This window comes from Pinus tabuliformis, chromosome 9 (assembly GCF_031772625.1).
Source record: "Pinus tabuliformis cultivar Carrire ecotype Pingquan chromosome 9, CPIR1, whole genome shotgun sequence".
Classification (NCBI taxonomy): Eukaryota; Viridiplantae; Streptophyta; class Pinopsida; order Pinales; family Pinaceae; genus Pinus; species Pinus tabuliformis.
In genome coordinates, this window is record NC_142307.1 from 682,318,635 (window position 1) to 682,390,723 (window position 72,089).

The following is a 72,089-nucleotide window of genomic DNA, read 5'->3' on the forward strand; positions in this document are numbered from 1 at the left end:
CTCCGCGAAATCTGCTTCTCGTGCACGAACCTAGTTTCGCAAAAGTCACAACTCTCTGCCTCTCCCCTCCACAAAAACGAAAATTAAATTCGCCAAATATTTTTAACAATCCATTGCTTGCACCAACAATAAGTGAGATAAGAGGAGGACAGCGAAAAAGATTGGCACAGAATACCCAATAAGGGAATCAAAGTACAAAAATAAGAATCACCAGGACGCGCCAACAGCGAAATGGATAGTAGAGGAAATGGAACGGAATAGACAATAACTGAACGCAGAGCATAGAGAATATAATAACAACCAGAGTATGAATATGATATGAGTAGAAGGGTATTGATATACAGAGCAAAGTACGGAAGGAAGGAAAGAGAACATTTTTACATGATTCCTCAATAAATTCGATTGTAAAACAATTTACTCATAGTAAGTCATCTTTATTTCGATTGTTGGGAATTTCCAGGAATCAAGTCAAAATATCTTTGTTTTGATTATTAGAAGCCAGAACAGTTTAGGAGTCCAAGAAATATGTTTAATCTTCATCTTATTTTGGAATAGAAATGGAAAATCAGTCTGGTCATATTCTGGCGAAGTGACATACAACGTTTTCGTGATTCTTAAAATTTTTAAAAATAGTAAAATAATAAATAAATAAATAAATATTAAAGCATAATTTTAATTCAGGATATACTGATTTTTTCTTCATAAAAATATAAAAAAATAAATATTAAAACATAATTTTATTATAATTTTAAATATTAAATGTCCACATAGGGTAGCTCAAGCGGCAAGGACCGTGGAAATGAAGTCTCACCGAACCAGAAGTCTTGGGTTCAAATCTTGGGCTACCCTTCCCCCGTAGAGGGGTACATAATGGACATGTAAATCGGAGAGGCCCACCCCAACTTACAAAAAAAAAATTTAAATATTAAATAAATAAATTATTAATTAATTGTTTTTTCAATTTTCTATTTCTTAAATAAAATTATTAATGTGTTGTTTTTAGATTTTTTATTTTTAAAATAAAATTATTAGTTTGTTTTTATTTCTATTTCTATTTCTATTTATTATATTAAAATAATATTAACAAACAGTGAACCAATCATTCTTGGAAATAGTCTTCATTTATTATAATATTTGCCTAGTCATAATTATGAACTTGATTCCATTATGGTAAGGTATCACCGTATTAATAACTTACTTATTTCCAATCATAGGTTAGAAAAGTTTTTATTACACTTTTATGCAACCAACTGCAGTGTCCCGTGTGGAGAATGATTTATGTTGACACAATGCCATATCTCGATGTGGTCGCAAGCGCAATATAAAGAGGACCACAATTTAATATATTCATCACTGTCACTCTATTGTCTGACATTTCAATGTCTCGATGTCTCGCATCTAAAATATTATTTTTTATTAAAGATTTTTTTAAAGGTAATAATTAAGTGGAAATAACTTTTACATGTAAAATAGGTTGTACATTTAGTATAGCCATTTGAAATTGTGTTGTAGTGGATGTAAAGCCATAAAAATTATTTAATTTAAGTAACTAATTTGCATATTTATTAATAAATTAACATAAAGTTTATTTCACCGGATTTTTTTTGTAAAATTATAACAAGAAGGACGAAAGCACTAGTAGGTTGAAATATATATATATGAATGTAATATTGTTGCCAAACATTCCTATATCATGTGTATAATGATGCAATATTGTTGTCCAAAATAGCCTCTAAGACCCCATATTCATTCATATATCATGTGTATGATGATGTGAATCCTATAAAAATTGTTGGCATTTAATAGAAGGATGAGGGATAAAGGCACTTAGGTTTTAATGTTAAGATCTCAGGTATTCACAAGGTGATGGCCAAAGAGGAATTATTTCCGTGTAGAGATGTGCTGCAGAATGCTAATACTTCCACTCACACATTAAATTCACAAAGTCGTGATAAGATTGGGTGATTCAACATTGATTATATCAAAGAATGGACAAGTTCCTAACCCCCACAACATTTATTGGAGAGTGGTTGCAAGATTTGGGAAATTGAATGATGTCCAAAACATTGTGAAAGAGTGGCACTGACTACTACCTAATCTTTTCAAAGTAGCCACATGCAAGGTATAGTTAGTTAGAAATGTACAAGGGGAAATATGAAACCTAGTGGTGTTCATGAACCACTTGTATGAAAAACTAGATACCCAATGCACATGATTGAGTTGAATCCTAATCATGTATGAGGTCCTCAAGCATGAAATTTTTTTAACTAGCCAAATATCATATCCAACAACCTTGCTTGGTGCAGTCTAGAAACCAAAACACCATAAAACAATATCACACCCAAATTTTATACAACACCCCACCTTATGGATTGTATGTGCATGAGCACAAATTTCTTCGCTTTTAGGACCACTTGGAAGAATAAATTTGTACCATTGCACTTATGGAAAACTACAAATAAAGAAAAAGATTCTAACATATGTGACTTTGTCTTGACTCCCTTGTACCATAGGATCTATGGTCATAAGTGCTCAAACACATTCTTCATTATAGACCATTGATGTTTTGAGGAAAATGCACAATTGATATTTGTTGGAGTGAAGTTGCAACATAAAGGTATATGGGGTATTAACTATTCCCCACACTTTACCTAAGAATTTGTTAGTCAATTGCTAATGCAAGATATAACCTCTTAGACATGGGGTTATAATGATTTTCAAAATAAGAAAGAAAGAATCGTGGCCTAATATGTGCATAAAAATTGAAGGTTATCAAATCTTCAACTTATCTAGCATGAGGAATTAACTTTGGACTATGAAACTTATAATTCTCATGCATAGCTAGTCCAGGCCGATGACCTATATAGGATATGTCATTAAAAGAATAAACATGAAAAATTGTATAGAAGCGCTACATATTATGTAGAGCTGGAAATGAGAAGGAGCAAGCACATATAAGTGTTGGCAGCTCTATGTCTAAGGTCATCAACCGAGCCCCTTATGACATTTGACATCATATTACAACTACTAACTAGTTGGAGAAAAGATCCAAATTTGAGAAGGAAGTATCTATAATTGATATAACAATAAATTTGTGAGAAACTAGTAACATGAGGGAAATTGAACTAATTGACATTCATATTCCCAAATAATTTCGATACTTAATGGCCAAGAAATATTCAATTTTTTTTATTTTTTTTTTATCACAAACCATAGTTATCATCTTCAATTATGTGATGAGAAACACACAAATAAGTGAAACGCCGATAACAAATAAAATTAAGGAAACATAATAGAAGTAATAAGGAATACGCTGGGATTGACACAATAGTTCATAAAGTAGCTAATAAATCTTAACCCAAATAAAAAAGATAAATATTAATTTAACACTTTTGATTTTTTTATATAAAAAAAATAGAATAAAAATTAAACTAAAAAGTATACTGGATATATAAACAATCCACATCCTTTAACTATAAAAATATCACTCCTAAAACCAATAACAACCTTTTACCTAACATAAACATGATCTATATAATTTATGATTTCTATAATTATCAATGCAAATATAATAGCCTCCATTTTACAAATATTATTAAATGCTAACTTAATAAATTTTAAACTTGTACTAGTTATATAAGTTTAGTTTAACCCCGTTCGAGAAAAAAATGATGAAGATAAAGGAGATGCGAAATTTGTCAATGATGTGTACCCTGGGTGGTTGAGAGGGTTTAATGATAACCTCCCTACTTAAATTTTAGTCCAGTCACATGGCACAAACATATTAATAACCCTGAAAAAAATTCTATATACGGCTATGCCGAGCAAAAAGATGCGAATTGACATAGACGTGAAACGTAGTTTTGGTTCTCGTTCCTCTAACAAATGTAGCAAAAGTTGTTACCTCCGAAGTCTCCCAGTTTAATAGTAGGTCAACGTATTTTTGTTTCTCCTTCCTCTCACAAATGCCGCAAAAGTTGCTGCCTCCGAAGGGCGATTCCTATTTCCGCCACAGTTTTTTAATTAATGTCCCCTGACATGCGGGGGCATTAGGGAAATATAACGAGGAAAAAAACTAGAAGAGAAAAAAAAAAACATCCTCGCGTTATATTTCCCTAATACCCCGCATGTCAGGGGGCATTAATTAAAAAACTGTGACGGAAATAGAAATAGGAATCGCCGCCTTCGAAGTCTCTCAGTTGACTAGTAGCTCTCGCTGCCTCTGCAATGGCAGTTCCTATTTCCACCTCCATAGCAAAGTTAATGCTATGGAGGTACACCCTCTGACAGCGACAGACATCCTCCTCGACGTCATGGCTCCGGCGACTCTGCCGTCTGCCGTGCTCCTGCCCATCGACGACCCTGCCCGACTCCCCTTTGCCCTCCACTCTGGCGTGCAAGCACTTAATATGCTGACTGATTATGATGCGATTCAGACAAATCTGCCGACCCGTTTACACGTATAACCTGACTGATGCTTATCTCAAACATTTGAACAGGGTTTCCATATTTAAACACAGTTGTAGTAAGCTATGTTCCAATTTGATTAAAAAACAATTCTTTAAATTATACAAATAAAAAATGCGAAATTTGTGTACGTTTGTACAGCTCCGTATCATGTTGTATGCTAATTTTTGGAATGTCACAAAAGTCAAAAAAATTGAAATATGTGAATTTTTGGAATTTTACACCATTAAAAAATTGAAATACGATATTTGAATGGAGGTTCATCGCATAAAAATAATTTCATATTTCACTTTTTTTCCTTGTGTTTTTTAATAGATTATCAATTTTTTTTTCAAAAAATTAGTTTTTTATTTAATATTATTTGGTTTATGATTTTAGGAAACAGTTGTTAGTTAAAAATGTTATAGTCTAACTGCTATATGTTTAGAGATTTTGTGGACAGTTTTTTATTAAATTGGTTATAAATTTAATAGAAATTTGTGAAATTTTCAAAGTGTTAAATTTATAAATATAAATAAAATTACATTTTAAATAATAAAAAAACAAAATTTTATTAAAAATTGTTTTGTTTAAACATTTCAATCCATAATAATTAGACAACTTAAAAATAATCTTGCATCACATCAATTTTTAATATTTGTGATTTTCTTTTTGTAATCATGAAATTTCTAGCAAGGGAACTCTAACTAATATTTTATTACTAATTATTTTATATTTTGTAAATTAATAATTAATATGATTATGTTTTTATTTTTTGTAAGACTATATCTTTATTATGTCTAATTTTTTATTACTATACTAATTATTTTATATTTTGTAAATTAATAAATAATATGATTATTTCTTTTTGTAAGTTTGGTAAGACTATATCTTTATCATGTCCAACTTCTCACTGGAGTAGCACAATATTTAAACCCAAGACTTTCGGTTGGTGAGACTTGCAGTGACCTCTGAGGCTTCTCTCCCAGCTTTTTGAATATAGGAATAAATCTTAAATCAAACTAAATAATTCGTTTCTTTAAGTCTGATAGATCAAAATTTGACCTCAATAAATGTTAACCAATACCATCATCATTATGAATATTTATTAAAACAATAATATTTTTTATTTTTCTAAATTTTAATTATATAATTTTAAATTATAATTGATAAATTAAAAATATAAATATTCAAAAACATTCCTACTTTTATAAAGTTGTATTTAGAATATTGTATATTTATGTGTTTTTCCATCCCGGCAATAATTAATAAATTGTAAGTTAAAATAAATTTATATTAAGTTTATTAATAACATGCATATATTCTAACTTAATTTGGATTGATGTCAATTTAATATTGGACATTTTAAAATTTCGTTCACCCAATTTATTTTTATTTTTTAAAACTATTAAAAAAAAAAGAAAAACCATAATTTTATTACGTACAATAACAATACATGCATATCTGCGTAGGCAAGTCCTATTTCCACCTCTATAGCAAAGTTAATGCTATAGAGGTACCCCTCTGACAGCCTCATAGAGCATCATCGACCATACATCATCGGACCATGTATCGTAAACTTTATCTCTATCCGGCATCCGGCTCCGGCTGCCCATCGAAACCCCCGGCGACCCTGCCCGCAGCCACCTGTAGCCTCCCGTCAGATCGTATTTGTTGCGACAACAGTCCCTCTATTTCAAATTTCAGATTTGAGTTTTGAGCGGGATGCACCTTTGTACACGATACATATACGATTGAATTTTGAAAACCCTCCAAACTTTGAAATTTGAATTTCAATGCGCGCTCAAATTTTTGGAATGAACTGATGACAGAACCATTGTTGGGTTTCCACCATGGTTTTCATGTTACATTCGCCCAACGCTGACGTTTCATGAAGTTTGTGGTGAAAGTACCAAAACGTTTCTGAACGAATGCCTCCGCCTCCTCCTCCTGGTTTGAGGTCCCAATCCCCGCCGTGGATGAACGGGGTCGAGGACTGCGTATATCAGCGTAATGACCTGCTTATCCTGTTGTGATAATTAGCGTATCCTAATTACAAATAGCATATACCTTGCATATCCTTTGAGAACTCGCGTATCTGGTGGTAACTCGCCGATATCAACCGATAACCCATATTCTCGTATTTGGCAATAAGTCGCGTGTATCAAGGAATCCCATATTCGCTAATGATAATAAATCGCATACGCAGCAGTGTAATGAGAATATTTGGCTTATCAAAACTCGCATATCCGACAGTGGTAATCTGCAAAGACAGCGAGGGCAGAATAATGGCGGCGCGGCAATGATCTGCGGAAGAGGCCGCCCCAGCACACGGTATGGTGGCCGGTTGGAACGACAATGGCCGGCGATTCAAAGGCGAGAGTAGTATCTTCTGATAATAATGTGTAATGAGCATATTTGGCTTATCAAAGCTCGCATATCTGACACTGGTAATCTGCAAAGACGACGAGGGAAGAATGGTGGCGCCGCGGCAATGATCTGCGGAAGAGGCCGCCCATGCACCCCCTATGGTGGCCGGTTGGAACGAGAATGGGCGGCGATTCAGAGGCTAGAGTAGTATCTTCTGATAATAATGTTTGGGCCTCGTGGCCATCGACTTCCCGTTTGTGAATAATGTTTGTGTTTATTATGACTTCCCGTTTGTGAATATCTGACAAATTTTAAATGTTTGTGTTTATTATGACTTAGTCTAATTTATGTGGGGGAGGAGAACGCGGACTAAGCAATTTTGGCTATCACCTGGCTACTAGACAGCCCTGGGCCTGGCTATTAGATTAACAGTGAATACTATCCTATTAAATATTACATTCTTATTTGGTTGTACATTTGACTTTGAGTTTACGCCTAATGGCGTTTCTTTGTCAAATCCGGTGCTTGAGTCTTCATAACAGCATCGAGGAAATGTTCTGGTTGGTGTATCGTTAGTTTAAAAAATCATCCTTCCACCTTTAATTTTTAACTCTTTAGCGCATTTCCTCTTTAATCCTCGGGAAATAGAGGGCGGATAAGAGCATTTTTCGGTCTATGATAAAAACCCTCTGCACTAAACGGACCGACAAAATTAAACCTGATATAAAACGCTCAAAATCACACCTAGAAGTTTTAAAATGATGTCTTCTTCTTGCTGTGCACTTGTAAGTTGCAGAGTTTTAAAATTATATATATTTATTTATTTCGTGCACATGTAAGTTTCAGACAAGATGCATAGAGCACCAATGAGAGAGATTATTAATAGGGTTTCAGTTTGAAAAGCCCTTCGCACATGTACAACGTTCAAAATCAAACCTAAAAGTTCTAAAATTATATCTCCTTATTGCTGTGCACATGTAAGTTGCAGAGTTTTAAAGCTATATATATTTATTTATTGATGTAAGTTGCAGACAAGATGCATAGAGAACCAATGTGAGTGATTATTAATAGGGTTTCAGTTTAATATTTTATTAGATAATTATTCACGGTTTCATTTATGTTGATAGCCGTCTATCTCAACTTTGGTATGAGGTTTAAGGTTTTAATGATTTATTTGGAAATAAATTATCAGTTAAATTTTTAATTATAAGAATTGTTGTCTGTGTAAATATGGTAGCAAAATTATTCATCTAGTGTGTTTTTTTTCAAAAATATATATTTGAAATGTTAATTATTTTATGTGGTATATGATTAAGTATATTTATTTATACCTATAATATTTATATATTAAATTTTAAAAATGTTTTTTTAATGTAAAATTAAGTTAAATTTTTTCTATGTTTTGCAATGTAATGTAAGAATTAATTGTATTTTCAAAGATTTTATCAAAACTGATTGGTATATTAGGATTGGTATACGGGAGTTCATATGATTTGTTTTTTTGGATTTGGATTTTATTTAGCTTGTGCCAAAAATGAGAAGAAATTTATTTAAAAAGTTTCAAACTGAATTATGTTTTAATAATTTTATTTAAAATTAAAAAAAATTAAAAAATTTAAGAATCATTATATTTTATTTTTACCAAACATTCATTATAATGAATAATTAGTACCATATAGCATAGTTAGGCTAAGCTTTCAAATATGCATATATTTTAATTATTTTATTTGAGAATAAGAGATTTTAATATTTTTTACTTTAATTTTTATGAAAGCATTCCATTAACCATTTTGTTGGGGATTGGGAATTCCAACTAATAATTATTATGTCGTTTAGACTCTTCTTGAAGGCCTAATGATAGCTAGTGAAAAGCCTATCCCTAGCTTATTTTTCATAGAAGACCTTAAATCTTGGTCAAGAAAACATCCCCAAAGATATGATTTTAAAGTGTATCTCATAGAAAACTATGAGAACATTGAATAAATTCAAATCTTATAAGATCAAAGAGTCTAGGACAACATGGTAAAATTAGCTATTTTTTTGTCTAACTCAAGTGAATAATTAGCATAAGGATTATTTAGGATTAATTATAATGAGCAATTGAGACCCATTCCATATTCCAATGAACAATAAACTCTTCATTAAATAAGAATTAGCGAATTGGTGCCAAATGCCACATTGGAGGAGCTTTAGTCATGCAACCATAGTATTTAGAGTTTTGGGAGTTTGAAGGCCTCTAGTTATTAGTATATATGGCAATATCTCTTTCACACAATCTCACCGCAAAGAGCATGTCAAGTTTTGTCTCTCATAGTAACAATGAGGTCATACTTGGGTGGATATCAATCATATGTAATCAATTCAAAGAAAGTTGGGCTCCTTGTACGATTGCATGCCAATTATGAATGAGGGACATTGCTTGCAGGGTTGGACCATCAAATGTAGGATAAAATGCTTAATATTCCCATTGAATTCGACACTCTATACATGGAATGCAACCAAACATTTTTCCTCTCTTCCAATTATTTATTAAAAGTGAGTATGAAATTTATGAAAAGGAGAAGTTTCAGTTTGTCACAATTTTTTATTTAATTATGAAATTTATGTAATTATAAATTTTAAATTTTTATTGGGGGAGAAGAGATGGAGGGGTAATTCATTGCCTCCAAGAACAAGAGGATCACAAATTTCAGTGGGGTCTAGGATCTGCGAAAGAAAAGGAGTTTAAAAACTTAGGATCCTAGGGGATTCAATGTTGGTAACAAGACAAATCTCTAAACCAATGCTAGGAAATTCACGATGTCTCCCCTAAATTGTTTAGGGAATGGAATTGCTATCTTTGAAATTTGAAAAAATTTCTCTACATCACATCCTTAGATCTCTAAACATGAGGTAGATTTCCTAGCCAAGTGGGGTGTCCAATTAGAAAAAGCAATAATTTTGGTTGATGATGTGTGATCTATCGTGCCAATATAGTAATTAACATCAATAAATAAATAAAAATTTGATATTGAATTAATCGACCCCAATGTCAGTTGAATTAAGGAGAATTAACAACAAGATAAAGTTTGAAAAACACAATCCCACATTGGATGATGGGAATGGTTGAATTAAGGAGAATTAACAACAAGGGATAGTTGGAAGCACACAATCCCACAGTGAATGATGCAGAAGGATAGATGGAAGACTGGAAAATCTTACCCATGTTACAATCCATGCACAACAATCATCACATCTAGAGATAATAAGAAGGAGGTGGGTTAGACTTACATTCACATAGATATTCCGTTCTATAGAAAATGTGGGGTTCAGATCTAGTTGAGGAGAGTCAATTTAATGCCACAATGTATTCCCTATGGGTGAGGATCGCTTCTCTAATGTTTGAGGTGTTGGAGAATTTAATGTTATAAATGAAAGGAAATGGATCTTGAGAAGAGAAGAACCCATAAATTTGGAAAGCCAAAGACATTAATCGGCACATTAGCTTACACTTGGTTGGAACCCTTCTCTAGAGAATTGGATTCTACCAATGATGGGGAGAAACTATGCTAGTAGGAATTTCAAGAGCTCGAAGACTGTTGTGAGAAAAAACTTCAAAAACTTGATGGGAATATCTGAATTGCTAAGAAGGAGAATGGAAGTTTTAGAAAGAGGGATGACCTAGCCTAACCGGTTGATTACAAATGGGTATGGATGCATGCAAAGTTGGAACTTTATCTCATTCACATGGAGATAGAGTTGCTACTAAGGATGAAGGAGACTGCCTGGAGCTAAGAGGAAGAAAGAAATTAGGACTCCCTGGGACCCACCGTGTCTTTGAAAGATATGATCAATGCAGGTGTGGCACACAATGAAGGAGGAGCACACAACAAGCAGGAAGAAACTATGGACAAGTGAGACCCTAGCCCTTCAAGGGAGAATTAATAAATAATGTAGTATGCTATGTAAATTTGAAAACTTTTTGGGGAAATTCTGTAAAATTTATGGGCATTTTCATTGTAATATTGTAGAGCAGAAGACCTACGACACTAAGAAAGTTAAGTTGTGGCTCTACTAGAGTTTTGGACCCACTGATGTTACTATTGAATAGTTATAAAATTTTAGATAATTTTTAAAATTATATGATTTAAAAGATTGACTTTTTCATTCATTAAGTCCTTTCATATTTTAAGTCATTTTCAAATTAGAAAACGTTTTATGACATTTTGTCATTAAAGTTATGAGGAAATTTTAATCCTTTAAATATTTTAATTTAAGTGAAATATATATATATATATATATATATATATATATATCTTTTTTTAAGCTTGGTAGGTCCTCTTTTTTCCATTCATTTATAAGCAAATTTACACCACATAGATTGGCTAGGTGGCCTCAAATTTCCCATTGGGAAACCAAGTCTGTTGGCCACCTATCCGTGTTGTATGCCATTTAAAAACAAAAAAGTTTTAGACTTTCTATCCAAGCTATATAAGCCTCTGTTTCATGACCATATTCTAGATTGTAGCTTCCACTTCCCCACCTGAAGTGCCATCCTCTTTCCTCCAATTTCCTGTTAGAGGAGTCTCCATGGGTTTGCTACTCTCCATGTGGAACTTCTTCAATATCTCATTGGATTACTTTCTTTGAGAGACAAATAATTCCCCATCTCCTTACCATACTTCCAAATGAAGAAAGTAGTGCATGAGTCCCCTTTCCTTCATTTCAAATTCTATTACAAGGTCCTCCTTGCAAGATCCGATCAACTTCTCATCACCGGTTAGAATTAAATCATCAACATATAAGACAATAATCAATAATTTACCTTCTACCATAATATGATAAATGTTTGCATCTACTTCACTTTTGGTAAAGCCCAACCTAGTGAGATAGTTGTCGATCCTGCTGTACCAAGCACAGGGTGCTTTCTTGATTCCATACAATGCTTGCTTGATCCGGCACACATGCGAATCTCAGTCAAAGGTCTTAAAACCTCCAGGCTTCTCAATGTACACCTCCTCCTCAATAACTCCATTGAGGAATGTTGTCTTCACATCCATCTGGTGGATCTTCCACCCCATTTGCGCATCCAATGCAGGAGTAGATCTAATGGATGAGTACCTTGCTACAAGAGCAAAGGTCTCCTCATATTAAATTCCCTCAACTTAAAAGAATACTTTAGACACTAATCTGGCCTTATTCTTCTCTATGCTTCCATTTGCTACATGCTTAACCTTGAAGATCCATCTTGAATGCACCACTGATTTATCTGTTTGTCTTAGGGCCACTTCCCAAGTTTTCTTGACTATGGAATCATATTCCTCCACCATAGCATCAATCCATACAAGTTTCTCTACTACTTCCTCGAAAGAGGATGTCTCGGTCGCTATAAGCTCAGTCATCAGATCCATGTAGCTAGTGTATCGATCAGGTGACCTCTGCTTCCTATACTGTGAAGTGGGTGCTCCCACATTCTCTCTAGCATCATGCAATGACGTCTCATATTCCTTGGTTCATTTCCATATTTCTCTGGATGTTTATGCTTGAGTGGATGTCTCCACTCTGTGATTGTCAACTTGTGGCTGCTCCACAACTTCTTGAGGTTCTTCCTTTTGAGAAAAAATATCCTAATAATGTTGAAACTAAAGCTCCCTCTCAAGAGAAAACCTCATTTCCATCTCCTCATCAAACTTCACATCCATTCACATAACTATCATTCTGAGGGATGAAAACTACACACAGTAGTTGTGAGGAGTTTTTGTGTACCCCACAAATATCCCCAATTCTGATGTCAGCTCTAGATCCTTCCTTGACTCTTTATAGACATGGTAGTATACTGGAGATCCAAAAATCTTGATGTATGACACATTTGGCTTCCTTCCTGAGAAATATTCCTCTGGTGTACTCATGCCAAGAATTCGATGACGACTCTTGTTCTACAAATATACTATTGTGTTGCACGCTTCAACTCACAAGTGTAGTGGTAGGCCTTGGTCACACAACATCACCCTTGATACTCCCACAATACTATGGTTCTTCCTCTCAACCACCCCATTATTTTTTGGGTTGTGAGGTGCTACCAATTCCCGTCGAATTCCTTCCTTTGAACATAAATTTTTAAACTCATTGTACATGTACTCACCTCCATTATTGCTCCTGAGAGCCTTCAGCTTCTTGCCAATTTCTTTCTCAAAAAGCACCTTGAACTCAACAAACTTGGAGAATATATGATCTTTCTTCTGCATGAAGAAGATCCAACACTTTCGTGAGAAATCATCCACAAAGATAACATAATACTTGTGATTGGTAGTGGAGGTTGTCGAGAAATATCCACATACATCAGAGTGTATCCTTTTAAGGATTGCATGCGCCTTCCTGTCCTGCTCATGGAAGGTGTCTTTTGTGTACTTCCCCAAGGTAAACCCTTTTCATGTATCATGTTGCTCTAGTACTCCTTTGGGGAGACCTGTGGTAATATATTATTTAATCTTCAAAGTGCCATGGTGAAAATGGCCATGTCTCCTATGCCATAGTTAACTGAAATCTTGACTCTGCACCTTATCTACCTTTGTGCTCAATGCAACACAGTCTTCCACATCTAGCTTATGCACGTTATTCACACAAACCCTAACCAGCTTCACTTTTCCCGTGGCTATGTGTTACACTAAAAAAATGTCACCTTGACTACTTACAGTTAGTATGGCTCAAATCAACAGTCATGCTACCCTCTTAGGCAAGTCTCATGCCTCTGTTATCCATCTCAAACTCAAAGAAGAGAGAAAGTCTTGTAAAAATCATGTTTATCTCTGGGGTCGCAGGTTCTCTCTAGTCTTACCCGCGGGGACGCGGACCTTGTTCACAAAAACTGCGTCCATGGACGCTCTGTATGTAAAGGGACAGGTGCGTCCCTCTGTAAAAGACAAAATGCGCGAGTTTTATCTTGAAAAAGTTACTTGTGGTTACTTCTAGAACATTCTAGAGGTCGGTTTGATGAAATGGATGCGCCTCCAGTTGGTTCATGTATCTCTATTAAGGGGAACTTATCCCATCAATAAGGGAGCTATCCCACCCAAAGAGGGGGATGATCCCATTGATGGTGGACCTGAATAACCTCTTTACAGCACTATAAATAAAGGCATTGAGCCAGAAGGAGGGGAGGTTGGAGCTATACATTTTCTTTGGGTAAATGCTGCAGGATTTAGGTCTTCCATTAGAGCCTTTGTGAGGAGAGATTGTCTTCACTTGATTCTACTTGGGAGAGGGTGAGCTTTGTCAAAGTAGAGGAAAACCCTTGATGGACCCTGGGAGGAACTTGCACAACACCAAGGCCAGGTTGTAAGAGTTTCTTTGTTTCGTTATTAATACAAACTGGTTTATTTTTCTCAATAGCTTGTGTTAATGAGTTATTTCATGTGTTCCTTGGTCTGCATGTTGATATATGTTTTATTATATGAAATGCAAGTGCTTGGTAATTGTTTGATTGTTTGTGGTTGCAGGAATTGACTTGAAGGAGGAGCTCATCCGGATCGTCAAGAACGGACTTCAACAACAGCGTTTTGGAATAAGGTAAGCCTAAACACTTGTAGTTTTCATGTTGTAAAAGGTGTATTTAGAGAAAGATCACTCCATTTTGTCTTGTTTGTCATTAGAATGTCTTAGACTTCTAGGAAGGTCAGTCGTGTCCGCACCCTTGACAGATTCCGTGTGACAAATTGGCGACTCCACTGGGGAATCCATTAATGAGAGAGTCTTTTCCTTTATATGAACTTTGCTTTGAGAAAATCATTTTTATTTTCTGGTTTTTGACTGTGAGAATTAGTATTTGGGTGGCTTAGCTTTAGATTTAGTTAGATTTGGTTTTTCTTCATTTTTCCAGAAGGACGCACCCTCTTAGTACTGCACAGTGCGTCTTTGGACGCGCTGTTGCCGTCTGCACAGAGCGGGGCCGCACCTGTGACAACGGGTTGCCTGCGTCTTCCTGTAAAACTTAAGAAAATTCCATTTTTGCTTCAAATTGCTTTTAGATTTTGTTTTTCCTTAGTGTTTTCTGCCCAGATCCTTTAGTACCCTGTCAAGAATTTTCACCTGAACTAGTTTTGTGAGCTTTGAGTGTTTTAGTGGTTTTCAACGAAGTTTTGACCTAGGGTTTGATTTTTGGAAAGGCTTTGTAGTGACTTTGCTAGTAGAAAGTTGTCCAGCCTTAGATCTCTCTGGTTAGTCAACCTTCTTAGAAGTCTGGCCTGTCGTAAAGTCTCCTTTTGTGAGCAACTTGCCATTTGAGTTGTTTTGGGTCAAATTTCGAATTACTTGTTTATAAAGTATTGATTTCCATTTTAAAAAAAAGAACAAAAAGATTAGAATTTTGTTTTGGCTAGTTTTTGATTCTGCAATAAGCTAGCCCTTGATTTGATTGTAATCAAGTAAAACACCTTAGAAATAATCATTGTTAGTTTTGGCCTCGTTAAGATTGCTTAGAGTAAATTTACCTTTAGTTTGCTTATGAGTGCATTTTCATAGTTTTTAAGAGTTGTTAAGATTGGTTTTTGTCTAAATTAGATTTACTTGCTTTATTAAAAGAAAAATACAAAAACATCTTCTTAAAAAGTCTTGTTTCAAGTAGCTTTTTGTTTTCAAAAGAAGAAAAGAGTTTTTTCGTGCATGTAAAGAGAAGTTATGTTTTTATGCTTGGAAAAGACAAACGAATTGTTTCTTTGATTGTTTTCAATTAAAAGGTTGCTTTTATAAAGATTGCATTCTCTCAACTTTTTAGTTAAAGCAATTCATCGAAAAAGTAAAGTAGTGGATAAATCATTCTAGGTGCATTTTGTAGTGGTTTCGAGTCGAGTCAACACACCACTAGTTTCACTTCCATCACCTTTTGACTTAAGAAACAACCTTAAAAGTAACGCTTAAATTAAAATCAATCTAGTAATCTTTATTTTTCTAGGGCTCTGAAGCACCAACATAGCTTAGGCTAGGGTCTTGGAGTAGGTGAGTACTTAACTCTCCAAGACTACAAAACCAAACAGATAGTCTATCTTGAGTAGAACAAATCCAATTGTTTCAGTTACATTCTGGGAAAGCTCCTCTTAAAGGAGAAGCACGAGCTCGTGTCCGAACCAGTGAGGGGATCATTCCTCCCTCGTTGGGAACGACGCCAGGCAGTACGTATTACAAACGGTAAACCTCGGATTAACCATTGTCGAGGAGCCAGGGGTCACTTATCGGTAAACCTTGGATTGTTGTCAAGGAGCCGGTAAGGGGATTGGAGCTTGCTACTCTGCCCTTGCGTGCTGTCGGAGTTTAGACTGTTCCCCCAGGTGTAATTGTTGTGATTGGTAACCTTAGTGGCCATAATATCTAGGATTCTACCCAAGGTGACGGTGGAGGGAAGGTCCCACTGTACCTGGAGCAGACGTCGGTTATACTCACTTGGATTTTCTGGGGGGTTCGCTTCACTTCGAGACGGTTAAAGTGGAGGAACTTGGTCCAGTCTATTCATTAAGCAGGTTGCCGGGGTAACTGTTCCACCCACTATTTCTGTACTGAATCCTGCGAGGTTGGGCCTAATCACCAACTAGCGTTTTTGGTCCGGAAGACTACTGTTTGTGTGTGGTTTGACGCTCTAGATTATTTAGGCGTGTGCTTCAAATTTGATTGGTTCTTTAGAAGACTTTAGGTGGTTTGATTTGAAATTTTTTACTTTGTTTTCGTGTGTTGTAGTTAAAATCTTTAATTGTGGCGGAATTACCGAGAAGGTCCCGTCGAATTGCGGGCCAGTCTCCTGAAGTTGTGTCTGTGGCCGAATTGTTGAGAAGATCCCGTAGACTTAGGGGATCCCCTCCTCGAGACGACCCAGGTAATTTAGAAGGGTTAAAGGTCCTTGTAACTCCTCCTAGTGGCAGTAGAGTAGGATCACCTGAAGAAGGAGAATCTTCCTTGGTAGTCCATCCAGATTACCAAAGTTTAGAAACAGGTTACAATCCCGAAGCTGTTACAGTTTCCGAGCTTGCTGGTAGTTTTTCATCTGCCAGTGAAACAGGCGAAGAACCTGAAATTTCAGAACCTGTTACTCCAACTCCTAGTGTTCCTGATTCACCAAGAATAGAAAGAATTATCACCGAAAATCTTCCTGTTGGATTAATTGCTATAGAAGAACTTGTTCCAGAGGAAGAAATAGGCGTTTCTGATTCTGAAGATCTAATTACCCTTGATCTAAGGGAGCGTGAATCCATCTTTTACAGTCCTCCTAGAAGTGAATCTTGGTACCTTGCATTAACCAATTTTTTAGACAACTCAGTAGGTTTTTCTACACCTCGTACTCCGGTTCCACCTAGAGGAATTCATTCTCCTGTAAATATGTCTGGTCAGTCATCTGTGTTTTCACAAAGTCCTGAATCATTTTTACATGGCGGTCCTTCTGTTCCTACTGGGTATCAATCACTTTCTGGTACCTTTGCGGGAGCATCTCCTCAACCTGTTGATCATGGGTTATTAGTTGGAAACAGTGGTAATGTACCATTGAGTATAGGTGACGTTTATATGATGTCAGGTTCAACTCCCATTAACCAACCTCAAGGTGGCCAATTACCGCCTGGGGGGCAACCTTCGTTAATGCCTGGGGGGCAACCTCAAGGTACTTCATTCGTGACTGGGGGGCAACCTCAAGGGTATCAACCCCAAGGGTATCAACCCCAGCCTCAATATGTACCCCAAAGTCAACCTCAGTATCAGTATCAACCTCAAGGATGGCAACCTCAAGGATGGCAACCCCAAGGGTATCAACCCCAAGGGTATCAACCTCAAGGATACCAACCTCAAGGTCAAGGTCAACCCCAGTATTCGTATTTACCTCAAGGTTATCAACCTACGGGTCAATACCCTGGTCAAGGTTATCAACCACCTCAAGGGCAATCATATGGGACTGCACCTTACAGTTATCAACCCTATCCTCAATACGGCTATGGATCTCAGTATCCTCAACCTGTTACGAGTCAATACCCTGGAATGTTAACATGGGATCCGTCACAGGGTCAACAGATGTCGCAACCAAGTATACAGTCGGTACCTCAAGCAGGACAACCTGCAGTTCCTGGTCCACCCCAGCAACCGCAACCTGTCCAGTCAAGTGTTCAGACCCCTGTAACTTCTGTAGTTACTCAGCCGCCAATTGCACCAGGTACTCCACCTCACACGGCTGCAGCAACTACCGCTTCATCTACCATGCTTACTTCTGGAGTATCGGCAGCTCCGGTTTCTACTGTCCCTGTAACCACTCCTCAGACATCTGTACCGTTGTCTGGACCCACGGTTCAAACCACAGTCCAGATGCCTGTAGGCCAACCTGGTACAAGTACGGTTGTTACTACTCAACCTCAATTTGTTCAACCTCCGTACCAGGGACAGTATCAACCTGGGCAAGCTGCCCAACAACCGGTTTACCAGTATCAACCGTATCCTGGGTACACTTATCAACCACCTCAACAACCCCAGTACGGTCCGGTTAATCCTGGTTTTCCAGGAGGATATAATATCCCCAATGCGAATCCTGTTCCTAGTTATCCTGGATATCCTCCTCCTGGGGCTGGTATTGTGACTCAGAGTTTCAGAGATCCTAACCGGCAGTTACCATTTATTGCAACTTTAGATTTACCCGACTTGACGCGCCTAACGAACGATCCAATTCAATATCTTCCGTTCTGGCCGCCAATGCCAAATAAGTTGCCCAGCGATATACCCAAGTTCGAAGGTAAGTCTGGAGAGGATCCGTCTAATCACGTGATGACTTACCACCTCTGGTGTGCATCAAATTCCATCTCAGATGATTCCATCCGCTTACGTCTTTTCCAGCGTACACTCATTGGTCTCGCAGCCAAGTGGTACATTGAGTTACCACGGGCCTCTTTTTACAACTTTAGCCAGTTAGCTACCTCGTTCTTAACTCATTTTCAGTTACCAGTCAGATACGATAATGGTACAGAGTTATTAACTTCGCTAAAACAATCGACATCCACGTACATTTCTGATCACATCCATGAGTGGAGACGTCGAAGAAGATTAGTGAAAGTTTTTATCCCGGACCAAATCTTAGCTGAATGGTTTGTCAAATCATTATTACCAAGAATTACTGAAGATGTAGCTAAGGCCGGAGTAGTTACTGAGGAGCAAGTCATTGCTCAGGCACAATACCTTGACTTAGTTTACACTCAGTCGGGTACGTTACATGAGAAAATTCCGGATCTTCCAAAGTCAAACCAAATCGCTGCTGCTCCTTCGGGATCTCATGCCGCTGATGGTATGATCGGTATCGTGACTACGAAGAGTAAGAAGAAGTCTTCCAAGGCCTCCAATACTCCAATTATCACTTTGCCTGATTCTCCGACAGGAGAGTCTTCTCCTCCTGAACTTACCGCCGACATTCACGCTGTAGAGTCATCTACGGCCAAATCCAAAAACGGTGGAAAGAAGAAAGGAAAGAAGAAGGCTAAAGCAGACAAGGCTCCAAAGGAGAAAACGGAAAAGTCGGAAACCAATGACGAAAAACGTAAACCTCGCTATCCTTGTCTTATTTGTGAAGAAGATCATTTTACGAGAGACTGCCCTCATCGGGCCGAGGTAGTGAAAATAGTCAAAGGTTCTCCGACTCCTGCTGTGTTAAAGAATCCATTTCCAGAGCAGGAAAATAAGATGATAGGTTCTTCTTCGAATGCCAGTGAAGAACCCATTTTGATGATGTCTCATGTCAGGATTGCGACTCGATCGCAAGATTATGGTAGTAAGGCTCCTGTTGATGGTAAGGAAGCAGAATCTTCTCACTCTAACCCATCAACCTCAGCTCCTGGTTCCGATCCACTACAGATCGAAAAACCTAACCCAGACTTAGTGATTAAGCCGCCCGCCAAGGGTGTACTTCGAAGGTCTGCTTTCAATCCACATGCGAGAGCAGCCCAGAATTACAACATTGTTGAAGACTTAGCTGTTTCACCTTCAGCAATGTCGGCACTCGAAGTGCTGCAATCATGTCCAGCGCAACGAAAATTGCTTTTGTCGGCTATTGGAGCTGTCGATGTTCAGGACCCGAACCTAATGATCTTTGATCTAGAAAGTAGTACACCACGTCTCCCCCATCAAATGGCTTTCCAAATTCCAGTGATAGTCAAAAACAGGCCTATTCATCGGACTGTGATTGATGAGGGAGCTTCTACGTGTATTATGTCGATTCAATGTTGGAGATCGCTTGGTTCTCCTTCGTTGAACCAATCCCCCACCATCCTTAAGGCCTTTGATGGCCGTGGGTTCCGTCCGTTTGGTATTCTACAAGAATTGCCTATAGGGGTCGAAGGTAAAACCGTTAGTCTGGATGTGGAAGTGGTTGATGCCCCTCTAGACTACAACCTTCTTTTGGGTCGAAGTTGGTCATATGCTATGACAGCGGTCGTTTCATCGGTCTTCAGAGTCATTAAGTTTCCACATAACGGTAAGATCGTGACTATTGATCAGCTGACATACTTTTCATCCGACCCAACCTCTTTAGAAACTATCCAGCATGTTGGTAAAACGACAATCCCTTATAGGGACATTGGTGTAGGTTTAGTTAAGGATTCCGGTTTACTGGGAACTTTTCCTCTCCCTCCACTCAATGCAGACCCTTCGTTCGCAACAATTCATATGATCACGTCAGAAAACATTATTTATGATGATCCTTGGTATGTTCCCTCTGACTCTGAGCTAGACTCACTCGGTGATGTTATGCCGTTGAGTCCGTATGAGATTGCTTATGAAGCTCTTATGTCTTTTACCGACTTTCATTCAACCGACCAAATGAATGTGGTCAGTGAAGAGTCACTTTTCACCTCACCCTTAGAACGGATAACGTTTCCCGAAGAAGTGTCATCTGACGAACAACTTCGCGAAATCCTAAGTGTAGATGATCTACCATGGGAAGATCTCCATCACAGATCTTCGTTTTTACCTAAGGATGATGCATTTGAAAATGATTTTTCATCTATCTTTACCGCTGAATATGTCAAAGACGCTCAGGATCCAACGAAACATTCTGATTCAGAGCTGAATTTAGGGAATATTTCTCGTACTATTCCCATTGATATTTCAGTGAAGCCCGGAATCGAGGAGAACATTCATATAGGTGCCGCATGTACTGAAAAGAAATCCAAACTTACAAGGCCCTATTCCAAGAATTCCGCGACGTGTTTGCCTGGTCTTACGAGGAAATGCCGGAATTGATCCTGCCATTGTTGTTCATGAAATCAAAACCTACCCGGATGCTAAACCCATTCGGCAACGGTTGCGTCAGATTCACCCTCGAAAAGCGGCTGCAATCAAAGCAGAAGTCGAAAAGCTGTTGAAAGCAGGTTTCATTTATCCGATCCCGTTAACGGATTGGGTATCGAATATTGTTCCCGTCAATAAAAAACAAGGAACAATAAGAATCTGTATCGATTATAGGGATATCAATCGAGCTTGTCCAAAAGACAACTATCCTACGCCTTATATCGATCAAATCATTGATGATTGTGCCGGAAGTGAGATGTTTTCCTTCATGGATGGTTTCTCAGGCTATAATCAAATCAATATTCTACCTGCCGATCAACCAAAAACGGCATTCATTTGTCCATGGGGGACATTTGCTTATTGCAAATTACCTTTTGGACTTAAGAATGCCGGGGCCACTTTTCAACGGGCATGTCTTATGCATTTCATGACATCAAGCACATTGTGCAACCCTATCTCGATGATTTGCCTGCTCATTCTTTACAACGAGCTGATCACCTTGTCCACCTACGAGCAATCTTTATGAGGTGTAGGCATTATCGAATTCGGTTGAATCCCCACAAGTGTGTTTTCTGTATAGAAACAGGTCGATTGCTGGGATTTGTTGTTTCAAAAACCGGCATTCGCGTCGATCCCTCGAAAGTCGAGGCTATCATCAAATTGCCTCCTCCTTCGAGTTTGCGCCAACTCCAAAGTTTGCAAGGGAAAGCGAACTTTTTACGCCGATTCATCCCAAACTACGCCGAGGTCACTAAAGGTTTTACACGGTTGTTGAAACAGAACGCACAATTCTTTTGGGACGAGATTGCCCAACAATCTTTTGATGCACTGAAACACGCGTTGACCCATGCACCGTTATTGCATCCTCCCAACTACAACCAGGACTACTTCTTATACCTCGCAGCTTCGCATTCCACCATTGGAATGGTGTTAGTTCAAGAAGATGAATTCAAAGCAGAGCATGTGATATATTATCTTAGTAGAACCTTAAATCCCACTGAGTTAAAATATTCGCATGTGGAGAAATTGGCCCTGGCAGCCGTTCAAGCTGTCCAGCGTTTTCGTCACTACATTCTTCTCCGCAAGACTACAGTTATTTCGGATTGCAACCCTATGATTTATATTTTGACAAAACAACTGCTAGGGGGCAAGTACTCTAAATGGATTGTTATCCTGCAAGAGTTCGACTTGGAGTTCGAGAAGTCCAAGTCTAAGAAATCTTTAGTTTTTGCGGAATTGATGTGTGATTTCCCGAGTGCTGACACAGAGACTGTGGCAGAGGAGTCCATTGCGGACGAATCTTTGTTTCTTATTAGCACTTTAGATCCGTGGTATGGGGATATAATCATCTATCTCCAAACCCAAACCTTTCGGCCTGAAGCTTCCAAGGAAGACCGTCGAAAAATTCGGTTTCGATCCCAGCAATACAGAATTATTGGAGATACACTTTATCGCCGGGGGGCAGACTTAGTTTTTCGACGTTGTTTAACTCACGAAGAGGCTGAGAGAGTTTTGAATGATTGTCACTCTGGAGCATGTGGCGGTCATATGTCTGGGTATGCCACAGCTCAGAAGGTGTTGCGCGCTGGCTATTTCTGGCCGTCTATGTTTAAAGATTGTATCCTTGCTGTCAGAACATGCCACAACTGTCAAGTGTTTGATCGAAAGATGCGCGCTCCACCTGCTCCTCTCCACCCTATAATTGCCGCTGGTCCATTCGCCAAATGGGGCATTGACTTTATTACTTGTAACCCTCACTCGGCCGGGGGGCATGCGTATATCATCCTCGCGGTTGATTATTTTACAAAATGGGCCGAGGCGATGCCTACATTCGACGCAAGCGGCAAGACAGCTGCAGTTTTCGTATTCAATCATATCATAACTAGGTTTGGTGTCCCACAAGCAATCATTACTGACCATGGGAGCCATTTTCGAAATGTCATGATGACTGAGCTTACAAGCCAGCTTGGTTTGCGCCACGATAGCTCTACTCCTTATTATCCGCAAGCCAACGGTTTGGTTGAGTCAATCAACAAAGTTCTAGTCATCATGATTCGACGGATCATTGGTATCCATCGAACGAATTGGCATAACATGTTATTTTCGGCGCTATGGGCATATCGAACTTCAGTGAAAAATTCAACAGGTTTCACCCCTTTTCAGCTAGTTTATGGCTTAGAAGCTGTGTTACCTATTGAATGCGAAATCCCATCACTTCAAATGGCTGTCGAATTACTTCCAGCTACTTCCGAAGAGGAGAAACGGTTATTATACTTGGCTAAATTAGATGAGACTCGACGTGACGCTACTTTAGCTATCGAGACTCACGCGAAACGAATGAAAGCTCAGTACGATAAAAATGTAACCCCTCGAAGTTTTTCGGAAGGAGACCTAGTACTATTATATGATCAAGCTAACGATAAGCTAGGTGCCGGAAAATTCGTTCCCATGTGGCATGGGCCCTACATTGTAAAGCGAAAGCTAGCAAAAGGGGCTTATGAGTTAGTTGATTTTGATGGGGACTCTTTGGGTAAACCCAGAAATGGACTTTACCTAAAGAGGTATTATGCTTAAAATGATGGGTATGGAGAAATTTTTAGATAGGTTAGATTTTCTTTCTAGCTAGCAAGTGTGTTAGTTTAGTCAGTGTGCTTAGCTTAGCAAGTGTGGTTTTTCGTCATTATTTTGGCTCATCTTGGTTTTACTCTTGATATTGTAGATGTCGACGCCTCTCCAAACATACATTGGATTTGCTGATGGTGCTTGTCGTAGTACACGGAATATCTCTTCCGCAGCTTGGGTTATCTATTCGCCCTCTGACGAGTTAGTTTCTATGCATGGGGTAAGCCTCGGTCAAACAACGAATAACATTGCAGAATACAGTGCAGTGGTTGAATTATTATCCGAATCTATTTCATTTGGAATTCGACGTTTGATAGTGAGGTTAGATTCTGAACTTGTTGTATTACAGCTTAATAGAGTTTATGCCATTAGAAATCCTGTGTTATTAAGGTTGTTTTTGAGAGTGCGTCTCTTGGAACGTGAATTTGATTACATTGAATATCAACATATTCCAAGGTCTTTGAATACATTAGCAGATGCAATTGCTTCTCGAATGTTGGACAGACATTTACGATAATCATGCAAGTAAATTTAAAAACATTTCATCACATATGTTAAACAAGATAAGCCGGTAATAGTGATATATATAGATAGAAGTGTGTCAAAAAATATATACATCGTCTTCGATCATAGGTTTAAAACACCTTATGATCGGCAAAATGATAGTACAAAAAATCAAAATGTCACATGTGACTACAAAAGTGACTAGTCAATCACTGGTGGTGCTCTCTGTACGACACCACTGCGCGGGCTACCTTACGCAAAAATCTCCTAAACGGTCCAGGGACCGCGACTACGAAGCGCTGAAGCCTCATAGGAATATCATCCATAGTAGTCTCAGGTATATCTGCCGTGAGACGCTCTAGATCATGCTCCAAATCAGCTAGTACTTCTGCTGTCGCATCCTGTGGGGCCGGTACCGGTGCAGCTGGATGTAGTCTATCATAAGGCCGGAGGTTGGCTGGACGCTGTGGACCAACATCTGCATTTTGAAAGATTTACTATTAGTTTTGAGACGATATATATAAAAAATACAAAAAAATACATAACTAGAAAACTTGTGAAAATAAAAAGTACCTCTGTCGTCCCATTGTTCTCCCTGTGGAAGAACCATGTCCGGATCACCTCTGAAATCCATTCCGGCATACGGAAAGTCCTGTATCACAAAAAGCTGGCCCTCTAACCAGTCAAAATAACTATCTGAGAATCGAACTACTGTCGCGCCCTCGTCAGGATGCCGGGCCATCACCGCAACCCATCGTATCAGCTTTGGCTGCTGAGGACCCAAGATATCAACAGTGAGTTGCTGAGGGATCAGCATTGGAATTCTCTCCAAGGCAAAGCTCACGACTATAGGCCCATATCCAAAAGTCTTTAGTCGTCCGTTCTTTGCCTTGGTCAGTTGGCTCTTCATATGAGCCGACACAGCTTCACACCAGTTGAAAATGGTGCCTTGGTAACAGTCAATTGCCATCCGCATTTGGGATCCGGAAGCAATGTGTAAAGCGGCCGCGCCGCAAATTCTGGTAACCGTGAACGCTATGACTTTGAGTTCCGGCAGAGTGATGTGTTTTATCTCTATGCCTTTTGAATGGTGAGCCCCAGGTGTGCACCAATCTCGCGGAGACTATCAAGGGATTGGCCACCCGGCCTAGTCCCCGCAAGGTTGAGTTGCTCACCTCTGTTTGGCAAGCCAGTGAGAAAGTATACATCCGAGGGCTCTATCTCGAGCTGGTGCCCTCCTATGTAAAAGCATTGTTCTTGTACGTTCCATCGCTCAACCAGCCATTCCAAGAATCTTACCTGGCCCCTCATGCCCGGTATGGTCCAATATTTGTATAATCCACATGCTCTTAGGGCATCCAGAGAAGGTTGATGATTTATTGCAGCTTCATCTTCCTCTACGTGCTCTCTTTCTCTCCAGTCTAACATGATTAATGCCTGCATATCAAAAATAGCATTAGAAATTAATTTGGGAATTTTTGGTGGTTTTTTGAGAGAGTTGGGGTTTTGAAATGCGCGTTTCTCGGAGGACGCACCCCGGCTTTGTAGCACAGGGCGCCCGGACGCAGCTGGCCTGAAGGCGGGCTGCGTCTTCCGACCGTTTTCCCGTATGAGAAAAAGTCGGGGGACGCAGGTCACCCGAAGGGCACCTGCGTCCGCCGAGAGGCGCATTCCAAAACCAAAACCCCCCCAAAAAATGAAACTAAAACCTAAAAATTGATTCTAAACGGATAGAAATGCAGAGTAGGATGTGTAAAATACCTGGATGAGACGGCGTTCGATTCCAACGGTCAGATTTTCCGCAGCAACCACGGGAAGTTTCTTGTCAAAAGCTCCTTTTTCAACCTCAACAGTGAAACGGTAAAAATGACATGGTAAAAGGTCTTTTTATAGGTTTTTTGGATGAATTAGTTCATTTTTTACCATGAAAAGATGTTTTTGAATGTATTTTTGCCTATTTTAAACAGGTATGAGTAATGTGTCGCTTTTGTGCAGGACAAAGGGATTTCGAGGGAAATTGTAATTTTTCACAAACAAAATTTCAGAGTCATCTTTTAAGCCCTTTTCTGACTCCTAAAACATGAAAAGATCGCCGAGTGTTTCTTTTTCACTCGTTAAAACGGAATTAAAAGACGGTCCCCTTTTAGCTCTTTTCTGACCGCAAAATCAGGAAAAGATTGCCGGGTTTTTGTCGTTTCGAACTCGATAAGGAAATAAAACGACGTGTCCTTGATCGCTTTTTACTTTTCAGGTTAACGACACTATTATGAAAGTACTCCTTGGTCGCAAGATCAAGCGGTTCCCCCAGGTATTATTTTATACTTTTTCGGGCTTGAGGGACACAAATATACGAAAAAGTTCAACGTGGAGTCTCCTTTAGTTTTTTCAGACTCTCTAAAAATGAAAAACGCCGAGTTTCTCCTATACTGGGCTCGTTAAATTTTTACAGTAGAGGACCTGTTCAATTACAAACAGGAACGAACCACTCCTTCCTAGGGTTCGAATTTAAACTAGGTTGGACTCGTCCGAAGGATGAGCTTATAATCAAGCATATGTTATCCTCCTCAAGCTTGTTAAAAATAAAGAGGTACTTGCCAGAAATGGTGGGGGAAAAAAGAGAAGAATGAACCTATTTGTCACCTTTTGTCTCAGAAGAAACTTTATTACCGCTCTTGAACACGACACTTTTCATTCACCTGGGTTGGGAAATCTTTTACCTCACAGTTGACCAAATCACTTTGAAAGTCTTTAACCGGGTTTCGGGGATTAACTTTGAGTTATTCGTCACCAAGCCATCTGTTGTGTCGTTATGTGTTCAAGAGGTCTGCAAGCAAAAACTTTCATCTGCAAAATACTTGTCATCCATTTGACCATCCCTGAGTCAGTCCTTACAGCAACATTTCTTCAACTTGAACAATGATTTCGTGTTGCGGGCTTGCCTGCAACGGGTCGCTTTCTATCGACATCGACACATTATCTAGAAAGATGACTTAGGAATCGACAGTACCTTGAAGTCTGCATGCATCAATGGCAGGTTTCTCGCCTTTGACGTCAGTTTACATCATTGACTTTCGATCAGAGGATTCCGTGAAGTGTTCGACATCAAAACATCTATTCACATTTCACGGGTTGTGCTTGGTACTTTGAGGACCATTGACATTACTGGTGGTTTCTCTCACGCTTGTTAACAGTTTACATCATTGACTGGTAATCAAGTGGTTTCTACCATGTTCGACATCGAATCATTTAATCACATGGCTAGAATCGTACCAATTCGGGAAGTAGAAGTGAAGACCCTGGATCTAGTTTCTACCATCCAGGCTGCGAGGAGTTTTGTATTCATTATCTATGTAGACTAATCATAAACAGATGGCTGCGTCCATACTGTGTCTACAAAAGTCTATAAAAATGATGTACTGCAAGATCATTCCTGTATCAGAATAGTTAGTCCATTAGTTAAAGTTTTGAATCTGAGTATGGGAATGCCTACCTCAGTGATGATATAATCTTATCCATGTATTTTGTGTTGAAAATTGCAGGTTCCAACCAGGCCATCCACAAGGCAATCCTTGAAATGATAAAGCGCTTCACCCTTCCTAGAATTACAAAACCCTATTCTATTCCAGGCTTCGCACTTTAGGGGGCAATCTGTTACACTAAAAAATGTCACCTTGACTACTTACAGTTAGTATGGCTCAAATCAACAGTCATGCTACCCTCTTAGGCAAGTCTCATGCCTCTGTTATCCATCTCAAACTCAAAGAAGAGAGAAAGTCTTGTAAAAATCATGTTTATCTCTGGGGTCGCAGGTTCTCTCTAGCCTTACCTGCGGGGACGCTGACCTTGTTCACAAAAACTGCGTCCATGGACGCTCTGTATGTTAAGGGACAGGTGCGTCCCTCTGTAAAAGGCAAAATGCGCGAGTTTTATCTTGAAAAAGTTACTTGTGGTTACTTCTAGAACATTCTAGAGGTCGGTTTGATGAAATGGATGCGCCTCCAGTTGGTTCATGTATCTCTATTAAGGGGAACTTATCCCATCAATAAGGGAGCTATCCCACCCAAAGAGGGGGATGATCCCATTGATGGTGGACCTGAATAACCTCTTTACAGCACTATAAATAAAGGCATTGAGCCAGAAGGAGGGGAGGTTGGAGCTATACATTTTCTTTGGGTAAATGCTGCAGGATTTAGGTCTTCCATTAGAGCCTTTGTGAGGAGAGATTGTCTTCACTTGATTCTACTTGGGAGAGGGTGAGCTTTGTCAAAGTAGAGGAAAACCCTTGATGGACCCTGGGAGGAACTTGCACAACACCAAGGCCAGGTTGTAAGAGTTTCTTTGTTTCGTTATTAATACAAACTGGTTTATTTTTCTCAATAGCTTATGTTAATGAGTTATTTCATGTGTTCCTTGGTCTGCATGTTGGATATATGTTTTATTATATGAAATGCAAGTGCTTGGTAATTGTTTGATTGTTTGTGGTTGCAGGAATTGACTTGAAGGAGGAGCTCATCCGGATCGTCAAGAACGGACTTCAACAACAGCGTTTTGGAATAAGGTAAGCCTAAACACTTGTAGTTTTCATGTTATAAAAGGTGTATTTAGAGAAAGATCACTCCTTTTTGTCTTGTTTGTCATTAGAATGTCTTAGACTTCTAGGAAGGTCAGTCGTGTCCGCACCCTTGACAGATTCCGTGTGACACTATGTGTCTCAGAAATTCTTTCCCTTTGTTAAATATCACATCCTAACCACGGTCTTCCAATACTGCAATGAAGATTATATTCTTCTTTAGACCCGGGACAAACATCACACCCTTGATCTTGCGAGGGGAGCCTGACTCCCTCTGAAAGGTTACTGTACCAATCCCAGTCATGTGCCTTCCATCATCTCCCATCTCGATGTGTATCTCGAGATATTTCTCCTCCGAGTGAGTGAGGAATTCTTTGTTCCTCATCATGTGGACCAATACCCCACTATCTAGGTACCACACACTCCCCATCACTATGTGATGAGAGTGAATTCAAGCTCAAACTGTGAATCCAAAGCTTCACCTACAGCTCCTGCTAAGGTATTCTTTCTTGCCTCCTTATGTGGACACTTTGTGGCATAGTTCCCAAGTTCATGAAAATGAAGGCACTTGATTTTGGACAAGTCTTTCTTCTTTCCCCCTTGAATCGAATCTCCTTTGGATTGGGATTTCATCCCTTTCCCCTTCTTTTCCTTTCCATCCAAGGCACAATTTTCTCTGTCCTCACACTTGGACGAAGTTCCGTCTCTAGCTTTCTACCTTATTTACTCCTGTACCAAATCATACCATAAGCATTACCAATTTGGTAGTTTCTGCCTCCCATTCATCGAATCTTGGTAGTTGTGCCAACTATTGGGAAGGCCTAGGAGGTCTAGGCTTACGAGATCATCTTATACAACAGCAAACCCAACACTACCAAGTTCATCACGACATTGTTTGAACCTGCTCAGGTACCGCTGGATGGTTTTGTTCTTTTGCTTCTTGATAATTCAAAGCTTGTCCTTGAGTGCCAGCTTCCTATGGTCACTACTATTTTGGAAAAAATATGTCAATGTTTTCCACATTGCATATAGAGTCTCTTTCCCATGGTGATTTGAGAGAATATGGTTTGTTCTCCCTCCAATATGATTGTCCTCACCTTGGCTACACACTTCTTCCATTCTACTAGATTATGAGTATCAACTGCTATGAGTTTCTGGATATTAGTATCAACAAATTCCTTCAACCCATTATCTTCCAACATTGTCTCCGTGCGGTCCTTCCAAGCAACATAATTCGAGCTTCCCTCAAGGGAATACTTGAGTCTTAGTCCATAGAAATCCATCCTGCTAGCTTTGAAAAATTTATCCTGCAAATTTGATCCTCCTGCAATAACAACTTTGAAATCTCTTCTCTACTATGAATCCTGCCTTATAACATGTAGAAATTTTGTGTAGATCTGAAACTGCACATGTAATTTACTAAAACACAAGACTCAAATCTACTATACTCATATGCAGAAGTTAATTCACGATCGAGAACAAAAATCATAAACATGCACGAAGATGTATCACACATACACAAAGATTTGTCTATGGGAAAGCAATTGCTTAAAAACCCTTCCTATTTGTATTGCATTAATCAAAGAATAGAGATTAAATACATATGTTGCTCAAGCTTGAGCACAACCTGGAAGTGTATATTCTATCCCCTTGCCTGACTCGTTCCCCCTACCCGACTCATTGAATTTGGCCAACACTTAGTAAATTTTCAAGCCCTCTAAGTACTTGTTTCATTGCATTGTTACTTGAGGAATTAGGTCCCTATTAATTAGGAAATTCCTCAATTGGAATTAAGCAATCCTTCTAGGCTCATCCTCTGACTGCATGCACCACCTATACAACTTGGAACAGTCTACAACTGATGGTACACTTCCCTTGAACATCTATCTCAATTGGGTATGTCAAGTTCTCTGCGTGCATCGATTATTTTAGGTTGACTAATTAGTTAACTGAATTATCACTTAGTGTGACTGAAGTCACATTGCAGAACTTAACCTTCCACTAATTCCTCTAATTGTTAGAACTAGCTTAACTGACAATAACTCAATTTAATTGAAATAGAAATTCGAATTCTCTCTAGTTTGACCATGACAATGTCAAACTGAGATTTTCTTGTTGCATTTTCAACACAATATTATGGTAATATAAAAGAATAATTTAGAAAATATTACTCCTCATATAGGTATGATGTGACTATTTCGACTTTCTAAACCTTGTCAATAAAATCACTTGGTGTTATTTCTTGGAGCTGTTGAAATCCATTATTTTAATTTTTTTGAAATTTACCTTAAGTCCATAACATTACAAAAATATATAGTTTCCTTTGAATACCCATAATTAAAACATCAATATAATGTAATTCACAAATAAAAGAATGAAAATATAAACCCCAAAGTTAAAGTATTCATTAGTAGCACCCAAAGTACCTAACATGATCTTTTCTATCTTGTTAGTATAAAGTCCAAAATGTGTAGAAGTGAGTGAGAAACCTTGCTTAACTACTATGATACTCTAAATTCCCTTACACACCCCAACACTCATACACACCCTACCTATAATAAGCTCGCAAAGCATCATTACATGTAATTCGATAAAGATTAAAAAACCCAAGGTCTTAATCTTGTGAATTATAAAATATCAAGGAACTATTTTACATGCCCTAGTAAAGCCCACAAGACAACAATATACTTTTTTCTTGTTTTCCTTATCCTCTTCTATAATACAAGTCAAAATGAAGATATGATCACTAGTTTGGGGATTTCTCCTAAAACCTAAATATCCTTTCGCCCTCAATCTATTACTCTTCACCCATTTGCAAATGTATATGTCTAAAGTTTCGACAATGATCTTACTCATGATGTGACCAAACATGATGGTATGATAATTTCAAATTAAAGATTCACATGGAACATAATATTAAGGTGGGAATTTTCGAAAGAACCAAATTCATATTTTTAGTCCTCAACATTTTAAACTAATTGCTCACTTTGTTCTCAAATATTATAAACTAGAGAATGATATGAGATTTTCTAAGATAGTGACAACCCATAAGACAAAATGTAAATAAATAAATTGACAAAATAAATTCTAAGTCTTTGAAACCACATTTAAAAACATCAACATTAAACTTCTCTGAATTATGACTCCCTTTAGATTGAAACTAAAAAATAAGACAAAGAGACAAATAACTAGAAAAGAATAATATTGATTGTAAGAAAAAATTAAATTCAAATACAGTAAATAAACTAAAATCATAAACCAACCAAATAAAAAAAAAAAAATCACATAATTATTTAAGAAAAAACTAAACATCAAGAAGATACTGCCTCTTTGCCTTCTTATGCATGCATGTTTTCCTATATTTTTAAAAGTTTTTTAATTTAAAAGAGCTATTTATTTTATTATGTTATAAATGTTTTATTATTCGTATAAATATATATTTTATGAATACTTTCAAATTTTATTTTATATCAAACATCGTAGCACAATGTACAGCCATGAGAGTGTCTCAGAGGTATGAATGCAGTGCGGAAAAGAATACCATGCCAAAAATCAAATGGCGAAATGGCGTCAGTGAAGTAAATGGTATACTTCATTAGGTTACGGATATCAGAATTCAAAGTTTGGGCACCGCTCATCGAACCGAGATGAAACGGTTTATTTACTTTTATTTTTAAATCGCTTGGTAAAAAATTTATTGAAAAATATCTATTTACTCTTTATTTTCAAAATTATCAATAAAGAAATATCAAAATTTAAAATCACATATATCATATATATAATTTACACATTTAAAAGAAAAACATTTTATGGAAAAGATATTTGAAAAACGTTTGTTAAAATAATCTCAGGGTGCGAATACAATCTTGCAGTTTGGAAGCTTTATGCGAAGGTTATCAGTGACCAAGCTTGGATCACAACACCATAGGTCGAGATGCTTCAGATTTTTAAGTTCTCCCAGTTGAGAAGGCAGCGATTTTAACTTTTCACAGTGGGAAAGATGCATAACCTGAAGATGTGAAAGATTCCCAATATCTTCGCATATCTCCTCAGTCTCCCTCACATCCAACCTGAGCCACTCAAGTTGTGTCAATTGCCACAGTGATGTTGGCCATGATTTCACTAATATGCCATAAAGGTCCAACACCCTCAAAGAGGGGAAGTTGAGGAAAAATGCTTTCGGAATTTTTTTCAATTCGTGGTTTTGGTCCAAGAATAAAGAAACCAATTTCGGGTATTTTAACTCCTTTGCCGACAAAGACGTCAAATTATTTCCGGAAACTGATATTCTTTTGCAATTATGAGGGTCCTTGATGTCGGGGAAATGTTGAAGACTTTGACCTGCCCTCAATACACAATTCTCCTCACTCTCTCCAGTATAGATTGCCATGTCGCGGACAACGTCATGGAGAGTCATGCAATCATCTCCCACCTGCAATAAGCAACGATTTTCAAGTAACCTTAGATAGCTGTGCCCCGTCTTCAATACATAGGCATACTCCGCATCTTCATTGGTCTTCACCACACCTTCTGCGATCCACATCCTCACCAAGAAGTCCACCGGAATGCGATGATCTTCCTGGAACATTGCACAGTAAATAAAGCAGCTTTTCAAATGAGGATGGGGCAAACTATCGTAACTCCATCTCATCCGCTGATATAAATCTCGATCAATTCTAGGGTGAGTAAGTGGAAAATTCAAATCCACTTTCTGCATCTGCTTCAAAGCAAGCTCCCACTCCTCTACAGCTGTGTTGCCAATCATTGCTGCGGCAATTACCTTTATCGCCAACGGTAACCCTTTGCACTCCTCGGCCACTTGTCGCGCCGTATGCTCTAAATGCTCAGGAATAGAGCCATCTTCGAAAGCTACTTTCCAAAACAACTCCCAAGCCTCCTCTCTTCGCAGGGGTTGTATTTGCATGGACTCTTTTGCCTTCATTTCTCGAATCAGATCTCTATTTCGAGTTGTGAATACAACTTTGCTGCCTTTGTTTTCGCCAAATTCCACGCCCAATTCTTTCAGATCGACTGCGCTCCACATGTCGTCTAAAACCAAAAGGAATTTCCTGGTCTTCAGATACGCGGACAACTTCATCTTCCGCATATCAGCCGAACAGTTTGCTACATCTAAATGTATAGTAGAGGCAATATCATTTTGCATCTGCAGAATCGAAAACTGAGCAACTGTAACCCATATTACATGATGAAAATCGTTACTAACCTTGAAGATGTTGTACACTTTTTGTAGCAGTGTTGTTTTCCCAACACCACCCATACCGTAAATTCCGATTATGTGAACATGGGGAGCTTCTAAAACCCATGTCTGTATCTTTTTCTCGGCAGTTTCTATGTCCTCCCCGACGAATCCGGTGTCGGGTTCATCCTGAAGTAGTGCGCCTGCCTGTTGTGGTGCCCTGGACGCAATCTGTTGAGCATTGACAAAAATGGAGAAGTCGTTTCTAAGCCGATCACAGAGCACAGGAATAGCTTTGTTCCACTCTTGGATTTGCTTAAAGACATTTGGCTTGCAAAGGAGGTAGTCAATACACAGCAGTAGCCTCGGGCGTTGTGAGCGATGGATCAGCTCTCTGGCCTCTGCGACTTTGCGTTGCATCGTTAGCAAGCAATTCTTTATAGGAACCGGTGCCTCCCTCTGCTGATCTTGAAACTGAGAATTGATGTAAACCAAGAGGTCCTTCATATGATTCAACTGCTCTTCAAGAAGCTCTCGGTTGTCTTCCAAGTTAATTACATCGTCTATCTGTTGGATGAGTCGCTGGATGAGTGGAACAAGAATAGCGCTGCTAATGGTGCTTGCGGTTCCGGTTGCAACATCCACGAGTGCTTGCGCCATCAGTGAGATCCTCAATGAAATTAGAGCAGAATAGAAGAGAGTATGAATATAAAAAAACCAGAAGGTTAGAGTATTTATGTAACAGTAGGCAGCAAACAATAACGGGGAGAGATGACTATGCAGTATGCTGACTGAAACTGAAAGACAAGGGTAATTGAAGGAGAGGGGCTGTGAAATAGATATAGGCTCAGCTAAGTTTCAATTATTGTAGCGAAAAGTTTATTCCATCACGAACAGCTTTTTGTCTAGCCACGCGTCCGTAGATCAATGGTCAGCTTCATTAGCTTTGTTTTTCCATCATTCCGCGCCAGAGTTTATTCCAAATAGATTGTACCACCAAGTTTCAGCGATTCCGCTCGCCGAGAGTAAAGTGACCACCAACCAGTTAACCGATTCTTCTATGAAACCAGCTTTCCAGCTTTATTATGAGACCAGGAAAATTGTTTAGTCTCTAAAGGTCAAAATAGTAAAAGACGACCATTTCCACACTGTTGGCATCTTTACTTTCATTGGACACAGATTGAATGAGGCCGAATTCTATATTCACCATCCAATCTAATCACCCAACTTTAATAAAGTTAATTGTACCATTAAAGTTTAAAATGATTCCGCTGGCCGAGAGTAAAGTGACCACCCTAATATAATATTATACCACCAAGCTTCATGCCGAGAGTAAAGTGACCACCATGATATAATATTGTACCAACCAATTAACCGATTCTTCTATGAAACCAGCTTTCCAGCTTTATTAGGACGCATTATGATACCAGGAAAATGGTTTAGTCACTAAAAGGTCAAAATAGTAAAAGACGACCATTTCGACACGGTTGGCATCTTTACTTTCATTGGACACAGCTTGCATAAGACCGAATTCTATATTCACCCTCCAATCTGATCACCAAACTTTAATAAAGTTGAGTAAAGTAAAGCACTTAACCTCCTTAACCAAATGCTTGTGTTTTAACAAACACTCAAGTCATAAGGACTTTACTAGCATGTTTCAGTTTAAGAGGTATTAAGAGTGTATTTCTCTAGAACTATTAAATACAATAAATTTCCAAAATAAGTTATAAAACTCAGATTCAATTATCTAAAATAAACCGCATATAAATACCTAATTACATTATAAAGTTAGAAATATTGGGTATCTAAAGAAAAAAAATCAGACAAATGGTTCACTCCCAAAAGACAATAACAAATTTTCACCTCATTGATCCTTTATATTACATGATCTTCATTGGGGTTGAGGTCAGTGCATTCAACTCCATTTCATTAATTTAATATTTTGCATACTTTATGGCAACTTTGATTATAATCTCAACATAAAATGTGTAATTAGTTTGATAAAATATTTAGTTAGTAGTTTATACCAAGAAAGACTTTAGCAATTGATTTTCTTGTTGACCACTATTAGTTTAACATTGATTTTCTAAGAAATCATCGTCTTAATTCTTGGTCATTTCCTCCTCCAATGGTGGTAAGAAATTATTTTAATGTGGGATGGGTATTGCTGCATTTTGTTCATGGGATTGGGAGGTAGGTTATTGATCCTAGATCCTTTTCCAATATCCCCTATGTTGGACACCTAATCCCCTAAGGGTTTTGGGTGTGAGTTGTGAATAGTCATTGGAGTCCAAGAGACTATTCAGTGTATGAAAACCAAGGATCACAAATTGTATAAATATATACTATTATGAATAACAAATGCATTAAATGTTTATCTTTCTTATCTATTGTCTATTATTTTTTGTTATTTAACATGGTATCAATGCTCAGAAACATCTCGGTCCCATCTATTTCATAGAATAGAAACATCCTAGCTTGTATTTCATTTATTCCTGCCATCTTACGACCAACTCTGTCATCCTCGACCTACCCTTGCTCTATCCCACAACTAGAGAGCACAAATGGATGCTCAGCCTACAGTGCCTTAATAGACTCATTGTAATGCTCGACGTGTTCAACATGCATTGAAGAATCTTCCACTTTGTTGGGGGGAAAAGTATCTAATGCAGAATGCCTCTATCCCACTCTGAAGGTGATAGTACTTCAGCAACAACTGAATGCAAAGCTATTCAAAGTTTCTTCTTTATGAGATGAGAGAGGGAAGAAAAGGATGATCTACTAACCGTTATCTTGCGCTAATAGTTGATCCAGTCTTCACTCCTTGCTGCTTGCTCCTAGCTCCTTGCTCTTTCACCGGCCCAGCTACACACAGATCCTGTAAAAGCACAAGAAAAGGAAACTACAAGAAGCATACATCCATAATCGATTATAGGATTAGCATAAATCAAATATACAAGCATCTATTCATCATAAAGACACATGCATATAGAAGAACCTCAAATACTTTATTGATAATAGAAGTAAAGTTCTGAGAGAGTTACAACCATAGTAGGTCCAATCCAGCAACACCTCCCAGCTGAAAGAAATCTCCTCTTCACCTCCTTCAAGCAAAACACCCAATAGCTCTATTCTCAAACCAACAACACTTCCTAACTTACACAAAATTCCAGCCTCCCTAGACCTCATGAGAGAGATCTATATATAGGGTTTTGGAGAAAGGATGAGTCATCTTGAGACTGGCATAAAGCTGACTAGTGTCCTCTCCCACTTTAGTTAATCTTCAGTTCTTGAGTCCACTTGGAGAATCTTGCTTCCACTTGGAGATCAAGACCCTCTTACACATCACTAGGCGAATTCCTTGACCCAAGTGTCAGTTTGGAAGCTTCCTGGGCAGTTGACAACTTGCAGAATGACTGTGCCACTTGGCCAATCTCGCCCAGTGCAGGTATCCTTCATTAGTTTTGACCTTCAGCGAAGGTACAAGGAGGAGCAGTTGACATTCAGCGCAGATGCTCAGTGGAGCAGCTGACATGATCCAGAAATAGCCTGTTTTTGAGTGTTTTTAGGTGGAGAACTATTTCTCAGTGCTGTGGTTTGCAGACCTTGTTCCTCTAAGGGTAAGAACAACATGTTTAGGGACTTTGGATCCCTTAGATTATTGACATTTCATGCTCCATGCTGTTAGGCACAAAAATGTCTATAACAGTTGCCCCCTAAAGTATGAGGTCGTTTATCGGGTGAAATGCTTTATTAGGAGGATCCGAAGTTCATTCAATCGCTGAGAGGTGCCCTGCAATAAAATACAATACAATACATTATTTTTCATTCTGCTTTCATGATCTAGCTGAGGCGGGCATTCCCATGCTCAGCTTTATAAATTCATTTTGGTACACATAACAGACGACCGTCTGATGATAGACTGATAATTCTCTGCTGAAATTATCATCCTTTGAGTAGGATGATCATCTGCTGCAATAATGTACATATCAAATGTCTTTATATTTCTTGAATATATATCGCAGCCCGGATGGATGAAACTAGATCCGGGGTCTTCAATCTCGTTCGATCTTCACTCTAAGTACAAGTCGATCCATGTGAGAATTGCGCTGAAGTCGAACATGGAAAGACATCGCTTGATTACCGGTCAATAATGTAAACCGTTAACAAGCGCGAGAGGAATCACCAATAATGAAAATGACCCTCAAGGTACTACAGTACAATTCACGTGGTGTGAATAAAGGACTTGGCGTCGAACACCACGCAAAATCTTCTGGTCGAAGGTCATTGATGTATACCTGTCGCCGGAAGTGAGAAACTTGCCATTGAGGCATGCAAGCTTCAAAGTACTGGGGGGGTGTTCCTAGATCAACTTCTTGGATAATGAGCTGAAGTCGACAAGAAGCAATCCGTCAAAGGAGGGCCTTAATGAATCCCACATCAGTGACACGGAACGGAGCTAATGACTTTAGTGGAGGTGAAAACAATCTGTGAGATATGATTCAGGCTGGCGATCATGGGTGGATGAAGGATAATGTATGGCAGTGGATGGGACACGGTTGACTCTTTCTGAACACATCTCTTGAACATATAACGAAACTAATGTGATGGATCGGTAGCATTACCCCAAATACGGATGGTTTGGCGAGGACCATGGTGGTGAGACCAGTGAATGAAACAACCCAACCCGATGTGGTACGGAGGACAAAGTGTCATGTTCAAGAGCGACTTGCTACCATCAAAGCTTTGAGGTTCTCCCAATTTTTCCCCAGTCATTTCTGACCAGTACCTCTTTATTTTTGTCAAGCTTGAGGAGGATAACATATGCTTGTTCTATAACCTGCCCTTCGGGCAAGCCCATCGCTATGTTTTAACGAGCCTAGCGATAGGGAAACTCATTCTCGTCTAAAGACAAGTTTGTCGCTATTTAATCATTTTAACGAGTCTAGCGACAAAGACAACTCGGTCCTTTTCATTTTTAGGGAGTCTGAAAAGGTACAGAAAGTTAACTCCAAAATTCCTTTTTCGTCATCTAATCCTTTAAGTTCGAAAAAGTATAAAACAATACAAAAGGGATGAATTTTCGATAACTTTAACGAGCCGAATAAAACAAGTGCTCGACCTTTTTGTGCAATAATCCCTCAGGTCCAAAAAGATTAAAATCTAGAGGAGGGATAGCTCTTCCGGTCCTTTTAACGAGCTGGAAGGCCAAAACTCGGCAAACTTTTCATGTTTTACGAGTCAATTGAAAAGAGCTCAAAGAAGACTCGTCTTTTGAGGAACAAGTGATAAACAGGGATAGCAGCAGATTCCAGGTACAGGTTGGAATTTTCCAATCACGGCAGTGTCACAAGGATGGCTAAGTGAAATCACTCTTCGCAGCTGTTCCTCAAAATGGGTAAACAATCATATGGGGGTGAACGATCGGCCAAATGGAATGGAGGTGGCAGGTGTAAACACGACCAAGGCTTTTATGGCTAATAAATTTACGATCACAATGGTTATTTACCGGAATAGGTTCTTTTTTTTAGATAAAAATGAGCTTAAACTCTAGAGGAAACATTGCTCACTGCTTTTATTTATTTTTTAACGAGCATGAAGACCGCGTTAAAACTGTTCGGATCTTGCGTTTATTTTTTAACGAGCATGAACTTTATGCTAAAACTGCTCGATTATACCAATCATAAGATAAGAATGTCTCCTGAAAGATTCCATTTTTTATAGAGCTTGTGCCTTACCAAAGCTATGCTCCCTCTCATCCTTTCTTTATGCAAGTTCGGAAACGGCTAATCCTACGAGTTTAAAGGGTTAGACCTACAGGTTTAAAGGGAGGACCTAAAAATTTAAAAAATAAATAGTCATCCCTTGCTTGCATTCCAAAAGGTTGCATGCCCCCAGGTATAAAGTAAAATTTCAAGGCTGCCCCTACTTATCCGATAAAACATTTGTTTTAAGGGTGAGGCTTGCCTCTTTCTGGTTACCCAAAGATTGTTTTGTTAACACCATCAAACGAAAACATTCCTTGGCACTGTCTCCCACAGTAGACAATGGTTAATGACCTTTGTCAAACAAGTAACCTTAACAAAAGAATCATATTCTAGAACAACCCCTCTTCCATCCACGGACGGGGTACGGACTAGTCATATTCTCTCGCGGAAATTCTACCTTATACCCAGGGTTTCCTCTGCCCGAAGCAGACCAGGATGCATGCCCCCTGGGTTCCAGTCCTATCTTTCCGAATCACTCGCATTCATCGGGAAGGAGGACTGGGGGTAGAGACATTTCTTGAGTAAAAATACCATTGAGGATTGGTATTTGACTATTTGCGATGCGTGATCCCGGAAATGAAAGTTGGTCTACGAGCTTAACCACCCTTCCTTCGTGTGGAAAACACATTACTCTAAAGAGTGAGGAGACTATAGCTTCCATGCAATATATATAGTCACGTCCAAGGAGTAGGTTATAATCCAAGGGTCCTTGAACGACCATCACGTTCATATTAACGGTCTTCCCTTTCAATGTAACAGGCACATTGGGGAGGATCCCTAATGGTCGACTGGTTCCTTTATCAAAGCCCGAGAGATTTCTTATCTTAGGCAAAAGCGCCGGGTAACCCAGTGCTTTCCAAGCAACAGAGGAAAGGACACTCACAGATGCCCCTTCATCAATGATAGTTCCAGCCATCACCATTCTATAAATTTGGACTATGATTCTGAATGGTATATTGGCTGGTAACCGGGGTCTGCCTAGTTGGTTCCAATCAAAGGACACAACCAGGTTGCTTGGTGGTGGGACTGAATACACGGACGGATACGATCCTGACGATGTTCCTTCCTGCGATAAAGGAATGGGCGCATTGCCCTGATGCTCATCAGAATCTGTGTTGATGAAAAGAATCTGGATGGTTTCATCCTTATTCTCTTCCGTGAGGGTGTCATTTGAAGATGAATCTTCAGTGACGGTGTCATTTGAGGATGAAACCTCTGAAGGAAGAACCGGGTCAACTGCCGTATCGACCTTTAGACTTTCGTCTGGTCTGGATTCAGTAGGTTCACTTTCAATGACTGATGCCTCAGCTGACCACTTGAGCGGGCCAGCTGTATTTTCAACCAACGAAGGACTTGGCACGAGTTTTTTGTATCCAGGAGGAAGTACTACCGGGGAAACCGGACGATCTTCCAAAAATCTCTTCGCTTCGTCTAAGAAGGGACAACGGTGGATGGCGTGAGCGCCTTCACACAGTCTGCAGGGGGATCTTGCTCCCCCTCTTTGTCTTGAACCTTCACTTTCGCTGGTTGACGGTAAGCAATCAACATGGCTATCAGAGGTTGATGCCCCTGAATTGTGCAGACGAGGGGACCAGTTCCTTAGTATCCGGGGAATACAGGGACAATCTCTATGGAAGTGGTCTCCTCTACATATGACACATGGTGATTTAGGCCCGGTCTGTGCTGTGTGTGGGTTTTTGTCAGATGTCTTTTGCTTGCCCCCAGTCGCCTTAGGCTCCTTCTTCTTCCTTTCTTTCTTCTTCTTTTCCTTCTTCTTCGTGGGAGCTTGGCTTTTGCCGGCTCCACCTTTTGAAGATGAAGGATTGGAGGAAGGGTTAGAGGAAGTAGAAGGCTGGTGGGAGGCTCTAGACTCGTCTAACTATTGACTCGACTACTCAGGAACCATGGTGTTCTGAACTACACTAGTTGAGAATAGCCAAACAGGCAGGCAAATCGTCAGTCCTGGAAACGACAATGTGGCCATGTGGGGCGCACCAACTTCTCCCCAAGAGGAGAAAGGACCAGGATTTCCATCATGTGGAGTTCCTTGGTTGGGGCGTTCCATGTTCTCAACTTAAAGATCAACGCGGGAATAGGAGGTGATTATGTTTCGTTTAAAATAAATTTTATAACGACGCTTAGACACAACTTGCTTTTTCACTTTTTAAGAGTCGAGAAAAAGCTAAAGATGACTCTAGTCTCCTTCGATGTTTTAACGAGCCCGAAGTGACAAATGCTTGGATGGACTTTTTCAGTTATAGAGTTTGAAAAAGGCCAAAAGAAACTGCTCTGGAGTTCTAGGCAGAGGGTGTGCCAAACCTTTCGCAAAACCACAGAATACGTTTTACGGTACGAGTGGTCGATCTTCGTGAATGCTGTGTTCACTGCATTGCGATCAGTAGGGCGGACGACACGGTTTCCTATGGATAAAGGCTTTGATCCTATAGGGGTCTCCCAATATATACGCGACGGTACGTGGGAGCACAAGTCCGTATTGATACTTATCGCTTCACCGTGGAGGAATCACCCAACCATTCAACGCTAAGATATCACGTTTAACGACGCCGGAACACGTCTCTAGCTTAGACCTCTAGATGTTTGCGTTATGTTTCAATGCGTTGTTATGTAAATTCAATTTATTTTAAGGTTGATCTTGTTTAGCAGTTTGCCTTTATGGATCACCACGAGATGTATAGAAACACTCCTGAATGCAATCTAAGATGATAAGCAAGCTTTTCAATCTTTCAACTTTGAAAACCTTAACTACTGAGGGAGAAGGAAGATAACACCTTTTCACACAGATCATAGAGCACACACTAATGCACTTTCCTCAATCAACATGCAAACTGTCATAATGCACATGCACAATGCAAGTATTTCTTTTCTCTTTCTTAATGTTGATGAAATACAAAAAGAAAGCTGTTGTATAACTTTGAATTCAATTTCAAGCGAAAGCAAACAAGTTTGTCCAAAATCGAAAGACACCTTACGATTCACTTGTTTCGACACTTAGAAATATATAAATTCAAACCATATAACGAAAGCGACAAACTCAATCAGCTATGAACAACAAATAAACTAACTCTTAAGATCAGAACGACACTTAATCACAGGTCTAGATCTAAGAGGTCAATGCAAGGCTGGTTCACTTTCGTTATGGAAACTGTAAATGACACAAGAAATACAAAAGAACAAATACAGTTTCTTTATACAACTGAGGTGGAATAATGACAAAGGAAGATGGTTTCAGATAGGCCCACTGACTGGCAACAAACAGCAAAAACAAGAGTGAAAACAAGGCAAGACACAGCAGGAAACCCCAGTAGCTCAAGCCAAGACTGGTCCAGCGCAGGTGTAACACTGCTTGTTTGACCTTCAGCGCAGGTAGCCCCTTCGGGAACTGCGCTGAAATGCAGACAACCTTTGTACAGCCTGCAATGAAGAACGAGACTTTCGTCTGTCTTGGTTTTCGGGTCAGAGATTGCTAAAAAATTCACAGTTTTTGCTCAAATCAGAAGCTATCAGTCAAGGACACACTAAGGGATGTAAAGGAGGATGAAAAGCTATCACTAAGAGCTTATTAGAGTCCTTGTGGATCAGCTCTTCAAATCATAAACTTGCCCAGAAACTGAGCTAGAGTAGCTGCCCTCTACTTTGTGTTTGATGGATTCAAACACAGTTCGATTCGGTACTCCCTTTGTTTGTGAAATGAATAGCAAAAAACCACAAACAACCAACAAGATACGCTCCCCAGTGGAGTCGCCAATTTGTTGGGGGGAAAAGTATCTAATGCAGAATGCCTCTATCCCACTCTGAAGGTGATAGTACTTCAGCAACAACTGAATGCAAAGCTATTCAAAGTTTCTTCTTCATGAGATGAGAGAGGGAAGAAAAGGATGATCTACTAACCGTTATCTTGCGCTAATAGTTGATCCAGTATTCACTCCTTGCTGCTTGCTCCTAGCTCCTTGCTCTTTCACCGGCCCAGCTACACACAGATCCTGTAAAAGCACAAGAAAAGGAAACTACAAGAAGCATACATCCATAATCGATTATAGGATTAGCATAAATCAAATATACAAACATCTATTCATCATAAAGACACATGCATATAGAAGAACCTCAAATACTTTATTGATAATAGAAGTAAAGTTCTGAGAGAGTTACAACCATAGTAGGTCCAATCCAGCAACACCTCCCAGCTGAAAGAAATCTCCTCTTCACCTCCTTCAAGCAAAACACCCAATAGCTCTATACTCAAACCAACAACACTTCCTTACTTGCACAAAATTCCAGCCTCCCTAGACCTCATGAGAGAGATCTATATATAGGGTTTTGGAGAAAGGATGAGTCATCTTGAGACTGGCATAAAGCTGACTAGTGTCCTCTCCCACTTTAGTTAATCTTCAGTTCTTGAGTCCACTTGGAGAATCTTGCTTCCACTTGGAGATCAAGACCCTCTTACTCATCACTAGGCGAATTCCTTGACCCAAGTGTCAGTTTGGAAGCTTCCTGGGCAGTTGACACCTTGCAGAATGACTGTGCCACTTGGCCAATCTCGCCCAGCGCAGGTAGCCTTCATTAGTTTTGACCTTCAACGCAGGTACAAGGAGGAGCAGTTGAAATTCAGCGCAGATGCTCAGTGGAGCAGCTGACATGATCCAGAAATAACCTGTTTTTGAGTGTTTTTAGGTGGAGAACTGATTCTCAGTGCTGTGGTTTGCAGACCTTGTTCCTCTAAGGGTAAGAACAACATGTTTAGGGACTTTGGATCCCTCAGATTATTGACATTTCATGCTCCATGCTGTTAGGCACGAAAATGTCTATAACAGTTGCCCCCTAAAGTATGAGGTCGTTTATCGTGTGAAATGCTTTATTAGGAGGATCCGAAGTTCATTCAATCGCTGAGAGGTGCCCTGCAATAAAATACAATACAATACATTATTTTTCATTCTGCTTTCATGATCTAGCTGAGGCGGGCATTCCCATGCTCAGCTTTATAAATTCATTTTGGTACACATAACAGACGACCGTCTGATGATAGACTGATAATTCTCTGCTGAAATTATCATCCTTTGAGTAGGATGATCATCTGCTGCAATAATGTACATATCAAATGTCTTTATATTTCTTGAATATATATCGCAGCCCGGATGGATGAAACTAGATCCGGGGTCTTCAATCTCGTTCGATCTTCACTCTAAGTACAAGTCGATCCATGTGAGAATTGCGCTGAAGTCGAACATGGAAAGACATCGCTTGATTACCGGTCAATGATGTAAACCGTTAACAAGCGCGAGAGGAATCATCAATAATGACAATGACCCTCAAGGTACTACAGTACAATTCACGTGGTGTGAATAAAGGACTTGGCGTCGAACACCACGCAAAATCTTCTGGTCGAAGGTCATTGATGTATACCTGTCGCCAGAAGTGAGAAACTTGCCATTGAGGCATGCAAGCTTCAAAGTACTGGGGGGGTGTTCCTAGATCAACTTCTTGGATAATGAGCTGAAGTCGACAAGAAGCAATCCGTCAAAGGAGGGCCTTAATGAATCCCACATCAGTGACACGGAACGGAGCTAATGACTTTAGTGGAGGTGAAAACAATCTGTGAGATATGATTCAGGCTGGCGATCATGGGTGGATGAAGGATAATGTATGGCAGTGGATGGGACACGGTTGACTCTTTCTGAACACATCTCTTGAACATATAACGACACTAATGTGATGGATCGGTAGCATTACCCCAAATACGGATGGTTTGGCGAGGACCATGGTCGTGAGACCGGTGAATGAAACAACCCAACCTGATGTGGTACAGAGGACAAAGTGTCATGTTCAAGAGCGACTTGCTACCATCAAAGCTTCGAGGTTCTCCCAATTTTTCCCCAGTCATTTCTGACCAGTACCTCTTTATTTTTGTCAAGCTTGAGGAGGATAACATATGCTTGTTCTATAACCTGCCCTTCGGGCAAGCCCATCGCTATGTTTTAACGAGCATAGCGATAGGGAAACTCGTTCTCGTCTAAAGACAAGTTTGTCGCTATTTAATCATTTTAACGAGTCTAGCGACAAAGACAACTCGGTCCTTTTCATTTTTAGAGAGTCTGAAAAGGTACAGAAAGTTAACTCCAAAATTCCTTTTTCGTCATCTAATCCTTTAAGTCCGAAAAAGTATAAAACAATACAAAAGGGATGAATTTTTGATAACTTTAACGAGCCGAATAAAACAAGCGCTCGACCTTTTTGTGCAATAATCCCTCAGGTCCAAAAAGATTAAAATCTAGAGGAGGGATAGCTCTTCCGGTCCTTTTAACGAGCTGGAAGGCCAAAACTCGGCAAACTTTTCATGTTTTACGAGTCAATTGAAAAGAGCTCAAAGAAGACTCGTCTTTTGAGGAACGAGTGATAAAGGGGATAGCAGCAGATTCCAGGTACAGGTTGGAATTTTCCAATCACGGCAGTGTCACAAGGATGGCTAAGTGAAATCACTCTTCGCAGCTGTTCCTCAAAATGGGTAAACAATCATATGGGGGTGAACGATCGGCCAAATGGAATGGAGGTGGCAGGTGTAAACACGACCAAGGCTTTTATGGCTAATAAATTTACGATCACAATGGTTATTTACCGGAATAGGTTCTTTTTTATTAGATAAAAATGAGCTTAAACTCTGGAGGAAACATTTCTCATTGCTTTTATTTATTTTTTAACGAGCATGAAGACCGCGTTAAAACTGCTCGGATCTTGCGTTTATTTTTTAACGAGCATGAACTTTATGCTAAAACTGCTCGATTATACCAGTCATAAGATAAGAATGTCTCCTGAAAGATTCCATTTTTTATAGAGCTTGTGCCTTACCAAAGCTATGCTCCCTCTCATCCTTTCTTTATGCAAGTTCGGAAACGGCTAATCCTACGAGTTTAAAGGGTTAGACCTACAGGTTTAAAGGGAGGACCTGTTGTGCCCTACAACAACCCCCCATTTCATAACATTTTTATTACAAACAATTAACATATGAAATGGGTCCCTTTTAAAATTTTAATTGGCATTAATGAATTTGTTCGAAAAAGGTATGATAATCAAATGAATTTGTGAATAAAAGCCTTTTTGAACAAATAATAAGCAATTTCTGGTTAAGTCCGAAAAAGCAATCGCCAAATCGCTTGTTACCTTGGTTCTTTCTGATGCGATATCGCTATCGGCCATCGGCGATAGCCAATGCACACACAGAGAAAGCACATGTCTTTTCCCGATGCGACACGATATCGGTGATCAACTATCGGCGCTGCTTCTTATGAAAAGCGTTTTAAGCCTCGGCCCGATGCGATATCGCTATCGGCAGTCGACAGAATCCCATACATTTTCATAAGACGTTCAGATCTTTTTCCCGATGCGATGTGATATCGCTATCGGTAGTCGGTAAATCATTTGATATACATCTAGGGATTATGTTCGCACGCTAATATGATGCAATGTCGCAATCGGCATTCGCCAAGATCTCTCCCAAATGATAATGTCACTCACACCCCCGATGCGATGCGATGACGCTTAATGATGACCAGAATTCCTAAAAGTTGATTATTTCAAAGCTTTAAAGTTATATTTAAATCCGATTTGACAAAAGCACAGATTTCAAAATGCCGTTAACTAAAGGGATAAGGTAATGCATGCGTATTTAAAGCTTTGCCCCTTCGATTTAACGAACAATTACGATTAGACCTTTGAAAAAATCTGTTGCACGCTTTAAGGGGTCATTCGGTTTAATAACTTAAGTAATGGTCATTTATGGAGCTGCAGGCTGTAAAATCACCATCATTGCATCTGCGGTGCCTTCTCAAATCATTAGATCCGCAACCACTTTTAGAAATAATCTCACCACGCTTCAAATAATATATCTATCCCGTTATGGATCGTCATTGTTATTTCCTTGTTACGATTTCTCTTACATTTGTGTAGAATTCAACCGTCGAGAGAAGTCTGAATATGATGGGAAAGAAATTCAAGAAGGTGGCAGGTTCTACTGCGACACCTGTCTCAGGCCAAGCTGCTATAGTTTCAAAGAAAGGCTTAATCTCAGATACGACATGCAATGGTCTTCCTAGCACTACATGGCAAGGTACATACAATTTGCTAGAGGCAGAGCAACCAGAAAAGACAGTAACTGAGGCTAGTGTGGATGAACTAAGGAAGTCCGAGGCAACTCTCAAAGATTTGGCTGACTCCTTCCTGCACAGAATAGCAGCCAGAGAACAAGTCCTGCCTTATACTGATGTGGTACGCTGGGCAATTGAGGAAATTACCCTCACTGATAGAACCTTTCATACAAAGGATGGAAGGATTTTCGGTTCTTTCAAGCCTGATGACTTGAGACGGATGTATCATTTGCCTGAACCTGAGCTAGTCTATAACAGAGCCTTTGTGGAGAAGTTCGCGAAAGAGAATGAATCACCAGCCGAACCTCTCCGAGATTGGAGGCAGAATCCAGCTAAACACAAGCATGATATGTCGGGTAAGTACTCCAATGCTTCTTTGGCTTCACCTTATTGCTATGCTGGGATTATGATGTGTAGATTGTGGGGATTACATGACTCTGCTAATATCCATATTGATATGGTTCCCTTAATGGAAGCGGCCGTCAATAGTACAATTATGGATTGGGCCACTATTCTGTCTGATAAATTGGTCATAGCTATTCGTGAGTTTAGGGCCAAAACCAGAGTCACCGAGAGGAAAATCCCACCCTTTTATTACTCTGCTTACATTATGGATACCCTTTGTTTTAATTCTGAGTTTCCTGTCCTTGGTTGGAGATGGACCACCCATGACCCAACACCCATTCACTTGTACCATCGGAAATTGTGGAAACCCTCTCACAAAGACCATTTGTATCAAATTTGCAATGGTTTCATGGTGCCTGTCCACTATTCTATTTTCGATAGACCTATCCCAAGAATTTCCTATAAAGCTTCTTTTGACCTACCAGCCGTAGCCCATTGGTTCGGCGAAGAGCATTTTACCTATATTAGAGTTTTTGGAAGCAAGGCTAGGCCACATGTTCTCCCCCTGTACATCCCAGATAAATTGTTAGCCCGGGAAATCTCCTACCAGATTATGTCTGAGGGTGTCACACAAACTCTCAAAGAGGAGAAAAAGAGAGGATGGCCCTCTTTTCCTTTAAGAATTGGAGTTTATAAGCTGCTGAATTACAAACATGCAGAAAAGGAAGCAACAAAACTCCAAATGATATCCCTGGCTTCTATTCCGAATAGACTCTATGATCCAAAAAAGACTGCTTTCATTGCCTTGGAACAGGCCAAACTGTCGAAGGTTGTCCATCAGGAGGATCAGTTTGATGACCTGTTCATGAGTGCCGATTCAATAAGCCAAATCAAACAACTTGCTGCAATGAGATACGAAGATGTGGAGTTAACTGAATTCAATAAACTTAGAAAGCAAAGGTTGCAAACTTTGCCTCTAGATTTATTATCCACAACCCCAACATCATCCTCAAGCGAGCCTGGTCAGCAGAAAATAAATTCACCTCCTGTTGCAATTAAAGAGTATGATAAACAACAGGAGGAAAGGCAAAATAAGCTGCAGGCAGAGAAGCATAAAAGGGAGCAGATAGAAAGGCAACAAAAGGCACAAAAGGATCAAGAACAAAGAAAACAAAAGGAGTTAGAAGAACAGAGGAAAAGAGAAGAAGAAGAGAAAGCAAAGAAAGAACTGGAAGATAGGCAGAAAAGGGAATTGGAGGAACAGCAGCAAAGAGCACAAGAGGAGCAACAGCGGAAGGCATTCGAGGAACAGCAGAGGATTGAACGAGAGAAAGAACAAAGTAAGAAAATCTCTACTGATCCTGAATTGATTAAAGAATGGAACCAATTCGATTCCATTATAAGTGGTAGGGAAGCCTCCAAAGACTCAGACGCCTCTAAAACAAATAATGCTCCCGATACTACTTCTTCTCCGGTTCTAGAAGGAACCAGCGGCCCACCCATGGTACAGAATTTTGAGGTAATCACTCAAGACCCATCCGATCAAATTGATCTTCAGGTGGAGGAAATTCCTCCCCTAGACATTTTCTACAGCCCAAAGCATAGAGCCATTGTTAGGCGCTCTAGGAAAAGACGAAGGCTTGATCAACCTTCTATTTCACCTGAGCAAACAGTCACGGGAAATGTGGTCTGGAAGGGAGAATTAGATCCCTCTGAAGATCTGACAAAGCTATCGCAATTTGCGGGAGCTTATTCAGCGGCAACTATTGACAAAGCCTCAGAAGTAAGTCTTCTTTTGAAGACAAAAGATCATGAGATATATGCATTGCAAGCAGAAGTAATTGAGGCAAGAAATAAGGCAGCGCAGGTAGAGGAACAATTGCTGGCCCAACAGCAAGAAAATAATTTGTTAACCCAGCAAATCGAAAAACAGAGGATATAACAATGTGACATTCAGAAAGCAAAAGAATTATCAGAGGCATTATCCCAGTTAAAGGCATCGAATGAGCTGATGATAAAAGCTAAAGACGAGCAAATAATTCAGCTATCAGCACAGCTCGAAGGTATCAAGGGTGCCCAGAGTATCGATGATTTCAGAACAGAGGCAACTCGAATAAACAGCGCATTGATATCTCAGATCAGGCTCTTGTGCCAACAACTTGTTGACGCTGAATCACTTTGTGAAACATCTACATCAGTATGTGAGCAAATAGAGAAAGCCAGGAATAAGTTAGATCAGGCTGAAGATGATATAACAGAATATATTGAATGGCAAGACACTCCAGAAGGGAAAGCGGCAAACTTGTCCCGAATCCATGTAACATACAAGGACATACTCTTCATGGAATGGAACACGCAGGTAATGAAAGCGGAAAGGGTAGCCTCAAGATGCAAAATGATTGCTAGCAACATGATCAATCTAGTCAACGATACATTGTATCTGGCAAACATGATTTCCCAATGCACACCTGGAAACATAACAACAGCAAACATGCTGGAGCACAGGAATTACCCTGATCTGGAGAAACAAGGGCGGTTAATCGCCGGAGTAAATACCTTAACCACCGATGCATACTGGCTTTTTCTGATTAAACCACATTCTCAAAGGTCGGCTCTTAACTGTCTAACAGATGCTCTCCGATACCTGATTTCCGACATTCAAGATGCCACATATGATGCACAGCTAACTTCACGCCTCAATACTCCACCAGAAGTAGAGCCAATGCTGGCGATATGTCAGCGAAGGAGTAAAGGCAAAGAGACCTCTGAATGAAGCATCGCCGCCGACTGCCAAATCACCAGAATACAAGATGATGTTTGTTAATGCCGATTTAGTAGCTTTTCAGTTTTAGATATTTAGATATTTAGATTAGCATAGTATTTATAGATCCTTTCATTGTTTTGGAAAGGGTCGTAAAATTTTGTAAAAGACTTAAAGGCTGAAGTTTGCACTATTGTGTTTCAGTCTATATTCTTTTTTGAAACTCGACCATTGGTTCTTAATTTTGCTTAGAAGGCTGTTTTAAGTAAATTGTGCACTATTGTCATTTGCTTGGAATGCTTTCTGGTTTGAAGGAAGGACCGCGACATAGTGATTAATATACTGGATTGATCAAACAGCTTACATGGTACTATTATCTGTATCTGTTCTCTTTTCTATTATATGAATTGCTGTGTTATTATTTTTGCTATTGTTGAATACATGTATGCAATATAACAGCAAGTCTTCATTTCATATCACTATTGAATGTTTTGTGATTTGTTATCTCTCTTACTCATGCGTGTAACAATAATATAAATGACTGAGTGCAGTAATTCGCTATTATCGCTCTGCATAACTAATTATGCAGAGCAATCTTAAATGATTTAAACATCTATGCTTATTGTTAGTGTCATCTATATGCCTGCCATTAAGCATAGATTATCAAACGCTGCATTCTACGAATCGATAAGTCCCGGGATTAGCTTATAGTTATTATATTTCTCTTGTAGTTTAGTTATTTACTTATTATCACCTTATATCGTAAATCATTCATCCATCCCGTTTACTTATAATCTTTGGGAAACTGGTCCCATTATCCCCAGTCGGAGCCACTATTCCAAACGGAAAAGGAGCTGCACTAAGTTCCGGACCGGGTGGTTTCCCCGATGTTGTTGCAACGAATTTCGGGGCATCAACATTTTTGGCGCTAGAAGGAGGGCCATCGACTGTGAATGGCAAGTAGGTCCAAATCTACAAACCATTCTAAGAGTAATTCTCCCTCCAAATCCTCTCCCCCTTCTCAATCACATGCTGGTTCTCCGGCACACAATCGAGAAGAAGAGGAATCAATCACCACTGCTCATACCCATCATATTTCAGAACAATTAAGTCTTGAATCCCCTGAAGTTCAGTCTCTTATCCATAAACTTCAGAGCTTCTCGATTTCTCCTCAGAAATCTGAAGTATCACAAAGCAGTGTGACCTCGCAGTTCAACTTATCCCATCCACTTACCAGACTTCAGAGCGAAAAACTCGGTATTGAACCTACTGAGTTCCCTTTACCAAAAAGGAAAAAGGCTAAGAAGATTACTGAAGAATCTGGTAGTGAAGATCTTTCTTCCATATCCTCCATCTCAACTCCTAATCTGCGAAGTCAACCATCCACTCCTCCGTTACACACTGTTGTTCATCAGGGAATAAGTACTACAGCATCTCAAACTACTCACTCTTCAACAACCTCTTCTCCTCAGTCATCTGGAATCCCAACAGTAGTAACAACTATTGTCGCCAGCATAATGGCAGATCCATGGACTACACCAGGTGCAGCCAATATGCCCGCACCATTGCATGATTTACCTGATGCTCCCGAAAAATGGTTGCCTAAATTCAATCCAGATAACGGAACACAAGCTGAAGAACATATTAACAATTTCATGTTAGCAGTTAATTTAAAAGGAGTGACAGAGCAAGATGTTGTTGTTAGGATTTTCCCTTATACCCTGCAAGGATCGGCAGGATCCTGGTATTTCTCTTTACCTTCTGGTTCTATTACTAGCTGGACTACTTGCTAAGAGCAGTTCCTTACCAAATATGGAGATGACAGGTCTCTAGCCACTTTAATAAATGACCTCTCCAATTTGAGAACAGAGCATCGGGAACCAATAAAGGAGTTTAATGCCCGATTCAACAAACTCCTAAATAAAATCCCCACCGCTTCGAAACCAAATGAACAAATTAGGAGCGAATGGTATATTACTGCCCTCCCTTCCAACATAGATATTTTTGTTGACAGGGCTGGCAAACCTACCTTAGCCGAAAATATGAAGGAAGCACTTGCTGTTGAAAACCGCATTAATGCTCTAGAGAAGAAAGCAGCCTTGGAGGATAGAAAAACTAAAAAAGTTTCATTTAAAGAAGATTCTAAGAAAAAGACCCCAAAGGACCCATACGACATGGAAGGTTTACAAAAGGTCCTTAAAACATTGTCTAATGAAATGGTTGAGATTAAAAAACAGGTGGCCGAGACTTCAAACAAAAGACCATTTAGAACTTTCAAGAAAACTGAAACAAAACCACCCAATGTTATATCTAATGCAGACTCAGAACAAGAAGAAGAAGAAGAGGAATCAACCTCTCAAACAGATGATGAAGAAGAAGTAGTGGAGTGCCACGGCATGTGGGATTTTATACTCCCAAATTCTGACACTGAGAATCAAGAAGAAGCCTTTCCTGTTACTACAAGAAGTAAAATCGCTTCTGAGCCTACTCAAACAACTACAAAAAAGAGGAGTGCAGGTGCTGCCACACCAAAAGAAAAAGTTCTCCCAAAAAAATCTCCGGTAGCAGCCCCTCAAAACCAGCCTCCAATTTCTAATTCTCCTTCGACATCTAAGACATTAGTGGTATCTGACTCCATGGAGTATAATATTGTTGATGATATGAAAAAGACTAAGGCAAACATAACCATGTTTGAACTAAGTAAATTGAAACATCAGCAGAAATTCCTCCTAAGAGAATTTAACGCTGTCCCCTCTTCTCCTCTTCCCAGTTCAAAAGCTGCTAATGATTCAGGACAACCCCCTCCAGATATGGTCGAAGCTACCGATTCGGTTCTGATCGGAGATAGATCCAATTCTCATACCCCACCTTTCTTGCTCACCTATGAAATCTATAATCGAAATCTGCATAACTGTTTAATCGATTCAGGGGCTTCATCTAATATTATGCCAGCTTCAGTTTGTTCTAAACTGAACATAGAACCCCAGAAGTCCGCTATTCACATTGTACAGTTAGACAGAACCAAAGTACAGGTTATAGGAGAAATTAATTCCGTGACTATCAGGTTGTCTGCTGATCCCAGAATAGTACAGAGAATAGATATTTTGATAGCTGACATACCTGAATTCTACGGCTTAATTTTGAGCAGAGATTGGTCTGAAAAACTGCATGGATACATTTCCACGGATTGGTCACATATGTGGCTCCCCTACAAGGGTAAGCCAAATCAAATAAGGATCGACCGTGAGAAACACATGACCCACACAGTAACCGATTTCGAACAAGAAAACCAGCCTGTGGCCTTCAACAACAACATTTTGGGAAATTATTCCTCAGAATCATTCTTTGGCAACTTTGTTGCCCAACCTTCCCCTTTTTCAGTTAACCATTGTACATCTCAAGTAGAAAATTTTTCACAAACCAATTTATCCAAATGCTTCAATGAAAATCAAAAGGATGTAAATATTTTTGTTAATTCTCCTTTATTTTGGTCTTTGTATTTTGATGGCTCTAAGTCCAGCGAGGGCTCAGGAGCAGGTTGCATCTTGGTTAGTCCGCAAGGCGAAAAGACAATGCTTTCCTGTAGATTAGAATTTGAATGCACCAATAACACGGCCGAATACGAAGCTCTAGTGCAGGGATTATATAAGGCAATTGACCTTAAAGTCCAATATATTAAGGTATTCGGCGATAGTGAGATTATTGTTAAGCAGGTAAGAAATGCAATTCATTGCCTTTCAAGCCACCTTAAGCATTATCAATCGCTAGTGCAAGATCTTACTTCACATTTCTCAGCATTCAACATTTCTTCAATTCCTAGATCACAGAACTCAGCAGCCGATTTACTAGCCAACGTAGCTTCCAAACTTCTTCCTTCTGAAGACTATAGCCTTGATAGATTTTCTATAGAATTAATCTTTAGACCTTCAGTTCCCGATAACATCACCAACTGGAGGGTTTTCAACCATGACGAGGACATCTTGCAATTCTTAACCTCTGAAAAGTCTTATGACAATCAAATCATTGAAGAAGATGAGCATGATTCTCAAATGAAAGAAACATCTCAAGATAACGCGATTCCTAAGCCTGTAGTAAAGCTCGAAGACCTTTATGACATTAAAGACAGGTTCAAACCTGTAATTAATGCAAAACTCCAAAGCTCTACTCTTAGGTTTGAATTGATTAATTTGGGAACAGATCAAGCTCCTCAAAATATCAACTTAGGATTAGGACTTTCTATAGAAGAAAAGGAAGCATTCATCAAACTCTTAAGGAAAAACAAACAAGTTTTTGCTTGGAAGTATGACGACCTCAAGACATATGATACATCTATCATACAACATACTATTCCTATGCTTCCCAATCAAAAACCTATCCAGCAGAAGTTAAGAAAAATACATCCTAATTTGGAGAGCCAGATAAAGTCGGAACTTAATAAGCTCTTAAAAGCTAAGATTATCTTCCCTGTCCGACACTCAAACTGGGTCTCTAATATGGTACCAGTCAGGAAGAAAAACGGCGACATCCGAATCTGTATTGATTTCAGAAACTTGAATAAGGCAAGCTTGAAAGATAATTTCCCACTGCCTACCATGGAGCAAATCCTCCAATCGGTAGCAGGATCTGAATTGATGTCCTTTCTCGACGGTTTCTCAGGATATAATCAAGTGCTGGTTCATCCTGATGACCAACTAAAAACCACATTCAGAACAAAATGGGGGACTTATGCATATCAAAAGATGCCTTTTGGACTCATAAATGCAGGAGCGACATTCCAAAGAGCCATGGATACAGCTTTTAGAGGGTTAATTAACCGGACAGTAGTCGTCTACCTCGATGATATTACTGTGTATTCTAAAAAGAGATATAATCACTTGCATGATTTAAATCAGATTTTTCAACGATGCAAAACATATGGTATCTCTCTTAACCCGAAAAAGTCTTTCTTTGCTCTTAACCAGGGTAAGCTTTTAGGGTTTATTGTATCTAAGGATGGCATTTATGTAGATCCTGATCGAATTAAGGAAATTTCTGAAATTCCTTTTCCACACAACAAAAAATCGATGCAGTCGTTTCTAGGACAGATTAATTTCGTTAAACGATTTGTTCCAGATTTTTCACAGATTGTACTACCACTACAAACGATGATTAAAAAGAATTCAACCTTCAGATGGGGATTAGAAGAAAAGCAAGCTTTTAATGACATTAAGCAATCAATAATCAATGTCCCAGCTCTGAATACTCCAAATCTTTCTAATCATTTTACATTATATACCATTGCATCCGACTTATCTTACGCAGCAGTGCTCACCCAGTTGAATGATGACAATTTGGAAGCGCCCATCTCGTTCTTTAGTTCAAACTTTCAAGGCGCCGAATTGAACTATTCCGATATTGACAAACAAGCGTTTGCTGTCTTTAAAGCAGTCAAACATTATCGACCCTTTCTTTTAAAAACCCATACTAAAGTAATAGTCCCTTTCTCGGCAGTTAGGCAACTATTAATTCAAAAAGAATTGGGTGAAAAAAGGGCAAATTGGGTCGCAGCTCTCCAAGAATATGACCTAGAAATAAAGCCAGCAAAGTTTGTTAAAGGTCAAGGTTTTTGCAGGATATTAGCAGGAGCATCAAACATTCCGGAATCAAGTGATACAGAGCAAACCCAAGAAGTTAATCAGCTAAGTATTCCCGATTCCGAATCTCAATATGCAGATCTGATCTTTTATTTAAAGAATGGTTATGCACCTACCAATTTGTCCTACAAGAACAAAAGGGCCATTAGATTGAAAGCTAAGAGTTTTTCCATTATTGATGATGTGCTCTTCAAAAGAAATTATGATTCTGTCCTATTAAGATGCCTTGAGAAACCTGAAGCTCAAAAGGTGTTGCAGGAGCTACACGACGGACCAGCAGGAGGACATTTTGGAGCTAATACAACAGCTCATAAAGTCATTCATGCTGGATACTATTGGCCTACTTTGTTTAAGGACACTCACGAATATGTAAGGAAATGTCTCAAATGCCAAACTGCCAGTGGAAGACAACAAAAACCAGCTTTCCCTTTGCAACCAGTCAACATTGAACAACCTTTTGAACAATGGGGATTGGACATCATTGGAGAAATTAATCCATCTTCTTCCAAGCAGCACAAATATATCCTTACAGCAACTGATTACTTTACAAAGTGGGTAGAAGCAGTTCCGTTAAAGACAGCAAACTCTGAGGCGATCATTGAATTTATAGATCAGTTCATCATTACCAGGTTTGGTGTTCCAAACGCTCTTGTCTTTGATAATGCTTCTTACTTCTCAGGCAATGCAATGATTGATTTCGCTATCAAAAGAGGGTTTAAATTAAAGTATTCTGCTAATTACTACCCTCAGGGTAATGGCCTAGCAGAATCAACTAATAAAAATCTAATCAAAATCATTAAGCGAACAATCGAAGAGAATCATAAGAACTGGCACAAATCCTTGGTGTTTGCATTATGGGCCGATAGGATAACACAAAAAGTCTCCATAGGAACCTCTCCGTTTAATCTTGTCTACGGAAAAGAAGCAATCGTACCAACCAATATTCTTCTTCTGTCTCTAGCCCTAGTGCAATTTATTGACGAAACTCCTTCTTCCTCTATCCAGTTTAGATATGATCAAATTCTCAAACTTGAAGAAGAAAGGGAAAAAGCCAAGGTTATACACGCAAAACATCAACAAGTCATTAAAGCAGCTTTTGATCTAGCCTCATCTAGTCCTAAACAATTCCAAGTCGGAGATTTGGTCCTGAAATGGGACAAAGCCCATGAAGACAAAGGTAAACATTCCAAATTTCAGAAACTGTGGCTTGGACCATTTCAGATCTGTGAAAAAGTAGGCCATTCCACTTTTATACTACAAAATCTATCAGGGGAGAGAGATTCTCTCCCTGTCAATGGTCTGATCTTGAAGAAATTCTTTAATTGAGGAGGTAACCCCTTCTCTTTATAGTTTGATAGTTTTATATAATTTGTAGGATTTGTAGAAATAAGAATGTGGGACATCTTCCATTGACCTTTCGCTGTAATTAAAAGTTGTCTCGCCACGGCACTATTAATATTTACTTTTGGATAATAGCGTCTTAAACCAAGAGAGATCATTTCTAGGAAATTAGATATCTTTTTATTCTGAAGATCACAGTCTAACTTTTGTAAACTTCACTCTGAACCAAGTTCTATGAGTCATCTTGGGTTTTTAAAATTAGTCTCTAAAGGTTATCTATATTAAAATAGGAGCTAATCCATCTTCAGCATCTTTAACTCTTAACCTGTCATCCATTTACTCTTAAGAAGATAGTTGTTCATCCCATTCACCAAAAGTTTATGATTACTCAGAGTGTAATTCTAAAATATAAAAGATTAAAGATAAGAGGTCTTATTACAAGCCTGCTTACCATGATCATAGGAAAATAATTTAACTGACATTACCAAAACTGCATATCAAACAGGGTAATGGCTTGAAATTTCAAGACAAGGGGTCTCATCACGAGCCAGCTTGTTCAGTTTGATTACTACCCGTGAGTGGCATTGTCATTATCTGGCCACCAAACCAGGACAATGGCTTTTATCTTAAGCAAAGAAGAAAGTGAAATTCAAAAAAATACGAAAATATCTTTTGAATTCATTCTGTTTAGTCACACTCTTAAGTGAATGGAACAATGGACAACAACATGGTTAAAAGGTAACCCTGCCGAGACTATGAACGTTTGCTGGCAGCAGAGGCTCTACCTGTGATAGAGGAGTTTATTCTAAAAGCTGATATGGAAAAGTTTTCTATTTTACCTTTATGAACCAATAAAGACTTGTTTTAAAACTTAAAATGCACATATTTTCTTTATAAAAAGAGGAAGTCAAATCAAGAAGCCTGTTTTATTCAGAATCAATAGACATCTAGTTATATTAGAAATTTCCTTTCCTTTATAAAGATTCTATTTGAAAAGGTGTAAGTATATTTATTAGTCCAGAGATAACTGGTTCTACCAGCGAATCGCCAATTGTTGTGCCCTACAACAACCCCCCATTTCATAACATTTTTATCACAAACAATTAACATATGAAATGGGTCCCTTTTAAAATTTTAATTGGCATTAATGAATTTGTTCGAAAAAGGTATGATAATCAAATGAATTTGTGAATAAAAGCCTTTTTGAACAAATAATAAGCAATTTTTGGTTAAGTCCGAAAAAGCAATCGCCAAATCGCTTGTTACCTTGGTTCTTTCCGATGCGATATCGCTATCGGCCATCGGCGATAGCCAATGCACACACAGAAAAAGCACATGTCTTTTCCCGATGCGACACGATATCGGTGATCAACTATCGGCGCTGCTTCTTATGAAAAGCGTTTTAAGCCTCGACCCGATGCGATATCGCTATCGGCAGTCGGCAGAATCCCATACATTTTCATAAGACGTTCAGATCTTTTCCCGATGCGATGTGATATCGCTATCGGTAGTCGGTAAATCATTTGATATACATCTAGGGATTATGTTCGCACGCTAATATGATGCAATGTCGCAATCGGCATTCGCCAAGATCTCTCCCAAATGATAATGTCACTCACACCCCCGATGCGATGCGATGACGCTTAATGATGACCAGAATTCCTAAAAGGTGATTATTTCAAAGCTTTAAAGTTATATTTAAATCCGATTTGACAAAAGCACAGATTTCAAAATGCCGTTAAATAAAGGGATAAGGTAATGCATGCGTATTTAAAGCTTTGCCCCTTCGATTTAACGAACAATTACGATTAGACCTTTGAAAAAATCTGTTGCACGCTTTAAGGGGTCATTCGGTTTAATAACTTAAGTAATGGTCATTTATGGAGCTGCAGGCTGTAAAATCACCATCATTGCATCTGCGGTGCCTTCTCAAATCATTAGATCCGCAGCCACTTTTAGAAATAATCTCACCACGCTTCAAATAATATATCTATCCCGTTATGGATCGTCATTGTTATTTCCTTGTTACGATTTCTCTTGCATTTGTGTAGAATTCAACCGTCGAGAGAAGTCTGAATATGATGGGAAAGAAATTCAAGAAGGTGGCAGGTTCTACTGCGACACCTGTCTCAGGCCAAGCTGCTATAGTTTCAAAGAAAGGCTTAATCTCAGATACTACATGCACTGGTCTTCCTAGCACTACATGGCAAGGTACATACAATTTGCTAGAGGCAGAGCAACCAAAAAAGACAGTAACTGAGGCTAGTGTGGATGAACTAAGGAAGTCTGAGGCAACTCTCAAAGATTTGGCCGACTCCTTCCTGCACAGAATAGCAGCCAGAGAACAAGTCCTGCCTTATACTGATGTGGTACGCTGGGCAATTGAGGAAATTACCCTCACTGATAGAACCTTTCATACAAAGGATGGAAGGATTTTCGTTTCTTTCAAGCCTGATGACTTGAGACGGATGTATCATTTGCCTGAACCTGAGCTAGTCTATAACAGAGCCTTTGTGGAGAAGTTCGCGAAAGAGAATGAATCACCATCCGAACCTCTCCGAGATTGGAGGCAGAATCCAGCTAAACACAAGCATGATATGTCGGGTAAGTACTCCAATGCTTCTTTGGCTTCACCTTATTGCTATGCTGGGATTATGATGTGTAGATTGTGGGGATTACATGACTCTGCTAATATCCATATTGATATGGTTCCCTTAATGGAAGCGGCCGTCAATAGTACAATCATGGATTGGGCCACTATTCTGTCTGATAAATTGGTCATAGCTATTCGTGAGTTTAGGGCCAAAACCAGAGTCACCGAGAGGAAAATCCCACCCTTTTATTACTCTGCTTACATTATGGATACCCTTTGTTTTAATTCTGAGTTTCCTGTCCTTGGTTGGAGATGGACCACCCATGACCCAACACCCATTCACTTGTACCATCGGAAATTGTGGAAACCCTCTCACAAAGACCATTTGTATCAAATTTGCAATGGTTTCATGGTGCCCGTCCACTATTCTATTTTCGACAGACCTATCCCAAGAATTTCCTATGAAGCTTCTTTTGACCTACCAGCCGTAGCCCATTGGTTCGGCGAAGAGCATTTTACCTATATTAGAGTTTTTGGAAGCAAGGCTAGGCCACATGTTCTCCCCCTGTACATCCCAGATAAATTGTTAGCCCGGGAAATCTCCTACCAGATTATGTCTGAGGGTGTCACACAAACTCTCAAAGAGGAGAAAAAGAGAGGATGGCCCTCTTTTCCTTTAAGAATTGGAGTTTATACGCTGCTGAATTACAAACATGCAGAAAAGGAAGCAGCAAAACTCCAAATGATATCCCTGGCTTCTATTCCAAATAGACTCTATGATCCAAAAAAGACTGCTTTCATTGCCTTGGAACAGGCCAAACTGTCAAAGGTTGTCCATCAGGAGGATCAGTTTGATGACCTGTTCATGAGTGCCGATTCAATAAGCCAAATCAAACAACTTGCTGCAATGAGATACGAAGATGTGGAGTTAACTGAATTTAATAAACTTAGAAAGCAAAGGTTGCAAACTTTGCCTCTAGATTTATTATCCACAACCCCAACATCATCCTCAAGCGAGCCTGGTCAGCAGAAAATAAATTCACCTCCTGTTGCAATTAAAGAGTATGATAAACAACAGGAGGAAAGGCAAAATAAGCTGCAGGCAGAGAAGCACAAAAGGGAGCAGATAGAAAGGCAGCAAAAGGCACAAAAGGATCAAGAGCAAAGAAAACAAAAGGAGTTAGAAGAACAGAGGAAAAGAGAAGAAGAAGAGAAAGCAAAGAAAGAACTGGAAGATAGGCAGAAAAGGGAATTGGAGGAACAGCAGCAAAGAGCACAAGAGGAGCAACAGCGGAAGGCATTCGAGGAACAGCAGAGGATTGAACGAGAGAAAGAACAAAGTAAGCAAATCTCTACTGATCCTGAATTGATTAAAGAATGGAACCAATTCGATTCCATTATAAGTGGTAAGGAAGCCTCCAAAGACTCAGACGCCTCTAAAACAAATAATGCTCCCGATACTACTTCTTCTCCGGTTCTAGAAGGAACCAGCGGCCCACCCATGGTACAGAATGTTGAGGTAATCACTCAAGACCCATCCGATCAAATTGATCTTCAGGTGGAGGAAATTCCTCCCCTAGACATTTTCTACAGCCCAAAGCATAGAGCCATTGTTAGGCGCTCTAGGAAAAGACGAAGGCTTGATCAACCTTCTATTTCACCTGAGCAAACAGTCACGGGCAATGTGGTCTGGAAGGGAGAATTAGATCCCTCTGAAGATCTGACAAAGCTATCGCAATTTGCGGGAGCTTATTCAGCAGCAACTATTGACAAAGCCTCAGAAGTAAGTCTTCTTTTGAAGACTAAAGATCATGAGATATATGCATTGCAAGCAGAAGTAATTGAGGCAAGAAATAAGGCAGCGCAGGTAGAGGAACAATTGCTGGCCCAACAGCAAGAAAATAATTTGTTAACCCAGCAAATCGAAAAACAGAGGATAGACCAATGTGACATTCAGAAAGCAAAAGAATTATCAGAGGCATTATCCCAGTTAAAGGCATCGAATGAGCTGATGATAAAAGCTAAAGACGAGCAAATAATTCAGCTATCAGCACAGCTCGAAGGTATCAAGGGTGCCCAGAGTATTGATGATTTCAGAACAGAGGCAACTCGAATAAACAGCGCATTGATATCTCAGATCAGGCTCTTGTGCCAACAACTTGTTGACGCTGAATCACTTTGTGAAACATCTACAACAGTATGTGAGCAAATAGAGAAAGCCAGGAATAAGTTAGATCAGGCTGAAGATGATATAACAGAATATATTGAATGGCAAGACACTCCAGAAGGGAAAGCGGCAAACTTGTCCCGAATCCATGTAACATACAAGGACATACTCTTCATGGAATGGAACACGCAGGTAATGAAAGCGAAAAGGGTAGCCTCAAGATGCAAAATGATTGCCAGCAACATGATCAATCTAGTCAACGATACATTGTATCTGGCAAACATGATTTCCCAATGCACACCTGGAAACATAACAACAGCAAACATGCTGGAGCACAGGAATTACCCTGATCTGGAGAAACAAGGGCGGTTAATCGCCGGAGTAAATACCTTAACCGCCGATGCATACTGGCTTTTTCTGATTAAACCACATTCTCAAAGGTAGGCTCTTAACTGTCTAACAGATGCTCTCCGATACCTGATTTTCGACATTCAAGATGCCACATATGATGCACAGCTAACTTCACGCCTCAATACTCCACCAGAAGTAGAGCCAATGCTGGCGATATGTCAGCGAAGGAGTAAAGGCAAAGAGACCTCTGAATGAAGCATCGTCGCCGACTGCCAAATCACCAGAATACAAGATGATGTTTGTTAATGCCGATTTAGTAGCTTTTCAGTTTTAGATATTTAGATATTTAGATTAGCATAGTATTTATAGATCCTTTCATTGTTTTGGAAAGGGTCGTAAAATTTTGTAAAAGACTTAAAGGCTGAAGTTTGCACTATTGTGCTTCAGTCTATATTCTTTTTTGAAACTCGACCATTGGTTCTTAATTTTGCTTAGAAGGCTGTTTTAAGTAAATTGTGCACTATTGTCATTTGCTTGGAATGCTTTCTGGTTTGAAGGAAGGACCGCGACATAGTGATTAATATACTGGATTGATCAAACAGCTTACATGGTACTATTATCTGTATCTGTTCTCTTTTCTATTATATGAATTGCTGTGTTATTATCTTTGCTATTGTTGAATACATGTATGCAATATAACAGCAAGTCTTCATTTCATATCACTATTGAATGTTTTGTGATTTGTTATCTCTCTTACTCATGCGTGTAACAATAATATAAATGACTGAGTGCAGTAATTCGCTATTATCGCTCTGCATAACTAATTATGCAGAGCAATCTTAAATGATTTAAACATCTATGCTTATTGTTAGTGTCATCTATATGCCTGCCATTAAGCACAGATTATCAAACGCTGCATTCTACGAATCGATAAGTCCCGGGATTAGCTTATAGTTATTATATTTCTCTTGTAGTTTAGTTATTTACTTATTATCACCTTATATCGTAAATCATTCATCCATCCCGTTTACTTATAATCTTTGGGAAACTGGTCCCATTATCCCCAGTCGGAGCCACTATTCCAAACGGAAAAGGAGCTGCACTAAGTTCCGGACCGGGTGGTTTCCCCGATGTTGTTGCAACGAATTTCGGGGCATCAACATTTTTGGCGCTAGAAGGAGGGCCATCGACTGTGAATGGCAAGTAGGTCCAAATCTACAAACCATTCTAAGAGTAATTCTCCCTCCAAATCCTCTCCCCCTTCTCAATCACATGCTAGTTCTCCGGCACACAATCGAGAATAAGAGGAATCAATCACCACTGCTCATACCCATCATATTTCAGAACAATTAAGTCTTGAATCCCCTGAAGTTCAGTCTCTTATCCATAAACTTCAGAGCTTCTCGATTTCTCCTCAGAAATCTGAAGTATCACAAAGCAGTGTGACCTCGCAGTTCAACTTATCCCATCCACTTACCAGACTTCAGAGCGAAAAACTCGGTATTGAACCTACTGAGTTCCCTTTACCAAAAAGGAAAAAGGCTAATAAAATTACTGAAGAATCTGGTAGTGAAGATCTTTCTTCCATATCCTCCATCTCAACTCCTAATCTGCGAAGTCAACCATCCACTCCTCCGTTACACACTGTTGTTCATCAGGGAATAAGTACTATAGCATCTCAAACTACTCACTCTTCAACAACCTCTTCTCCTCAGTCATCTGGAATCCCAACAGTAGTAACAACTATTGTCGCCAGCATAATGGCAGATCCATGGACTACACCAGGTGCAGCCAATATGCCCGCACCATTGCATGATTTACCTGATGCTCCCGAAAAATGGTTGCCTAAATTCAATCCAGATAACGGAACACAAGCTGAAGAACATATTAACAATTTCATGTTAGCAGTTAATTTAAAAGGAGTGACAGAGCAAGATGTTGTTGTCAGGCTTTTCCCTTATACCCTGCAAGGATCGGCAGGATCCTGGTATTTCTCTTTACCTTTTGGTTCTATTACTAGCTGGACTACTTGCTAAGAGCAGTTCCTTACCAAATATGGAGATGACAGGTCTCTAGCCACTTTAATAAATGACCTCTCCAATTTGAGAACAGAGCATCGGGAACCAATAAAGGAGTTTAATGCCCGATTCAACAAACTCCTAAATAAAATCCCCACCGCTTCGAAACCAAGTGAACAAATTAGGAGCGAATGGTATATTACTGCCCTCCCTTTCAACATAGCTATTTTTGTTGACAGGGCTGGCAAACCTACCTTAGCCGAAAATATGAAGGAAGCACTTGCTGTTGAAAAGTGCATTAATGCTCTAGAGAAGAAAGCAGCCTTGGAGGATAGAAAAACTAAAAAAGTTTCATTTAAAGAAGATTCTAAGAAAAAGACCCCAAAGGACCCATACGACATGGAAGGTTTACAAAAGGTCCTTAAAACATTGTCTAATGAAATGGTTGAGATTAAAAAACAGGTGGCCGAGACTTCAAACAAAAGACCATTTAGAACTTTCAAGAAAACTGAAACAAAACCACCCAATGTTATATCTAATGCAGACTTAGAATAGGAAGAAGAAGAAGAGGAATCAACCTCTCAAACAGATGATGAAGAAGAAGTAGTTGAGTGCCACGGCATGTGGGATTTTATCTCCCAAATTCTGACACTGAGAATCAAGAAGAAGCCTTTCCTGTTACTACAAGAAGTAAAATCGCTTCTGAGCCTACTCAAACAACTACAAAAAAGAGGAGTGCAGGTGCTGCCACACCAAAAGAAAAAGTTCTCCCAAAAAAATCTCCGGTAGCAGCCCCTCAAAACCAACCTCCAATTTCTAATTCTCCTTCGACATCTAAGACATTAGTGGTATCTGACTCCATGGAGTATAATATTGTTGATGATATGAAAAAGACTAAGGCAAACATAACCATGTTTGAACTAAGTAAATTGAAACATCAACAGAAATTCCTCCTAAGATAATTTAACGCTGTCCCCTCTTCTCCTCTTCCCAGTTCAAAAGCTGCTAATGATTCAGGACAACCCCCTCCAGATATGGTCGAAGCTACCGATTCGGTTCTGATCGGAGATAGATCCAATTCTCATACCCCACCTTTCTTGCTCACCTATGAAATCTATAATCGAAATCTGTATAACTGTTTAATCGATTCAGGGGCTTCATCTAATATTATGCCAGCTTCAGTTTGTTCTAAACTGAACATAGAACCCCAGAAGTCCGCTATTCACATTGTACAGTTAGACAGAACCAAAGTACAGGTTATAGGAGAAATTAATTCCGTGACTATCAGGTTGTCTGCTGATCCCAGAATAGTACAGAGAATAGATATTTTGATAGCTGACATACCTGAATTCTACGGCTTAATTTTGAGCAGAGATTGGTCTGAAAAGCTGCATGGATACATTTCCACGGATTGGTCACATATGTGGCTCCCCTACAAGGGTAAGCCAAATCAAATAAGGATCGACCGTGAGAAACACATGACCCACACAGTAACCGATTTCGAACAAGAAAACCAGCCTGTGGCCTTCAACAACAACATTTTGGGAAATTATTCGTCAGAATCATTCTTTGGCAACTTTGTTGCCCAACCTTCCCCTTTTTCAGTTAACCATTGTACATCTCAAGTAGAAATTTTTTCACAAACCAATTTATCCAAATGCTTCAATGAAAATCAAAAGGATGTAAATATTTTTGTTAATTCTCCTTCATTTTGGTCTTTGTATTTTGATGGCTCTAAGTCCAGCGAGGGCTCAGGAGCAGGTTGCATCTTGGTTAGTCCGCAAGGCGAAAAGACAATGCTTTCCTGTAGATTAGAATTTGAATGCACCAATAACACGGCCGAATACGAAGCTCTAGTGCAGGGATTATATAAGGCAATTGACCTTAAAGTCCAATATATTAAGGTATTCGGCGATAGTGAGATTATTGTTAAGCAGGTAAGAAATGCAAGTCATTGCCTTTCAAGCCACCTTAAGCATTATCAATCGCTAGTGCAAGATCTTACTTCACATTTCTCAGCATTCAACATTTCTTCAATTCCTAGATCACAGAACTCAGCAGCCGATCTACTAGCCAACGTAGCTTCCAAACTTCTTCCTTCTGAAGACTATAGCCTTGATAGATTTTCTATAGAATTAATCTTTAGACCTTCAGTTCCCGATAACATCACCAACTGGAGGGTTTTCAACCATGACGAGGACATCTTGCAATTCTTAACCTCTGAAAAGTCTTATGACAATCAAATCATTGAAGAAGATGAGCATGATTCTCAAATGAAAGAAACATCTCAAGATAACGCGATTCCTAAGCCCGTGGTAAAGCTTGAAGACCTTTATGACATTAAAGACAGGTTCAAACCTGTAATTAATGCAAAACTCCAAAGCTCTACTCTTAGGTTTGAATTGATTAATTTGGGAACAGATCAAGCTCCTCAAAATATCAACTTAGGATTAGGACTTTCTATAGAAGAAAAGGAAGCATTCATCAAACTCTTAAGGAAAAACAAACAAGTTTTTGCTTGGAAGTATGACGACCTCAAGACATATGATACATCTATCATACAACATACTATTCCTATGCTTCCCAATCAAAAACCTATCCAGCAGAAGTTAAGAAAAATACATCCTAATTTGGAGAGCCAGATAAAGTCGGAACTTAATAAGCTCTTAAAAGCTAAGATTATCTTCCCTGTCCGACACTCAAACTGGGTCTCTAATATGGTACCAGTCAGGAAGAAAAACGGCGACATCCGAATCTGTATTGATTTCAGAAACTTGAATAAGGCAAGCTTGAAAGATAATTTCCCACTGCCTACCATGGAGCAAACCCTCCAATCGGTAGCAGGATCTGAATTGATGTCCTTTCTCGACGGTTTCTCAGGATATAATCAAGTGCTGGTTCATCCTGATGACCAACTAAAAACCACATTCAGAACAAAATGGGGGACTTATGCATATCAAAAGATGCCTTTTGGACTCATAAATGCAGGAGCGACATTCCAAAGAGCCATGGATACAGCTTTTAGAGGGTTAATTAATCGGACAGTAGTCGTCTACCTCGATGATATTACTGTGTATTCTAAAAAGAGATATAATCATTTGCATGATTTAAATCAGATTTTTCAACGATGCAAAACATATGGTATCTCTCTTAACCCGAAAAAGTCTTTCTTTGCTCTTAACCAGGGTAAGCTTTTAGGGTTTATTGTATCTAAGGATGGCATTTATGTAGATCCTGATCGAATTAAGGAAATTTCTGAAATTCCTTTTCCACACAACAAAAAATCGATGCAGTCGTTTCTAGGACAGATTAATTTCGTTAAACGATTTGTTCCAGATTTTTCACAGATTGTACTACCACTACAAACGATGATTAAAAAGAATTCAACCTTCAGATGGGGATTACAAGAAAAGCAAGCTTTCAATGACATTAAGCAATCAATAATCAATGTCCCAGCTCTGAATACTCCAAATCTTTCTAATCATTTTACATTATATACCATTGCATCCGACTTATCTTACGCAGTAGTGCTCACCCAGTTGAATGATGACAATTTGGAAGCGCCCATCTCGTTCTTTAGTTCAAACTTTCAAGGCGTCGAATTGAACTATTCCGATATTGACAAACAAGCGTTTGCTGTCTTTAAAGCAGTCAAACATTATCGACCCTTTCTTTTAAAAACCCATACTAAAGTAATAGTCCCTTTCTCGGCAGTTAGGCAACTATTAATTCAAAAAGAATTGGGCGAAAAAAGGGCAAATTGGGTCGCAGCTCTCCAAGAATATGACCTAGAAATAAAGCCAGCAAAGTTTGTTAAAGGTCAAGGTTTTTGCAGGATATTAGCAGGAGCATCAAACATTCCGGAATCAAGTGATACAGAGCAAACCCAAGAAGTTAATCAGCTAAGTATTCCCGATTCCGAATCTCAATATGCAGATTTGATCTTTTATTTAAAGAATGGTTATGCACCTACCAATTTGTCCTACAAGAACAAAAGGGCCATTAGATTGAAAGCTAAGAGTTTTTCCATTATTGATGATGTGCTCTTCAAAAGAAATTATGATTCTGTCCTATTAAGATGCCTTGAGAAACCTGAAGCTCAAAAGGTGTTGCAGGAGCTACACGACAGACCAGCAGGAGGACATTTTGGAGCTAATACAACAGCTCATAAAGTCATTCATGCTGGATACTATTGGCCTACTTTGTTTAAGGACACTCACGAATATGTAAGGAAATGTCTCAAATGCCAAACTGCCAGTGGAAGACAACAAAAACCAGCTTTCCCTTTGCAACCAGTCAACATTGAACAACCTTTTGAACAATGGGGATTGGACATCATTGGAGAAATTAATCCATCTTCTTCCAAGCAGCACAAATATATCCTTACAGCAACTGATTACTTTACAAAGTGGGTAGAAGCAGTTCCGTTAAAGACAACAAACTCTGAGGCGATCATTGAATTTATAGATCAGTTCATCATTACCAGGTTTGGTGTTCCAAACGCTCTTGTCTTTGATAATGCTTCTTACTTCTCAGGCAATGCAATGATTGATTTCGCTATCAAAAGAGGGTTTAAATTAAAGTATTCTGCTAATTACTACCCTCAGGGTAATGGCCTAGCAGAATCAACTAATAAAAATCTAATCAAAATCATTAAGCGAACAATCGAAGAGAATCATAAGAACTGGCACAAATCCTTGGTGTTTGCATTATGGGCTGATAGGATAACACAAAAAACCTCCATAGGAACCTCTCCGTTTAATCTTGTCTACGGAAAAGAAGCAATCGTACCAACCAATCTTCTTCTTCCGTCTCTAGCCCTAGTGCAATTTATTGACGAAACTCCTTCTTCCTCTATCCAGTTTAGATATGATCAAATTCTCAAACTTGAAGAAGAAAGGGAAAAAGCCAAGGTTATACACGCAAAACATCAACAAGTCATTAAAGCAGCTTTTGATATAGCCTCATCTAGTCCTAAACAATTCCAAGTCGGAGATTTAGTCCTGAAATGGGACAAAGCCCATGAAGACAAAGGTAAACATTCCAAATTTCAGAAACTGTGGCTTGGACCATTTCGGATCTGTGAAAAAGTAGGCCATTCCACTTTTATACTACAAAATCTATCAGGGGAGAGAGATTCTCTCCCTGTCAATGGTCTGATCTTGAAGAAATTCTTTAATTGAGGAGGTAACCCCTTCTCTTTATAGTTTGATAGTTTTATGTAATTTGTAGGATTTGTAGAAATAAGAATGTGGGACATCTTCCATTGACCTTTCGCTGTAATTAAAAGTTGTCTCGCCACGGCACTATTAATATTTACTTTTGGATAATAGCGTCTTAAAACAAGAGAGATCATTTCTGGGAAATTAGATATCTTTTTATTCTGAAGATCACAGTCTAACTTTTGTAAACTTCACTCTGAACCAAGTTCTATGAGTCATCTTGGGTTTTTAAAATTAGTCTCTAAAGGTTATCTATATTAAAATAGGAGCTAATCCATCTTCAGCATCTTTAACTCTTAACCTGTCATCCATTTACTCTTAAGAAGATAGTTGTTCATCCCATTCACCAAAAGTTTATGATTACTCAGAGTGTAATTCTAAAATATAAAAGATTAAAGATAAGAGGTCTTATTACAAACCTGCTTACCATGATCATAGGAAAATAATTTAACTGACATTACCAAAACTGCATATCAAACAGGGTAATGGCTTGAAATTTCAAGACAAGGGGTCTCATCACGAGCCAGCTTGTTCAGTTTGATTACTACCCGTGAGTGGCATTGTCATTATCTGGCCACCAAACCAGGACAATGGCTTTTATCTTAAGCAAAGAAGAAAGTGAAATTCAAAAAAATACAAAAATATCTTTTGAATTCATTCTGTTTAGTCACACTCTTAAGTGAATGGAACAATGGACAACAACATGGTTAAAAGGTAACCCTGCCGAGACTATGAACGTTTGCTGGCAACAGAGGCTCTACCTGTGATAGAGGAGTTTATTCTAAAAGCTGATATGGAAAAGTTTTCTATTTTACCTTTATGAACCAATAAAGACTTGTTTTAAAAATTAAAATGCATTTATTTTCTTTATAAAAAGAGGAAGTCAAATAAAGAAGCCTGTTTTATTCAGAATCAATAGACATCTAGTTATATTAGAAATTTCCTTTCCTTTATAAAGATTCTATTTGAAAAGGTGTAAGTATATTTATTAGTCCAGAGATAACTGGTTCTACCAGCGAATCGCCAATTGTTGTGCCCTACAACAACCCCCCATTTCATAACATTTTTATTACAAACAATTAACATATGAAATGGGTCCCTTTTAAAATTTTAATTGGCATTAATGAATTTGTTCGAAAAAGGTATGATAATCAAATGAATTTGTGAATAAAAGCCTTTTTGAACAAATAATAAGCAATTTTCGGTTAAGTCCGAAAAAGCAATCGCCAAATCGCTTGTTACCTTGGTTCTTTCCGATGCGATATCGCTATCGGCCATCGGCGATAGCCAATGGGACACGATATCGGTGATCAACTATCGGCGCTGCTTCTTATGAAAAGCGTTTTAAGCCTCGGCCCGATGCGATATCGCTATCGACAGTCGGCAGAATCCCATACATTTTCATAAGACGTTCAGATCTTTTTCCCGATGCGATGTGATATCGCTATCGGTAGTCGGTAAATCATTTGATATACATATAGGGATTATGTTCGCACGCTAATATGATGCAATGTCGCAATCGGCATTCGCCAAGATCTCTCCCAAATGATAATGTCACTCACACCCCCGATGCGATGCGATGACGCTTAATGATGACCAGAATTCCTAAAAGGTGATTATTTCAAAGCTTTAAAGTTATATTTAAATCCGATTTGACAAAAGCACAGATTTCAAAATGCCGTTAACTAAAGGGATAAGGTAATGCATGCGTATTTAAAGCTTTGCCCCTTCGATTTAACGAACAATTACGA

The 72,089-nt window shown here is 39.1% G+C and overlaps 1 protein-coding gene across 1 annotated transcript; it reads right to left on the bottom strand.

Annotated features, from left to right (window-relative positions):
* Positions 1-6,872: 6,872 nt before the first annotated feature.
* On the bottom strand, positions 6,873-34,640 carry LOC149150502 (putative disease resistance protein At1g61300). Its single transcript, XM_089442828.1, has 2 exons — positions 33,125-34,640; positions 6,873-7,117 (listed from the first exon to the last, which is right to left on the bottom strand). Exons 1-2 carry the CDS (start codon positions 34,638-34,640, stop codon positions 6,873-6,875), a joined length of 1,761 nt encoding a protein of 586 aa, XP_089298954.1.
* Between the last annotated feature and the right edge of the window lie 37,449 nt (positions 34,641-72,089).

Excerpts from the sequence above, each read along its gene's own strand:
- LOC149150502 (XM_089442828.1), bottom strand. The coding sequence starts at position 34,640 with ATGGCGCAAGCACTCGTGGATGTTGCAACCGGAACCGCAAGCACCATT. Across the intron at positions 7,118-33,124 it reads GAATTGTGTATTGAGGGCAG|ATATTCACAAACGGGAAGTC; the intron begins GTCAAAGTCTTC and ends AAAATTTGTCAG.